The sequence below is a fragment of the Ipomoea triloba genome, chromosome 10 (assembly GCF_003576645.1).
Source record: "Ipomoea triloba cultivar NCNSP0323 chromosome 10, ASM357664v1".
Lineage (NCBI taxonomy): Eukaryota > Viridiplantae > Streptophyta > Magnoliopsida > Solanales > Convolvulaceae > Ipomoea > Ipomoea triloba.
In genome coordinates this window covers 8,498,963-8,571,051 of record NC_044925.1, presented here as the reverse complement: position 1 = coordinate 8,571,051, position 72,089 = coordinate 8,498,963, and the positions used below count along the sequence as shown (strand labels likewise).

The window sequence follows — 72,089 nt, the reverse complement described above, 5'->3', positions numbered from 1 at the left end:
GCCAACCCGCCTACGTCCACTCTTCTTCCAGAAACTCCCTGGAAGGATTGCACTAAAAACTTCCCTTTTTAGTACAATATCGAGCGCTTGAGCTTTGATCACGAAGCCCGCCTCAAGCCTCAGGTTTTTCGCCTTGTTACTCCACTCCTTTGACCAAGCCCGCGTCAGCCTCAGGATCTTCACAAGACAGCTCCCAGGTTACTCCGCCTCTCCAAGGTCTTTCTCCCCGCTTCCAGCTACTCCACTCTCGAGCACTTGACCTTTGATCACCAAGCCCGCGTCAAGCCTCAGGTTTCTTTCACTCGGACAGCTGCCAGGTTACTCCACCTCTCTTGCTTAATCCAAAGCAAGGTGTTTTTGGTTGTCACAGTTGAATGTAACAGACTCCAATCTGACCACAAGCTATCGTTGAATCAACTTCGATGTAGAGCAGCTTCGGTCACCTTCTAGATGTATAACAGTTTAAGCTTTGTAACTCTCTTAAACACTAAGATGTGTTTTCTCGCTGTTTTGAATATCAGGATGATATTCCAAGTTAAGCACTTGCACTTGAACGTTTTAGACAGACACTTCTTAAGAATTTCGAACTTCACCCCCTTTTTCTTCTGTGTCTTACGTCCTTATATATGAGAGTAGAGGAATAATTCCGTTGGAGGGAAATTACGTTAAATTATTCCGTTTGAAATTTGTCTCCCATGCTGATCATGGGTCTTGCATATTTTCAGCATATTTCATGGAGTGGTGATCTTGTAACTTGAACCTCTTTGTCTTGTAGTGAATATTCCATAGTTCAGTTTCTTGAGTCCATGCTCCACTTTCGTCTTTTGGTAAAAGTTACTCTTTTTATATTCCCATTATTCCTTGTTTGTAGGGAATCAGACCACTTCAGCATTGGTGCACCTTTTGACCGTTTGTGGTGGAAATCTGACGTGTCATCCATTTCCGCCCATTTTGAAATCTCACGTTCGGCACCTCTTCATTATTCATCTCCATGATATTCTTCTTCTCCAAACTTTAAGTATGTCGACCGTCATTCAGCTTTGTTGGAGAATTGTTAGTGTATCGAGACCAAGGTTGATATCTTGATTGCTTGATGTCTCGAACTCAATATCGAGAGGTCTATCTCTCGAACTCTGTTTATGTCTCGAACTGATACTGTATCGAGAGGTCCTACCTCTCGAACTCTGCTTATGTCTCGAGACTTAGTTGATGTCTCGCAGACCCTTATTCCTCCAGTGTTGTCCCATGCTTTCTTTTGATCTGTCTATATGATTACAACACAAGACTTCTAAGATGTTCAAACAGGTTTACCTTAAGCTTAAATATTTTCCGAGTTGAGCTCAAAGTTACCCGGTTGTATTTTCGCTCTTGGTTTACTTGTCGAACTTACAGCGTTTTGCCTATGTATCGAGACTTGGGGATTTCTACTTAACAGTTGGTATCATCAAAACCTATTACATGATGTTCCTAACAATTTGTTCTGTTCGCCGCCCCATTTCGTTGTGATTCCCCCTCATGTCGGGAACTCTGCTGGCTTAATTGTTTTCTCAAGTCTTGACCGTTCGAATGACCCAATTGTTCCCTCAAATCTTGGCTATTAGGCTGGCCCAACTGTTCTCTTAGGTCTCGACCACTTTGACGACCAAGTTGCTCTCTTAGGTCATTCGAACGAGGTCGTCCGCCTAAGCTTTGTGCCTTGCTCCCTCCTGTTATTGCTCAAACGGTGATACGCAACTTTTGTCACGATCCCCACAGACGATGCCAGTGATAGTTTTTTGACCAACGGGTGGTCAACCGGCGGGCCAACACTACTGGTAAAACCAAGAATAAATATAAAACCCAAGAATAAGTATAAAGAACACTCTCGATTGTTTCTAGAACTTTTAGTATTTCTTGTACCTCTCCCCCCCTCTCCAAATGATTGAGAGGTGGTTCTATACTAGGCCTTACAGTCGTTACACAATTACTCCCACTAGCACTTGATTGAGACTTATTATAATTTTAGATTATATTACACACATTAGTTTAAAATTATACTCATAATATTTGCATATGCTGTCTATTTTTATTTTTTATTTTATTTTTTTTGCAGTTACTTTAATTTTCACATATACAATAAATGAATTATATGTTTTAACCTTATCTTTAAGGGTAGAAATGCCAATTGAATAGAAAGAGAGAGAAAAAATCAATATAAATACATAAATAATTGGAAGAAAAACGCTATAAATATATAATTAAAAAAATGTCATTTTCCATAAATCATATAATACGCGGGGTGGTGTGCTTTCCAATATTGAACCCACTAACTACCCAGGGCTGGGCTGCAAACACTAGTAATTCTAGTCTTTGGCGCGAGGTGTCCACAATAACATCGATCAACGTCAAGTCAACAAAACAGAAGAGATGATTGCCGTCTGTTTGCTCCGCCCCTTTCTCTCAGTCTCATCGAAGTTCCTGGAATTTTCAAAACACCCTCTGCTTTCTGTTTAAATTTCTTTCTCGTCCAACGGGAACGCTCACCCAATCAGTGCTCAATGCTTGGCCGCCACGGAAATCCATCTTTCGCTTTCGATCTCCACCCCTTATCCCCTGCTGGAATAATGCCAAATTTGACATTCAGTTTCATCCTATCGCTTCTTCTTGATGGAAGGGACTTGAAGCTAAGATTCCTTAAGCAATTCCCTTTTCTGGAATTTGCTATCTCAAGCTTTGTATTTATGCCTCTTCATTCCCCTAATTCCCAACACTCAAATCCTTCTTACACTCTCATCTTGTTTTTACTTAGTGGAAGCTCTGAGCTATATAGGAATAACGGCAACAGTATGCGTCGCGGCGGTAGCGGTGGAAGTGATCAATACCGACGTGGTGATGATGGCGGCCGCGGAGGAGGAAGAAATGGGCCTCGTGGTGGTGGGAGTGTTTACAACCAACCGCCGGTTCGTCAAGCCTGGACCGGAGGCAGTGGTGGAAATGATCGGAATCAGCAGAGCCACGGCGGAGGAAGAAATGCACCAGGTTGGGGTGGTTCTTTCAACAACTCACCTGCCCAACCTCAGTCTAATCGTCAGACTAAGGGTACTCTGCAATACCCATTCTTATTTATTTATTTGTTAGACAATGAGTCCCGACTCGCAAAGTGTTGTACAGATTGATTTTTTCAAGCTAGAGGAATTCAAACTCTTATTGACCTAGGGTGCCCGACCACTCACACCAAATAAACTGCTTACCCTTATTTATTTATTTACTACTTACATAGAAATTAGAAAATAATATTTGTGCATAAAATTTACTCCGTATTTCATATATATAAATATGTGATGCCCCAGGAAAATTACAAGGAAGAAGAGCAGATGGTAGGAAAGGAAGAAAGTAGAGAGAAATCAGTAGATTCTACGAACAATTAATCAAACCTGACAATGTCAACATGTATATGATTGTGTACAATTGAGAGGATAGATTACCCTTATAAATATGATATATATGATGTGTTTTTAGAAATGAAATGAAGCTAGAAAAACTGAAAAACTAGAAATGGAAAAGGGAAAAAAGTTTTAGATATCAATTGCTTTCTCTTTTCATTTTGTCAAAGCATACTTAGCTTGCTGGTAGGGTGGAAGATATAACCAAACTTGAGAAAATTACAGTTATATGTGTGGCTTTATAAGAGTCTTAAAAAAGGGCCTTATGTAATAATGTAGTAATTCGATCTGAAATAGATGTGCTGCATACATTATATATGTTTGTAAAATTAGCACAAATTAAAGTTGAAAGGTAGTTTCTTATTTTGTGCAGCCCGTGTTGAGGCCAATATGCAATCACTGAGAATTACTGAGCAGCAGATCCGATCTTCCCCTTCCCCTTCAGAAACAACTGTGAAACAGCTTAAACCAGTTAACCGACCAGATAGGGGAACTATTGCTGTCAAGCCAATCAAGCTGCTTGCTAATCACTTCCGAGTAAAATATAATCCTCGTACCACCATAATGCACTATGATGTGGATATCAAGCAATTAGGCCCTGATGGTCAGCCCCTAAAGAAGTTGATACCAAAACCTAAGTTGTACTTGATTAGGGACCAGCTGTTTGAAGATTATCCTGATATGTTTCCCATAGATAAGATTGTTTATGATGGTGAGAGGAACATTTTCAGTGCCATTCAACTGCCTACTGGAAAATTCAAGGTTGTGTTGTCTGATGGGGAAAACTCCAAAACTCGCATTTATATGTTCTCCATCAAGCTGGTTAGAGATTGCTTGATGAGGAGCCTCTTGCAAGCACCTCGGAATATGCTTCAGGGATTGGATTTGGTTATGAAAGACAACCCTTTTAGGCATAGGATCTCTATAGGTAGAAGCTTTTACTCAACCGAGTATAGAGCTAGTGATGATCTCAGGTGTGGGGCTGCAGCATACAGAGGCTTCAAACAGAGTCTAAAGCTTACCTCACAAGGTCCTGCCTTGAGCGTGGACTACTCGGTTATGGCATTTCATAAGCCGCAACCAGTGTTGGAATTTCTCAATGAACACATTCCAAACTTCAGTATAGACCGTTTCGACACCTTCAAGCAGCAGGTGATTGATGCAATAGGAGGCTTGAAAGTGAATGTCACCCACCGCGTTACCAAACAAAAGTTTACCATCTCTAGGCTAACTGATGGTAAAACTCGGGATCTTTCTTTTGAGCTTCGAGATCCAGAAGGAAAAAACCCACCTAGGACAGTTTCTGTGGTTGATTATTTTAGGGACAGATATGGTGTAGAGATTAAGCACAAGGATATCTCATGCTTGGATTTAGGGAAAAATAACATGTCAAACTTTGTACCAATAGAATTCTGTGTATTGGTTGAGGGACAAAGGTTTCTGAAGGAGAATTTAGACTTTGAAGCAGGAAGGTTGTTGAAAAGAATATCACAGCCTCCACCAGAGCAAAGGAGGGATGCAATCCATGAAATAATGCACGCGGAGGGTGGACCTTGCGGGTACGTAGAATTTTAAAGCTTTTATTTCTCAGTTTTAGGATTAAGCGCTCACCACTATGCCAAAAGCTATAAATAATAGCGAAGGCGCAACTTTATTTCTTTATACCACTACACATTTTAGAGAACCAAGTGCTGGACTTGGCCCTTTACCAACCAGCCTCCGCCCAACAATCTCCTAGCCACATGGTGCTGGACTTGGTCCTTACGAGCTTCCGCCAAACAATCCCCCTAGCCACATGGTGCTGGACTTGCCCTTACCGGCCTCCCACCCAACACTCTGAATGAATGTGGAATTTTTATGTACTGCTGCTATTTTAGTATGATACAAATCAGTGAAATCACTAAAAGATTTAAAGTTTGTGTAGTCAGTATATGTTTCAAGCAGCTTTTGAACTGTTCTCTGGTTTTTTTTTTTCATCAGAAGTATAATGCTCAACTTATTTTCTATTGGCTTATTTTGTTGAGCCAGAAATAATACTTCACTAGGACACTCTATGATGAAACTCAGATGGAAATGGTACTACATTATTTATCATAAACAAATGAGTGGGGATATAAACTTTTTTGTTGGGAATGTATAAACTCTATCTGCTTATGCTACTTATACTTCTTATTTACCCCAATGTACTTGGGTCCAACACCAATCCTTGGACATTGGTCTTCTCATGGATCAATCATGCAAAATGCATTAGAAACTTACTAAAATTAAGTTTTTTTTTTTTTTTTATATGGATATCCAAAGTGTAATTAACATTTTCTGGTGATCTTTTTCTTCATAAGAAATACTTTTTGCTTCATGTAGTAAGAAATAAGGTGAATAAAATGAACACTTGTGCAGTTAAATTTACATTTAACTTGTTTTATGACAGAGCTGTCACTCAAAGTTTTGGAATTGGAATCGAGAAGAGCATGACACATCTTATGGGTCGGATACTTCCTGCTCCTGATTTGAAATTAGGCGCTTCAGAGAGAGTTCTTGTCAATGATAAAGGCCAATGGGATCTCGCTGAGAATTCTTTAGTTGAGGGCAGACCAGTTCTGCGATGGGCATTGATAGATTTTACAGCCTTTGAATATCGTCATAGGCTAAAAGAGAGATACTTTGTCAGCAACTTGAAGCAACGATGCAAGGAGTTAAGAATCCACCTCGAGGATCCTCTAATTCATCGTCGTACTAACATGCAGGAGCTCTCCAATGCCAAGAAGGTTGAAGATCTCCTTAAAAATGTGGTTGAGGATGCAAATAAAAAAACCCCGGGTAAACTGCAAGTCATAGTTTGTGTGATGGGTTTAAAGCATTATGGCTATAAGTATTTAAAATGGGTTTCTGAGACAAAGATTGGAGTAGTTACCCAATGTTGCTTGTCCAAAAATGCAAATGAAGCAAGGCATCAATATCTTGGCCATCTTTGTATGAAGCTAAATGCAAAGCTTGGAGGTAGCAATGTGGAGCTCATGGAAAGGCTTCCACATTTCGAAGGCGAAGACCATGTTATGTTTATTGGAGCTGATGTCAATCACCCAAGTGCACACAACTCGACGGGTCCATCCATGGCTGCAGTTGTTGCCACGGTTAACTGGCCTGCTGCGAATCGCTATGCTGCTCGAGTTTTCCCACAAGAGCATCGTAAAGAAAAGATTCTTAGTTTCGGGAGCATGTGTGCTGAGCTTGTGAATACTTATGCTCGACTGAACTATGTGAAGCCCAAAAAAATTGTGATCTTTCGGGATGGTGTGGGTGAGAGCCAATTGAGCATGGTTCTTAATGAAGAACTAGATGACTTCAAGAAGGCTATTTGTGATGCAAAGTATCAACCAACAGTGACTTTGGTTGTGGCCCAGAAGAGACACCCCACTCGGATGTTTCTCCAAAATAGGAGGGATGGGGGTGGCTCTAGCAATGTTCCTCCGGGAACTGTTGTCGACACAGTTGTTGTTCATCCATCAGAATTCGACTTTTATCTCTACAGCCATTACGGGAGCATTGGGACGAGCAAGCCAACACACTACTATGTTATCCATGACGAGAATCGTTTCACTTCTGATGACTTGCAGAGGCTCATTTATAATTTGTGCTTCACTTCTGCTCGGTGCACCAAGTCTGTTTCACTCATTCCGCCAGTTTTCTATGCAGACCTTGTTGCCTACCGGGGGCGCCTCTTCCAAGAGGTGGTCAGGGAGATGGAATCTCCCGTCTCATCATCATCATCATCCTCATCATCATCGTCATCTTCATCTTCATCTTCTGCTGCTTCGTTCCAACGAATGTTCTATGATGTTCATCCAGATCTCCAAAACAGCATGTTCTTTATCTGATTTAAGGCTCTAAACAGCAGAGCAGGGTTGAGTTTGTACGTGAATCTAAGTGGTTCGTGTATTTTGCTTTGTGTCAGCTTTCCTTCAGTCATCTGAGGCTGCTACAAATAAATGTGTGTATGTGCTAGTGTAATTAATGTACTCTTTTGCTGGTCCTAGGGCGTTTTTAATTTGAATTATGGTTTACAAACACTAGAGTTTAATTTGATGTATCTGATATGGTAAGCGTCTGTTTGTGTTTGAGTGATGAATGAAAAAGCTAGATTTGTTCCTATGAATTGAAAGAATAGTTTCAATCACTGCACACATTGATACTACAGTTTTGTGGTGTTTTTTAAAAAAATAAAAATTTTTAGCCTGTGAAATAAAAGTATATATATTGTCAGGATAAAATATTTACCACTAAACTAAAAGCTATATTTAGTAACAAAAGTTCAATTTTATTTCCTTATAGACCGTCATCACATTTTAGAGAGGCAGGGTGCTGCCGTGCTGGACTTGGTTTCACCGGCCTCTGTCTATCATGTGTAACTTTATTTCTTTATAGACGGTCACAATTTTCAGAGGTAGGGTACTACACTTGCCTCTTCACCAGCCTCCGTCCAACGTATATTTTTTGAACCTTTAGCTACTTATTTGGTATATGTATGTGCATTATTTGATTGCGAAACAGCTATAAGTAATATTATTCAACAATATCATGTTAGACTTAATTTATCACATAGGAACTTAATACGATAAGTAATATTATTCAACAATATCATGTTAGACTTAATTTATCAAATAGGAACTTAATACGATAATTAGGATCGTACTTACCTTCAGACATAGCTTTAGCTCTTAGTTGATGAAGGTTGAATGTCCTGGACTGCTATACGTGAGTGTTTTGTCTCTCATAATGCTCAAGTCTCTCTAGATGGTGTGTGAGGTATGAAATGTGAGCAGTGAGAGGACTGGGACCTTATATAACCACTGACCATCATTGTGATTATTGTATAATAATAGGTCTCCTAAACCCTAAGCAGACTCCTAAAGTCTAGAGATAGTGTTGCACCACTTATCAAACTCCTAATATTATCATAACTTATTCTAATGTTGTGATAATGATAAATTGGAAAATGTTACATTCTCCCACTTGGTACAAACACTCTAGCCTAAAAACAGAAAACACCAACCATAGTAATATATATGTCCTCATTAATACGAGTAGGATCCATTATGATCAAATGCAAACTGCCCTTAAGCACTTAATTAGGAAACAAAATTTAGGGTGTGTTTGGTAACCTGTAAAATAACTTCTGGAAAATGTTTTCCGAGTTTTCTGTGTTTGGCAACGTCAGGAAAATGTGGTCAACGAAAAATGTTTTCCATTGACTAAGGAAAGTCAGTTCATTTTTCTGGAAAATGACTTACGGAATTTTTTTCTGTAAGTTATTTTACGGAATCGCCAGAATAGCTGTTTCGCATGTTTTCGACCAAAACCAAGCCATATCACCCATGACCATGGACTAAGGAGGTGGGGAAACCGCCTAAAACCTTTGCTACATTTTTAAAATTTTTTTTTTAAAATTTTTAAAATTTTTAATTTTTTTATATTTTTTTATATTTTAAATAAAACAATTACAATGTTTAATTATACAATTCTATCCATTTTACAGAAAATGAACCAAACACACAAAGACAGTTTTCCATAATACATCCAAACACTGAAAATGAAACTGTTTTCCGGAAAATGACTTATTTTCCAGAAAACATTTTCTAGAAGTCATTTTCCTGATTTCCGAACGGACCCTTAATGAAACAAACCCTATGTTTATTCAAGTCCAACTAAAGTACATTTTCTCAGCAATATAAAGTAAATGAAGGTGTATACTCTTAATTGAGAAAAATGTATGAATGCAAAAGAATTTTAAACTGAATGTATATATACAAATTACCAAAATGGACGAAAGTCTCATTTTCTGAACTAGATCCTTGAATTAAATGGAGGCATGCCTTTAGTCAAGAGATATACCAACATCAACTCATCATTAATGCGTTCAATATCTTATCTTGACATGCTCCCTAATGGCTGGGAACTTTATGTCGATGTGCTTAATTCGACTCCCACTATTGCCAAACTTAGCTAGGAAGATTGTAGCTGAGTTGCCATAACAGACTTTCAATGGCTTCAATATAGAGTCCATAACTCTAAGCCCAAAGATAAAATTCTTTAGCCAGCCACACCTTATGAAGTAGCCTCGTAACAGAAAACGAACTCGGCTTCCATGGTAGAAGTGACTATCAAGGACTGTTTAACACTTCTCTATGAGATAGCCCCACCGGTCACATTAAAGACGCACCCTGAAGTTGATTTTCGAGAATAACACATCCATCTAAATTGTCCGTCTGCCTAAACCCAAGCTTGTAATCTTTGGTTCCTTTTAGATACCTTAGAACCTTGTTTACAGCCCATTTTTTGGACATTAGTCCAAACTGAATTACCCCCCTTTGCTATGACAGCAACAACGCTTGGTGAACAATTTTGCATCTGAAACCTTTCTAAAACTTTGCTTATATAGGTTTCTTGAGATAAACCTAGTATGCCCCAGGACCTATCTCTATGAATTTAAATGCTAGAAAACATAAGAAGCACCACCCATATCCTTCATGTCAAAGTCTTTTCGAAAGAAATTGTTTCATATCACAAAACATCCCCTTATCATTAGTGGCTAGTAAGATGTCATCCACATATAAAACAAGGAAACATATTCAACTGCTACTCACCTTTATGGTACATACAAAGATCTAAGGGATTTTCAACAAAACCAAATGAAGAAATTACCCCACCGAATTTGACATACCATTGACAGGAAGCTTGTTTTAGGCCGTATATGGATTTCTTAAGCTTACATACTAAATTCTCACCACCCCTAGAAGAGAAACCTTGAGGTTATATCATATAACCCTTCTCTTCTAGATTACCATTAAGGAAAGCAATTTTCACATCCATTTGTTGCAACTCAAGATTAAAATTTGAAATTAGGGGTGGAAATAGGCTAAGCCGAGCCGAGCTTTCGAAATTTAAGCCTGGGCCTGCTATGGAAATCTAAAGCCTGAGCCTGGGCCTGGGCCTGTATGTAGGCTTTTTTTTAGGCTCAAGCCTGAGCCTACAGTTGGCCTAGCCGGGCCTGAAGCCTTTTTAAAAGCATATTTAACATATAGGCTTTTAAAAAGGCTTCAAAACAGATTATAAATCGGCTTTGAGCCTAGTTAGATAGACTTTGAGCCTATTTAAGGCCTCCATTTTTAAGTCTTTTAAAGTATACCTGTAAAAAATTTACAAAAAATACGTAAGTTCAATTGCATTATTATTTGTTATCCTATATAATATCATAAATAATAAATAATCAATTCCCATAATTAAGTTTCGATATTTCATTAAATATTATGACAGTAAGAACAGTTAATAAAAAAAATTAAACAAGAAGAATACATACAACAGGATTATCAACAATGTTTATAGTTGAATCATAATTTATAATGAAACTTTGGAGCTGGAGAGTTAGAGTTTGATAATTATATATACTTGGGATTGTATTGTAAATATAAAAATATATATTAGTTATAAGCTTTTAAAATTGGTTCAAGCCTGGTATATATAGGCCTGGCCTGTTTAGTTTAATAAGCTTTTAAAATTGGTTCAAGCCTGGCCTTTCTACTAAACGAGCTAGGCCTTAGTAGGCTTTAATTAGGCCCGGACATAGGCCCCTACAAGGGGCCTGGCTTATTCCCACCCCTATGTGCAACTAAAGCCAGAATGACACGAAGTGAATCTTTCTTTGATACAGGAGAAAAAAACCTCCTTGTGATCGATTCCTTCCTTTTGAGTAAATCCTTTTGCAACAAGCCTGGCAGTGTATCTCTCAATGTTGCCTAATGAGTTTCTGGTCTTAAAAAACCTATTTACAGCCAATGGCCTTGGCCCCATTAGACAACTCAACAAGATCCCAAACCCCGTTGCTCTTCATGGAATTCATGACTTCAAACCATAAGTCTGACTGTGCACAATTTGAGAAAACGTTTCAGGATGACTCTCGACTCCTATGTTAGATTCTTGTAGATACGAAACATAATAACTAGGAATTGTTGTTAATCCTGAATCGGTTCAACCATTGGCTCGAAATCTGGTCTAGGGGGTTACTGTAAATCATGAACTTGTTTCTACCAAAGGAAGAGCCTCAACAGCTTGTGGAATCTCAACAGGAGGTGGCATATCTACAAGCAGAACTGAAAGGGCATTGCGGATAAGTACAACACCATCAGATAACCTAGAAAGTTGAGACCTGGTATGATCAAATGAAGGAACGAAGTCCCTAAATCGATCGCTCCCACTGAATGAGTCATCTTCAAGAAACTTAGCATTTCTTGATTCCACTATCCTAGTAGTATGTGATGGACAATAGAACCTATAACCCTTAGAACAATGTGCATAGAACCTATAACCCTTAGAACAATGTGCATATCCAAATAAAGAGCCAGACAGAGATTATACCATAGGAACTTAATACGCAATAATTAGGATCGTACTTACCTTTAGTCACCTCTTAGTTGATAGTTGATGAAGGTTGAATGTCCTGCCCAACTGGGGGTTGAATGTCCTGCCCAACTGTTAGACTTAATTTATCACATAGGAACTTAATACGCGATAATTAGGATCGTACTTACCTCCAATCACCTCTTAGTTGAATGTCCTGCGTACTTACCTCCAGTCACCTCTTAGTCTCTCTAGATGTTAGTTGATGAAGGTTGAATGTCCTGCGTACTTACCTCCAGTCACCTCTTAGTCTCTCTAGATGGTGTATGAGGTATGAAGTGTGAGCAGTGAGAGGACTGAGACCTTATATAACCTCGCATAACAATAGGTCTCTTAAACCTAACTAGACTCGTAAAGTCTAGCTTTTTTTTTTTTTTGAGTACTACTACTGACTCTGTTACAATGTAGTATCTGTTCACAGCTACTTTCTCAACCTACTGAAACACAACGAGGCTCGAACCCACTCCCATCATCCATGTGAGAGTGTTAACCGGGACACCGGGTGCCACTTGACCACAAGGTCTTTGGCCCTAAAGTCTAGCTATCAGGTATAGTGTTGCACCACTTATCAAACTTCTAATATTATCATAACTTATCCTAATGTTGTGATAATGATAAATAGGAAAATGTTACATATCATCCTTCAATAACCAAACAATAGTCTAGCTACTAACACTGTTCCTTGTAGAAATCAAAGTTTTATACAGCAACGTGCAGTGACACACTAATTTGTTCATATAGTCTTTATTTCAATAATGGGGAAAACACACGGCAAAACATCTGCATAACAGCATAAGAAATGGGCCGGGGATGGATCTCTCATCTACATATTATTAGAATTTAATCTTTTGAAACAAGAAACAAAATTTTTAAAAACTAACAAAAAGTAAAAATCATTTTCTAACATTATATTTAATTTTATGATATGATAGTGTAGAATTGCGTTTTTCAGTTGTCATACTTGGATCTATCAACTGTTGTTTGTGTGTGTGAATTGAATTTATTTTATAGAAAATTAATTCTGAGCAAAGTTTGGTATGAAACCAAAATTTATTTATATAAATTAAATTAAAATAAAATAATACTACAATAAGGGTTTTATAATTTGAATATAAACCCAAAGAGAAGAAAGAACAATGAAAGATCCAAGTCGTGTGTAACACGTACTTCCTTAATTAAAATCAATTCGCTACCTCTCGAGGGTACTAGGAGCGTTGTAGCGTCAGTCTTCCAGAATAGAATGGATCACGACTTTAAGTTTGAGTACTCAAACAAAAAGTTAGACGGACTAGAACAATAGGCGAACACTTTGTTCCTTTTATGGAAGTGTTGGCTGAGTTTTAAGAAGAGAGTTGAGAGAGGAAGAGAGAAAAACAAACAACATTTTTCAGGTAAAATTCGACACATATATTTGATCCGACCCAAATCGGAAATGGACCCATATATTTGCACCACAAAATAGCCACTTTCTTGTTTACGTCATTTTATGCTAAAAATTCCAACATTAACAACCAAACAAACTTTGATGACTTGTTCTACATTGTGGTTCAATATCTTAGTAGCAATGCTTCTTGTTTCTAATTCTTGAGTGCATTAGTGTAGTCTTCAAGGTTGCTTAATGTTGCCGAGGGTTTGAAGTTCAAGCTACCATCCTTGTTCCTGTTACAAATGTAAAATATTACATTCAAGTAGCTCTATCTTTCTCAAAATTTATATTATTGATTGTCATTTTGTTAATTAATACTAATTTATGAAATATACTTAGAAATAATATTATTTCAAATTGTTTGACAACAAATAATTTATTTTCACAATTTTTTAAATTCAAAATAAATATAGCACAATAACAACAAAATTAAAAATAAATTGATAAATTTTATGATTCCATATTATTAACTATGAATTATTTTTGTATTCACAATAATAATAAAATTCAAAAAAATAATAGTAAAATTCAAAAAATTCACAATAAATATTCAAAATAATAGTAAAATTCGCAAATTCTTTAAGAAATCAAACATTAATATTCAAATATAACAGAATAGCCATAATATTCGAAATAAATCACATACACTAATAATATTCGAAATAAATACACTAATATTTGAAATAAAAAATAAATAATAAATAAATGAAATACAAAATAAATAAATAAAACTTACCAGCGAATGGCGTCAGCGGCGGTGAGCGCCTCGGCGGTGTGAGGCGTCGACGTGGGCAGCGGCATGTAGCAGCATTGGCGACGGCTCTCCTCAAACGGCGGCAGTAGCGGCTGAATGTAGGTAATGGTGATGGTTTCGCGGCTGAATGCGGCGGCTCTCCGGAGGGGAAGAAGAGGAGGAAGGTAGGTTGATGAAGACGAAGACAGCGTTTCGAAAATGGCTCCTCAGATATGTTTTTCGCGTAAGTGGGGGGAGGGGGGGGGGGGGGCGGGGAAATGGGTTGACTTTCCGCGACACCCACAGAAGCGAGTGTCGCGGAAAGTAAATTATTATTTAAATAACTTACTTTCCGCAGAACCTACTCACTACAGGTGTCCCAAAAAGCTAATTAATATTTTAATAATTTACTTTCCGTTGCACCCGTTCTCGGTGGGTGCCGCGGAAAGTAGTATCTTTTATTTATTTTTGAGAATACACTATACTTCTTTTAACAGGTATAGTGTAAAGTTATACTTATATGATCAAATTTGTAGTAGTTATTGTAAGATGGACTATGGTTCTATGGGATAATAACAATCGAACTTAACCTACCTACATTTCTATCTTGATATGATAGAGTCAAAAAGTGACAAAAATGTACTTGGTGTCATATAATTTACACTTAAAACATATATATATATATTTAAAACCACTTAACACATATAATAATGGTCCTATCGCATAACAATTCTCAAGTTGTTAAGGCATCTCCAAGATTTGAATATTTTTGATGATTTTTCCAGTTATAAGTATGAAAGAAATGGAGGAGAGAAGAGGAAAAAAGAGAGGAAAAAATTCAAAAAAAAAAGGTGAAGTGTCATCCCGCACCATGAACTCAAAGTGATTCTTCATGCCGCAACATAACCTTTCATAAGTGCTGTTTCCCAGTCCTTCTAGTGCCCTAAAAGGACAATACATGGAGATTGTGTGTGGACTACAGAGCCCTTAATAACATCACTATCAAGAACAAGTTTCCTATACCCTTGGTGGAAGACCTGTTCTCAGAATTGGCTGGATCTGCCTATTTTTCTAAACTGGACTTAAGGGCTGGCTATCATCAAGTCAGAATGAAGGAGGGTGAGGAATTCAAGACTGCTTTCAGGACACACCAGGGGCTTTATGAATTTAAGGTTATGTCATTTGGGCTAACCAATGCCCTTGCAACATTTCAGGCTCTGATGAATCGAGTTTTCAGACCATTACTCAGAAAATCAGTCTTGGTATTCTTTGATGATATCCTTGTGTACAGTCCCAGCACAGAATCCCACTAGCAACAGTTGAGAGAGGTGTTGGTTATTATGAGATTAACATTAGGTTTTAGCAAAGCTAAGCAAGTGTTCCTTTGCTCAAGTACATGTGGAATACTTGGGTCACATTATATCTCACTCAGGGCTACAAACAGACCCAGCTAAACTAGAAGCTATTGCAGCCTGGCCCAAACCTATGACAGTCAGGGCCTTTAGGGGATTTCTAGGGCTAACTGGATATTATAGAAGGTTTATTAAAGCTTATGGGATCATTAGTAGGCCTCTCGCTGACTTAATGAAGAAGGAGTCATTCCAGTGGACTCTAGAAGCTGAAAAAGCCTTTAAACAGTTGAAACATGCACTATGCGATTCTCCTGTGTTAGCTTTGCCTGACTTCCAGAAAGAATTCATTGTAGAAGCAGATGCCAGCTACAAGGGTATGTGGGCTGTGTTAGTACAAGAAGGGAGGCCAATTGCTTTTTTTAGCAAGGCTTTTGGAAACAAACACCTGAGATTTTCCATCTATGAGAAAGAGTACATCTCAATCATCAATGTTGTGGACAAGTGGAGACCCTACCTCTTGGGAAGACACTTCACAATCAAGACTGACCACCACAGTCTGCAGTTCTTGCTTGAACAAAAGATAACCACTGCCTTGCAGCAAAATGGATTGACCAAGTTATTGGGTTTAGACTATTCTATACAATATAAAAAGGGCACTGAGAATTTAGCAGCAGATGCTTTGTCTAGAAGGGACACTGATGAAGAAGCTACCCTTCATTCCATTTCAGTAGTTCAGCCTCAGTGGGTAGGAGACATAATTGCCAGCTACAAGGATGATCCTTGGGCAATAGAGAACCTAACTGCAACCCTTGTTCACACTGCTGCCAACCCTAAAGTCTTTATATCAGGAGGGTTGGTAAGATACAAAAATAGACTGTACATTAGGGCCACTAGAAATCGAAGACAAGAGTTGATTGCCAAACTACATGAGTCTACTATTGGTGGACATTCTGGACAAACTGGGACTTATCAAGAGAGTGAAATCTCTATTTTTTTTGGAAAGGAATGAAAAGGGAGATCAGAGAATGGGTGAGAAGATGTGATGTGTGTCAGAAGTGCAAGTTTGAGAATATGGCCTACCCTGGTCTGCTGCAACCACTGAGCATACCTAGTGAGGCCTGACAGAGCATTTCCATGGATTTTGTTGAAGGGTTACCCAAATCTTGTCATAGGGAGGTCATATTAGTCATAGTGGATAGATTGACTAAGTATGCACACTTCCTTCCCTTATCTCACCCTTATACTGCAGAAGGAGTAGCTGAGTTATTCATGGAAAATATATACAATCCAAGTTACATGGCCTTCCAAGGAGTATCATCTCTGACAGATGAGACAAAATCTTTACTTTTGGCAGGCCCTATTCAAGCACATGCAAGTGAAATTGAATCTTTCTACTGCATACCATCCACAGACTGATGGTCAAACTGAGAAAGTAAACCAATGTGTGGAAAGCTACCTTAGGTGTATGGTCTTCCAAAAGCCTAAGAGTTGGGCTAAATGGTTACACTTGGCTGAGTGGTGGTATAACACCAACTACCATTCCTCCCTCAGATGCACTCCTTTCCAGGCATTATATGGTTATCCTCCACCTATGCTGGCTATGAATCTGCAATTACAGGAAGGGGACACTACTACACAGACGGCTTTTAACGTCGGCTAAGTAGACCCTTTAACGTCGACTAAAAGCCGACGTTGATCTGGCCGACGTTGTAAGTGTATACATACAACGTCGACTAAAAGTTAGCCGACGTTGTAAGGTACACATACAACGTCGGCTATATGTTAACCGACGTTGTAAGGTACACATACAACGTCGGCTATTTACAAATAACCGACGTTGTAGGTAATTTAAAAACAAAAAAATTCCCCTACAACGTCGGCTAGTCTTATTAGCCGACGTTGTAGGGCAATTTTTTTTGTTTTTAAATTACCTACAACGTCGGTTATTTGTAAATAGCCGATGTTGTAGGGGATTTTATTTGTTTTTAAGTTCCCTACAACGTCGGCTAGTCTTATTAGCCGACGTTGTAGGGCAATTTTTTTTGTTTTTAAATTACCTACAACGTCGGTTATTTGTAAATAGCCGATGTTGTAGGGGATTTTATTTGTTTTTAAGTTCCCTACAACGTCGGCTATTTACAAATAGCCGACGTTGTAGGTAACTTAAAAACAAATAAAATACCCTACAACATCGGCTATTTACAAATAGCCGACGTTGTAGGTAATTTGAAAACGACTAAAATACCCTACAACATCGGCTAATTACAAATAGCCGACGTTGTAGGTAATTTGAAAACTACTAAAATACCCTACAACGTTGGCTATTTACAAATAGCCGACATTGTAGGTAATTTGAAAACTACTAAAATACCCTACAACGTCGGCTATTTACAAATAGCCGACATTGTAGGTAATATTAAACCAAAAAAATTACCCTACAACGTCGGCTATTTACAAATAGCCGACGTTATAGGTAATATTAAACCAAAAAAATTACCCTACAACGTCGGCTATTTACAAATAGCCGACGTTGTAGGTAATTTGAAAACAAAAAAATTACCCTACAACGTCGGCTAATAAGACTAGCCGACGTTGTAGGGTAATTTTTTTTGTTTTTAAATATTCATTTTATTTTTCTATTTACACCCAAAACCTGCTCAAATATATATAGCAATCACAATCACATTCAAAACCTGTACAATTTATATTTATAATATCAAAATTAATAAAAGCAATAAATCTCACAATTGATAATAATTAATAATAGAAGTTCATCAAAAATTATCTATATTAATTAATACAAGTCATAATATTATCCCAAACTTTGTACCGAAGTAATAAAAACAATACATCACATTACTATTTCACATACTAATGCAATGTATTAATCCATTCATCAATGAAGTACTTGGCCCATGTGTCTCTAACTTCATCAATCTCTTGTTGATTGTAGCTCAATGAACCAACTCTCTCCACTATCTGTAATAATTTTGAAAAGTAATAAATAATAATTAGTAAGCTAATTTAGTCTAGTATTTTTAAAATTTGAATGAGAAATGTATTTTCTTAAATTACTTGCTTTATCCATTCCTTCATATGCTTCTTTGAAAAGAATTTCAAACGTGTACTTTATCACATAATACCCGCATTCGGTAGCTCCAAATTCATTGAAAACCATTTATTTCTTTTTGGAAGAAAAAATCTAATAAAGAAAACTAACATCCAAACATATATTATTTAGTATATAGAATCAAGGTATGACGCATTAACTCACTTGTCCTGCTCGGAGATATAATTTGGTGTACCCAACTTGGTACATTTCAGGATGGATATTGAATTTCTGCAGAATGGCAATTGATGCACTTAAAGGATCTCTGGACACATTATTTTCCGAAAGGAGGAAGCCATATCTGAAGCATATATGGGCACAGTTACATAATTTTGATGTGTAATCCTAGTAGGATAGCCAGCTCTTGAGATCCTCACAACTTCTAGAATCCCACAGCATTGAAGTTGCTGTAGGACAAGATCTTTCTCAAACACCCTAGGAATCTTCTTAGTATTTGACTTTATGCAACGAATGAAGTGTGGTGTAGTGTTTTCCAACTACTCCATTAATTGGAACAACTGACACTGCAAAGAAAGTTTGGTGGTGCCTTTATAAACATTTGTCATTGAACAAATACAATCACCTGTTATCTCTCATTTGCTTGTTATTCCAAACAGTACCGGCTTCTTAGAAATAAGAAAATGAAGCAAAACTCTTTACCTTAAACTTTTTAGCAACACTTTGTTTCCGAACATCTGCACAGCAAGCTTTGTTGTTGGACTTGATTTCTGAGATTGATTAAGCACATAACTGATAAACAACTGAAGTAGTTGGGAACTGCATGATGAGAGTAGCCGAACGATATCAGAATGCAGAAGATCTCTGTTCTTTTCCAAGAAACCGCTGGCACTATAGAGAACCTAAAGAAAACAGAAGTAAATTTTAGTCCCGTCCTGAATCATCAATTGTTCAGTATTAATCATTGTCTAAAGCAAACTAAACTCAAAATCAAATATCATTCTTCCCATAAAATTGCATTTACAATACAGCAGCTAGAAGTATCAAAGCCCATCACTTTGCAGACAGTAGAATGAATTTTTTTAAAATTACAAGTTTGTATTCTAGTTAACCACCTATGCCATATCAAGATTATTCAGCAAATGAATAAAATAACATAACAACAGGGCACTGTCACTTTGCACTCTATGACAATCCCTAATATATGGAAATTTAGATATCTCAAATGCCAAAATTACTGAAAAATTTTACATTTGGTAATCTCTCAAGACCCAAACAAGAAGTGCATAACAGCACAAGGCATCTTATAGTGTACATGCAAGTAACAGTGACAAGAAAATCTAACCTCGCCAGCATAATGCCGAATACTGAATGCTCCTCCCCGTTCTCCTTTTAAGCACTGATTTGTTTTCAAGTGCTCCTTAAGTTTATTGGTAAAGGTTAAATCAGTAGCTTTAGGGAAATTTGACTCTTCATCCAGCAAAGCTATAAGCCCAATCGGTTTCTGCAAGGAGCATCGCAAGTAAACCATAAATCAACAAAGTAGGTCCACATCAGGACATATCAGAAATGTCATAAACATAATACCTTAGCTAAATGGATAGCTATCTCCTTTTTCCATTGAAGAGAGGCAGTCAAGCAAGTAACTGCCTACTAAATAAATTTGGTGCATTGCAGTAATGAAAGAACAGTTAAGTTTATTAGAAAACTAGCATTCTACAGATTTTCTTATTTATCATATGCTGCAAACTCAAGGGTAATGGACATACTTGAGGAGTCTTAGTATTAATGCGAATATATTCATTAAACATTCAGCAAAAATTGTAATCATAATAATGATGCATTTCATAAGGAACTCTATTCAGCAGGCTTGAACACATCAGTATATAAATTTAAAAAAAAATATCAACAGGGAAGAAAGAGAGGTTGAACAAGATAAACCAAAGCAAATGTACAAGTGTACAAGGATTGTAATACTCCATATCATTTATCCAAAAAGTGACTCCTTGATGTATAATGAATAGAATAAATAACCAAATAGGAGGAAATACCTGCTCAATGAGATCTAAACAGGCTTGGTTGTCTTCAAATTCAACTTTTCTCCAGTCAATTCCATCCAACTCATATTCCTGTAATCAAACCAACAAGTAATGATACCATTTCATTTTAAACAAAGATCTTGTAAAGTGTAAACTTATGGTAAAAAAAGCTTCAGTTCGTAAATATTGCAGGAAGCTAGTATCAATGGATTAAACAGCAAAACACACATGAAAATAATTCAAAAATTAAAAAAAATAAAAATAAAAACCTTACCGGCGGTGCAGCGGTGCGGCGGTTCAGCTGCGGCGGTGCGCCTTTGAGCGACGGCCGATCTCCCGCGGCGGTGCGGCTGCAACTGTGCTTCGCGACTGGTTCGGCGGGAGTGCTTCGCGACTGCAGTTCGGCGGGAGGGCTTCGCGGCTGCGGTTCGGCGGGACTGCTTCGCGACTCCGGCGGCTTGCAGCGGCGGAGGCGCTTTGCGGGGATTGGTGGGCGACGGCGATCGGCGACGGGTAGTTCGGGAGGCGACGGCTGATGGGGGGCGACGGCTACTTATTAGGGACGTTCGAATATAATGTTCGAATTTTGGTTTTGGTTTATTATAGATTGAAACGTTCGGCTTTGTTAATTTGGGGGCGACGGCTTGGATTTATTAACTCTACAACGTCGGTTATATCAAATAATCGACGTTGTAGGTCAATCGTATAAAACACGTCGCAATACGACGTCGGCTAACTTCCTAGCCGACGTCGTATTGCGCAACGTCGGAGTCCGTTTGGTGATACGACGACGGCTAAAGATGTAGTCGTCGTCGTAGCACCCGTCGCCGGCGATACGACGTCGGCTAACCACCAAGCCGACGTCGTATCGCTTAGTAGTATTAGGTTGAGACTTTAAACGTCGGTTATGTCATGATAACCGACGTTAAAGGTTTTTTTTTATTTTTAATTATTTAAATAACATATAACGTCGACTAATTACTTAGCCGACGTTAATTAGCCGACGTTGTATGTGATTTCTGTAGTAGTGGGAGTTTGATTGGCTGGCAGAAAGGGGTGCAGTCCTAGCTACACTTAAGCAAAACCTTCTACAAGCTCAGAATAGGATGAGGGTTCAGGCTGATAAAGGCAGAAGTGAAAGGTCCTTGAATGTTGGGGATTGGGTTTATCTTAAGATTCAACCATATAGACAAGTTACAGTGGCCATAAGAGGGAACATCAAGCTCTCTTCCAAATATTATGGACCTTATGAGGTTACTGAGAAGATTGGTGAAATAGCTTACAGACTTGCTTTACCCCCAGGATCCCTACTCCACCCAGTGTTTCATGTGTCACAGCTCAAGAAGAAAGTAGGGGATGGGGTAGTAGCTCAAGTAAATCCCCCATCAGTTGGAAAAGAGGGTCAGATTCTTGCAGAAACCATAGCTGTCCTGGGGAAGAGGCTGGTCTAGAAAGACAACAGAGCAATAACTGAAATCCTTGTACAGTGGTCAAATCTGCCAAGAGAGGAAGCTACCTGAGAGGAATATTATCACCTCAAGCACCAATTTCCATCCTTTGGTCCTTGGGGACAAGGATCTGCCGGAGAGGGAAGTGGTGCAACGGCCTTAGAAACAGTAGTAAGAGGTGACAGTCAGAGAAGGAAGTCACAAAGGGAGAAGAACAGGGATGAAACGACGACGTTCGATGATTACGGTTAAAACCGTTTTTGAGGGTTAATGTAAACGACGTCGTTTGGCTGCTCGTTAAGATCTGTTAGTGAGAGTTTTCAGACGACGACGTTTTGGCCTTGAGTGGAAATCTGCTGCACGTTCTGGCCTTGAGTGGTGATCTACTGCGTTTCCGGAAAAGATGAGAAGTAGTTGTTTTTGACATATTGAATTATGTATTTAGCTGGTAGTGGAATTTTGTATGCATGGATCATGTTAATGCAAAAGCTCAATTTTCCTTTTCTCATCTTCCTTCTTCTAAATTCTCAAACCCTAATTCCCAAATTCCTTCCCCAAATTTCTGTTTTCCTTTCAAGCTCGCTGCATCGCTCTTCTTTGGCGCCCTCCCAAACATCTTTTACGAATCTGTGAACCCTATGAGAATCGCAAGGAGCGTAATCGCAGAGCTTGTAAGTTTGATCATTTTTTCGGCGAGGGGAGAGAGAGATGCCCATTTGATTTTTAGGATTGGGTATCTGAAGCATAGCTCCTTGAATAGTGTCTAGCAATTATGCCCTCGCTGGAGCCGGAATATTTTCGCTCCGAATCGAGAGGCCCAAGACAAATATGAAAAAGAAATAAAAAATTCCATGTCACCATATATTACTGGTAACTCATAAGAAACTTGCAAAAAGTTCTAGGTGAAAAAAAATTTATGATTTGTGCATCGAAACAGCACTTATGAAAGGCTAGGGTGCGGCATGAAGAATCGCTTTGAGTTCATGGTGCGGGATGGCACTTCACCCAACAAAAAAAGGGAACATTTAAGCACCTAGCTAGCGCGTGCAGTAGTGTTCCCAACGCGCACCTGATGTAGCCTCTTATATTTTTATTCCCATTTAATGGTATCACAGAAAATTTACATTTGCAAGAGAACAAAATATGCAAAAAAAAAAAAAAACCACCCCCAATAGTCCAAAAACCCGTCCTCAAAAATTTTACTTCAGAAAACACTCCTAAAAGATCGCTTTTGAGAATGCTCTAATATACTTATGTGACCAATTAACCATATATTAAGTTTACACACACACATTAACGGTAAAATACAAAAATATATCATAGGAAATGTTTTGTTATTTATAACTTATAAGATATCTATTAACCACAAGTTAAGTTTTGTGGTTAAATAATTTGATTAGAGGTTCACATTGAAAATGTCAAAGTTTCAAAAGATGGGTGAGCCACATATATAGCATGCATATATATGTTGAGGGAATCCTTTAATTTCTATTTTGTATAACGATTCCCAATAAGCATCCTTCATTTCAGATTAGTGTAAGAATAAATAAAAACAAGAACAAAACACATCTACATAAATAAATAAATTAATTAATTAAATCTGAATTTTTGAAGAACATACATACAGATCAGATCGAGTATTTGCAAAATGGTGAATTTGAAGGGATGCATTGTGGCATTGTCGGTAGTGTATCTCAGCTTCCATGTGAATGGCAACATGTACTGCGCCACGTCCTTTGACAAAGCGATGTGCGAGGAAGTGACGAAGAACGCCACAAATTGGAACCAGGCAATGACTATGGGGTTAACGGAGGCGATGAAACACGCGGATTCAATCATCCATAAAAGTAAGGCGGAGTCTTTGGGAGAATCCGAGTGCGGTGAGACCTACGTTAACATACATGCCAGGTAAATCAATTAATTAATACAAAAAAAATATGTTTTATTTCTCTCCTCCATTATTAATTTATTATCGATCTTTCTCCAGAAGGTTGAATCCCCACCCTAATGGGCTCCCACGCCAATGAGATAAATCATAGTAATTTAGTGGCTCAGCAGATAGAGCAAATGCCTAACTATGTGCACAAGAGATCTGCTCACTTTAGGCACAATTCCCACCGTTCAAACTTTTTTCCCATTCTCCTTATCTAATAAACCACTGAGCTAAGTCCGTGCGGGGCCCTTCTATAATTAATTAATTAATACAAGAAAAATGTCTTATTTCTCTTCCATTATTTTCTTCTCATGAAGGTTGAATCCCCAACTCTAAGAGGTCCCCCCCACGCCAATGAAGTAAATCACGTCACGGTAATTTAGTGGATCAGATAGGGCCATATAATGGTACGCACAAGGGATCTGCCCACTACTTCAATCCCCACAACCTGCCATTGATGAATTTTAAACTTTGGTCTCTTCTCCCTAACTACTAAACCACTGAGCTAAGCTCTTGTTGGCTCCCCCTATTATTTTACCTATTGATGTGATTTCCATTCATTGGTTGTCCATGAATTGGTTGGTAACCCACCACTAATTAAAAATAACATTTAGTTACCAATTAGATATTGCCACATAACAAGGGATGAATTTTAGAGGAAAAAAAAATGAAGAGTATGTAGCATTATTCTTTTCTTTTGTTTTTAGTTCTACTGACTCGATTAGTTACAATGTAGTATCTGTTCATAGCTACTTTCTCAACCTACTGAAGCACAACGAGTCAACAGTTGCCTACACTGAGGCTCGAACCCACTCCCATCATCCATGTAGCATTATTCTTAATACAACACGAAAATGTACACTTAAAATGATGTATTCAATTCGTTCCTTCGCAAAATGCACGTAAACATCATGCATGCATAAAGATTAAAGATATTTGATTTGTATGTTAGTTGAATAATACTAATGTGGCATGGTGTGCAGATTGAAGGAGTGCATGGATTTGGTGAACAAAGGGGACGCTGATGATGAAATAAACTTCAAACTCTCGGCCTCGCTAACTGGTCTTGAAGACTGCGAAAATGCACTTGAAGTTATGAAAAAAGAAAATACTCCTTTCTATGAAACCAATCGCCATTTCAATCACATCCTCGATGTTTGCTTGGCAATTGATAAATCCAAGCATTAAAAGTATCATATTTTCTTTCTTTATGAAATTTCAAAAAGATTAAGCAATAGTAATGTGTGGATGGGAGATCCAAAGAGATTATCTCATCTCTTTGGCACCAGCATTATATTGCTCTCACTGAAATATAATCCAAGTTTCCGATTAATCTTGATTGCCTTATTTCTCTCCCTAGCTCAATGTGCGATTAAACCTATATATTCTTTTGCTATAACAATGTTCTTTTAACAAAAAGTTTAAATGTACCATTAAACTTCATAAAAAATACCATTGATTCAACGAATTAAGATAAAAGTGTACAATTAAATCATTAGTAATTTTCCCTGCCATTCTGCCATCTTGTCTCCATTGGGCTCTATCCTTTACACTTGTAACAATCTTATCAACTCATTTGAGTCAATTTCATGTAGCTTTTTAATCGGTTAGTGAACCAGATTGCCCACACGCTTGTTAGGGTGGTTGGCTTTCAGTTTGGCCCGCTTTCTTGGGACGTTGTTCCCCATCTTGTATTCTAGACATTTTACCAAAGTAATAGATGTATTTATTTTGTTTTGTCAAAAAAAATAGTAATTTTCCCTTAACCAACTAGTTCTTTTGATATTATTGTACATATGCCATTTTACGCCATTTTTATTCTTATTTAACAAGTTCATTATACATGTCATCAATTCTATCATCATTCTCCCATGAGCGGAAGAGTTCATGCAATGGGCACTTCAATCATAAAATAATATACATCCTATAAGCATAGTCGGCATAGCTATGAGGACCATGGTTCACCCTTATTGTTGTGGATCATGGTCGTGAACAATGCCATCTCTCTAATTAAAGAGAGACCAGGCCGTTTAATTTGCTTCGGCAAAATTGTGCAATGCACGTTGCTGAATTTTTTTTTTTAATATAAAAGTTAAAAATCGACCTTTAGCATTATATTCACGCATAGCTATTGTTTCTTCCTCAACTTCATTGCTCCAACAAAAGAAGACTATTTTTTTTTTTTTTTTTTTTTTTTGTTGTGACTTCATTGCTGCACCAAAAAAGCTTTCGTAAGGTAATAATCTCACCATTCAGCACACACACCCATTGCAATTATGTATTGAAACAACATTTATGTATAAAGTACATTTTTCTACATAAGGTTTAGACTTGGTTGGTAAAAATAATTTGAAATTATGTAATGCAGATATGTTATACAATATGAAGCAATTAAGGAAGTGTCAATAAGTACTGAATTTGAGGTCAGATTAAGGTCACCCACTGGTTTTTACAGTACTGAATTTGAGGTCAGATTAACCTCCTAATCTGCGGGGCCAAGCCCAAAATTTTTTTCACTTAAGGTCACCCACTGGTTTTTACAGTTACATGGTTCAACAAATTACTAAACTAGGTCTACCACCTATTAAATATTAACCATACAAAATAACTCTATTCAAAAGTTTGCAAGTACAGTTTGAACTAATTCTACCAATTAAATAAACTGCAACCAACCTGAATTTTAACATAGCTTGTACTAATATAACGTGGAACTGATTTCTTCGGATAGTACACTGTGTACTATCCGCCGAAGAAAGTACACTGATCTTTTCCTGTATTAAAGTTCTTCGCAACAACTTCCTAATTAATTATATACGTAGTATTTGTATTTGTATTTCTGAAATTTCAAATTCTTCATTACAGGCTTCTCTATTTATAGGATGAGGATACCAAAATTATTTCCTAAAATTATGCCATTTTCCACACGGCATGCACTGCATTTTCTTCATATTGCGCCACATCTTTGCTTTCACTTTCTCACGTTACCACTCACACGTTCATATGCATTTCCTTTTCTTCTTCATCTGTTTTGCGCCGCATGAACATATAATGCATACATTAATTTGTTAGAATAATTATCATTATTATTATTATATGATTCATTATTATTTTCTGGCTCATAAATATTTATTTAAATTTAATAATAATAATAATTCTATTATTGGTCGGATAAAATAAAGAGCAGTTTCAACTAGGGATGTCAACGGGGCGGGGCGGGGGCGGAAATGGGGTCGCCGTCCCCGTCCCCGAAACAAGTCCCCATTTCCCGTCCTCGCCCCGTTCCCCGTCGGGGATGGGGAATTATTCCCCATTCTGGCCCCCACGGGGATTTTTCAGTGACGGGGAATCCCCACCCCGATTTTTGAATTATGCTAATGAAAAAAAAAAATCTATATTATAGTATTATCAAAAATTAAATTGTTAAGCCTTCAATCTTTGAACAAAGTCCAAAATACATAGGTTAATAAAATTAAAATATCCTAACATAAATACATAATCCACTATTCACTACAACATCATTGCATAGCAAAACTAATACAGGAATAGAGATTATTCTCTAAACCAAGATTTGAAATCCAGATCAGCAATCCTAATTTGGTTGTTTAAATATATAGTTTGCCTATGAATCTTACTGATTCTATTTTCCTTTTCATCCTCTATATCACATACATTACACACTGATGTTTAATTTTAATATGCTACACCATTATGTATTTACTGTTTAATTAAATTAGGAACACATGAAATATGTAAACTTAACTGTTTATTACAATTTTAGTTTTGGTTCATAGACATATATTAAAACCTATTAAACATGAGAGTAGAAAAAGTATATAGCATGAACAATAAAATTAATTAATTACAAGAAGTCCCACACTCTTACTGGATATAAATTACTAAATACAATATATGTATGTATATTATACGGGGAATCGGGGTTGGGGACGGGGATCAGGGATCGAGATCGGGGTCGGGGCAGGGAATGCCTTCCACGTCCCCGTCCCCGTCCCCGGCGGGATGGGAAAATTCTCCCCATCCCCGCCTCCGTTCCCCGAAAAATTTCCCCGAACCCGTCCCCGTCGGGACGAGAATCGGTTTTCCCCGTCGGGGGCTGGTTGAATTGCCATCCCTAGTTTCAACTGCTCAGATAACCATCTCACGTTGATGGAACTGTGAGATGGTTTATCACCCACTCAATGACTCTAGTCCTCTCCCAACCCTTCTGCAAAAATAAAAGTTCTCTCTCAATAAGAGTTCTTAGACTAAGGGAAAGCTCAGGGTCTGAGGGAGAAACCAAGTCTCCATTTAAAACATCTGTAGTGAAACCATGGAGCCAGGTTATTCATTAAACGCTAATTAAAGTATATGTGAAAATCATGTGTTCTGAAGACCTTTTATGCTTAAGTTTTATTTACATGTGGTATCAACGCCAGGTTATAGAGCATATATAAGGATGAAATAGACAGTTTTTTGCATTAATTGGCATTTCCGCATGAATAGTGAATGTATCTGCATAAGTTGATGTAATATTTATATATGGTAAGAATGCGAATGTATGCAATGTATTAAGTTGATGGCTTCTGAATCTTGGAACCCACATTTTTCTATGTTCTGCGCATGCGAATGTATGTAATTCATCTTGGCTTTTAATTCTTATAAATGATTTTGCATTGTTCATTGTTCATGATGTACTCTTAAGTCTTAATACATTCACATTCGCATGTACTGTAAATTAAACCACATGAATGAGGTTATCTTGCATTCCCTCATCCACTGCAATACATTCGCATATCCACGTTTCCGTAATTTCTTTCGCATGTTAATTTGATGGCATGTATGTATCGTTAACTGATGAATATGTATTGGCAGTATTGATATGATGCTAATTACTTGCCGTATATGTATTTGCAAAATTACTCAAGCATTGGTGTTCGCATGTGATGCTAATATTTACTGCACATGAGTTATATATTTACGCCGTATATATTCACTGCACATGAGTTAATGTTTGCAGGTTAATTATATATAAAAGCATGTGATGATTGCTATTTTGACATTAATTGACCATATTTAGAACTGACTTACGTATTTTTTTTAAATATTATTCCACCTTGATTTATGAAATATTATTTTTTAAATATTATTTATTATAGTATAATTATTTGATATCTAATTATGATTATTTGTTAGTCACCAAAGTGACCAAATTATAAAGTTTCATAGATATCAAATTTAAATAAAAGTTCAATTACCCATGATTATGTGATGGTTATAATGAAATAACATGATTTTATTTTTCTATTATATTGGGTAATTGAAGTTTAATAATTATGAAATATTTAAGAGTCGCCCAAAGGTTGATCAATTATTTCATAATTATAAACATAATAGCGGTTAATTATTTATATTTGATTGGATTATTTAGCATATCCAAAGATAGCAAACAAGTCTAGTCGTAATATAATTAATAGCCAATTATGTGAAAATTGTAATAATTGAGCATCATTATGTTTAATGTTATACGTTGTTGGATCACCCAAAGAAGACCTTCAATGTATTTAATTGTTTACGAGTATGTTAGTTAAATGTATTTATTTTGTGTTAATGTAGAATTAATATTTTAAGTATGTATTGCAGCATTAAGTTGTGTTTCAATGCATTCGCAAGCTGCGTCTATTGTAAAGTTTAATGGGCTGAATTTTGCTGAGTGACATGAACAAATTCAGTTTCACCTCGGTGTTCTGGATCTTGATCTAGCACTCTTGACTGACAAACCCGATGCTATTGGTGATAATAGCAGTGCTGATGATGTAGCTTTCCACCAAGCATGAGAAAGGTCAAATAGACTCAGCTTAATGCTTATGCGAATGACACTATGGAAGCCATGTAAATAAAAACTTAAGCATAAAAGGTCTTCAGAACACATGATTTTCACATATACTTTAATTAGCGTTTAATGAATATACTTGGCTCCATGGTTTCACTGCAGATGCTTCAAATTGAGACTTGGTTTCTCCTTCCAGACCCTAAGCTTTCCCTTAGTCTAAGAACTCTAATGGCGAGAGAACTTTTGTTTTTGCAGAAGGGTTGGGGAGAGGACTAGAGTCATTGAGTGGTTGATAAACCATCGCACAGTTCCATCAACGTGAGATGGTTATCTGAGCAATTGAAACTGCTCCTTATTTTATATATCCGACCAATAATAGAATTATTAGTATTATTAAATTTAAATAAATATTTATGAGCCATAGAAAATAATAATGAATCATATAATAATAATGATAATTATTCTAACATTCTCCCACTTGGCTCATAAATCATAAATTTAATAATGAACGTGAAACATAATATGCATACTATAAGCTAATTCCTTCGTTACATTGGCCAGAATATCAATCATCACTATGTTAGAAACTAATAAGAATCATGGCGGTAATACGTCACTAATTTAACGCAGTCCCTTCCATGTATCACAATATTAATTTCAAACTTAATATGATTCATAATGATATTTTCTATGATGGTCCACGATAATGTCTTTATCAAAGACAAATCCTATTCATATTGACATAAAACATTCATGTATATATACTTCAAACTAAACAGGATACTTAATACAGGAACGAAATTATATTGAGCTCCAAGTATCAAATATATCAAAAATACAAACCTTAACATAATGTTAACAGTTTTCAATAACGCTCATTCTCTCAACATGCTCATTAAATGCCTTTGGTGGCAAAGCTTTAGTTAATGGGTCTGCAATCATTAATCTAGTGCTAATGTGTTCAATTGATACTCTTCGTTCCCGAACATCTTCTTTAACGGCAAAATACTTCAAATCAATATGTTTAGAACCACTTGTATACTTTTCGTTTTAGAAAAGAAGACTGCTGCAACATTATCACAATAAATTTTCAGCGTCTTGGCAATACTGTCGACAATTCCAAGTCCTGAAATAAAATTCCGCACCCACAATCCATGATTTGTAGCCATAAAACATGCCACAAACTCAGCTTCCATAGTGGATGCAACAATGGCAGTCTGCTTCGCACTTTTCCAAGAGATAGCCCCCTCGGCTAAAAGGAACAGATATCCAAATGTGGACTTCCTTGTGTCCAAACACCTGACAAAATTTGAATCTGTGTATCCTATCACCTCAAGGCGATCGGACCGCTTATAAGTAAGCATGTACTCCTTTGTGCCTTGTAAGTATCTCAACACCTTCTTTGCAACTTTCCAGTGATCCATACCAGGATTGCTTTGATATCTACCAACCATCCCGACAGCAAAACTAATGTCTGGTCGGGTACGTGTTTGAGCATACATCAAACTCCCAACGACAAATGCATAAGGAATATTTTCCATTTCCTTTCGCTCCAATTCATTCTTAGGGTATTGCATAAGACTGAACTTATCTCTCTTGTGAATTGGAGCAACAGATGCAAAACACTTTTCCATTCTAACTCTTTATAAGACTTTGTTAATATATGCTTTCTGAGACAATCCTAATAACACTCCTTGTGATCTATTTCGGAATATTTCAATTCCAATCACAAAGGATGCCTCACCCATATCTTTCATTTCAAAGTTCTTAGAAAGAAACATCTTGGTCTCATGCATTAAACCAAGATCATTAGTACCAAGCAAAATAGCATCGACATACAGAACCAAAAATATAAACTTGCTTCCACTGACCTTTAGATATATACATTGATCAACAATGTTTTCCTTAAATCCAAAGGACATTACAGTATCATTAAACTTAAGATACCATTGTCAAGAAGCTTGTCTAAGTCCGTATATCGATCTGTTAAGTTTACACACCATGTGTTCCTTTCCTTCAACTGAAAAACCCTCAGGTTGGTTCATGTAAATTTCTTCTTCTAAATTTCCATTCAGAAAGGCTGTTTTCACATCCATTTGATGCAGCTCTAAGTCATAATGAGCTACTAGTGTCATAATTATTCTAAATGAATCTTTCTTTGAAACAGGTGAAAATGTTTCATTGAAATCAATACCATTTTTCTGAGTAAAACCTTTGGCAACAAGTCTGGCCTTGTACCGTTCGATATTGCTATTTGAGTCATGTTTGGTCTTAAAAACCCATTTACAGCCAACTGGCTTACAACCTTCAGGCAATTCAACAAGATCTCATACTTCATTATGTTCCATTGATTTTAACTCATCTTTTATGGCTTCGACCTATTCAGAACAATTAGGATTATTTATAGCCTGTGAAAATAAAATTGGATCTTTATCGATTCCAATATCGAAATCTGATTCTTGAAGATAAACCATATAATCATCAGATATATTAGATCTCCTTTGTCTTTGAGATCTTCTTAATGCTACTTCTGTAGGAATATCATTTGTGGGTTCACTATTAACTTCATCATGGAGTGATTGATCATTAATTTGTTGTTCAGGTAAGTCATTAAATTGTTCAATCGTTGCAGGATGAACAATCTGAGTAACTCCAGGTAAAGTAATTTGACGTACAGGAACAACAAATTGAGAAGAAGTTATCGGAGAATCTTGCAGCGTATCTTCTTTAAGTTCCACTTTTCGTGGTTCAGCACTCCCACTTATGTTATCATTCTCAATGAACTTGGCATTTCCAGTTTCAACAATTCTTGTAGTATGGCTAGGACAATAAAATCTATACCCTTTAGATTTATCTAGATAACCAATGAAAAATCCACTAGTTGTTATTGAGTCCAATTTCTTTTCATGTGGATTATAAATGCGTATCTCTGCCGGGCATCCCTAAACATGAAGGTGCCTTAAACTAGATTTCCTTCCAGTCCACAGTTCAAAAGGTGTTTTTGAAACTGCCTTGCTAGGAACCCTATTTAATAAATAAGCGGCGGTTTTAAAGCATATGTCCACAATGAGAAGGGTAAAGAAGAATAACTCGTCATGCTCCTAACCATTTCCATTAAGGTTCGATTACGCTTTTTTGCAACACCATTTTGTTGCGGTGTTCCAGGCATTGCGTATTGTGCACAAATACCATGTTTTTTTTCACCTTTCTGTCTAATTGTCTTTCAACCTCTTCAACAAATACCTCTAAGGCCTTTATTGATTGAGATTTTTCATGCAACAAATATACATAACCATAACGTGAAAAGTCATCAATAAATGTGTTGAAATATTTTTCTTTTCGGAAAGTTGGAACATCAAAAGGTCCACATATACCAATGTGTATTATTTCAAGGAGTTGTGTACTTCTTGTGGCTGCATTCTTATTTGTGTGATTTGAATGTTTTCCTTTAATACAATCCACACAAATACCGAGATCAATAAAATCCAATTCAGGAATAATTTCATTCTTTAGAAGTCTTTGAATCCTTTCCTTGGATATGTGACCCAAACGTTTATGCCACAAGTAAGCTGATCTTTCATCAACTAAACTTCGTTTAGTTCCAATACTATGATGCAGGGTTAAAAGAGTTTCAGCAAAAAGATTGTCAAGATTTAATTTGTACAAACCATCAGATAGTGATACAAAATTTTTGCTTCACACATCACCACACGTTCACATGCACATACTATTTTTTTCACTTATCAATTTGGTTTAATTTTGTATGTTAATTCACCGTGTGTGTGTGTGTGTGTGTGTGTATTGAGCTTACAGTACCATACGTAATATATCTATATACATAGTATATTACTAACAATCTTCCCCTTTGGCATATGTTGATCAAACAAACACATGGCAGTTTTCCCCGCAATTCATACCCTCAAATCATATTTCTCCCCCTCAATGCATACCAGGTCTCACCCTTTTGAGAAACCATAGCCAAAGGTAGCATCCCCATTAGCAGCACGCATTGATGAAAACAAAAAGTCAACTAAGAGCATGCAATTAATAGAATGTAGATAGATTTTGAGAAAAACACAAAGGGAGAATAGGAGAGAGGTATATCAGCATGAAAATCTATATGGTATAAAAATAATGACACTGGATAGCTTTCACACCAGACTATTCTCAGGTCTTTTTTGGATCCATATTAAGTACCGGGTAGCCCTCTTTCAACTAATTAGTTAAAGAAACATTGTACGCTAGAAAGCTTTCACGCTGGGTTGTTCTAAGATTCTTGTGAACCATAGCAGACACTGGGTAGCCCTCTTCTATATACATATGGCAAAAACGATAGTAAAAGTTCAATACACTAGAAAACTTCACTTCGGACTGTTCAAAGGTCCTTTTGAACCATAGCAGACACCGGCTAGTCATCTTATAGGTAATCAATATAAGAAAGTTTTGGCAAGGGCATTTATGAGTTTGATATTAAATCAGCAACCATAACAATATATTACATAGCATGGGCAATAAGTATAGTAGGAGTATATAGAAGATTGAATGCAGGCTATTATTATGAGAGAAATATGAGTGGAAAGTAAGAACAGTCTCCAAAGTTTTAGAGTAGTGTTTAACAGAACAAATACACACGATATTAATAAAATGCACTAGATGAATTATTTGCAAAACATCAACACTACTACTAAAAGTAAGATATTACCATTGAGCTAACTTTCAGTAGAACAAGGATTGGCTTGAGGAAGAACTTGTAGATCCGGAAGAGGCAGCAACATTATCATCATGTTTTTGCCCATCACTCTCTATAGTACCTAAACCCTTCAACTTAAGCAGAAGGTTTCGGACTTGAAGCTCCTTATCAACCAATTCACTCCGTTGAGTTGAAATCAAGCATAGTTCTTTTTCCAGATAATCAATGGTGAGAGCTATACTACTGACTGGTGATGAGGGCCATGCAGTATCAGCATCCCGGGATAAACCTAGGTCATCAAAGTGGGATCCGGTGAGAAGTCTTTGATCAATCTTTATGTGCGATGGTTGGGCTTCATAATATTCAGACTGGTTCTTCTGAAACCCTTGCATTATGAGCAAGCTATATATAAATGAGATTAGGCATAATCAAGTCTTTCTTTCCAGCCAACCACCGCAGCACCAAAGCCACCACCACCTACGCTGTTGCACAAGAAAGATAGTGTACTTCAGGCTTTTCTTATGTGTGCATAAGGTATATTATATTATTTATATGAATATTGTAAATTATTTTTATGCACATTGTATATTATTTGAAAATATACAATACGGTATGAAAACATCATCATGGTTTGTTATTTGTGTATAAAGCATGTTATTTGTGTGCATAAGATACATTATTTCACTACTATAGAATATAGATACTACTATGATTTTTTTACACATATACGCCAATTTACTATGTGTCGTATAAGTGATTGACGTTGTAAATAATTACTCTCAATGGCGGTTGTCAAGTCACCGTACATTGTAGACTATACACAAAGATTATCGTATATTAAAAAGTGTATACACTGTATATAATATTTAAAAAATATAAATCACTTTATATGGTTGCTCCAAGTCAAAACCGCGGGATATATATATATATATATATATACACACAGAGTGGCGGAGCCAGAAAATTTCTCCACTGGGGGCGAAAGATCAAAGTTAACGAGATATTTTGAAAAAAAAAAAAAAGAAAAACTTAGATACCGAGTCATAAATATTGTTGACTAGTGATAAAAAATCAAAATACATCAAGATAAAAAAAATATTTAAAACAAAATATAAAACATAATTAATGTTAAAAACAAAATTTCAGTAAATCCGAAAAGCTGTTGTTAGGATTCAAACTATTACCAATTTCATTCAATATTAAAGCCTTACCATTTAAGCCAACTTAGGCTTTATTAAAACGTTGGTATACTTAATATATATACATTAGATGTGGTGGGGGAGTGGGGGAAACTACCCCCACTGCCCCCATTGTGGCTCCGCCACTGTGTGTGTATATATATATATGTATATATATATATATATATATATATAGAAAGCTTCCTATGAGAATCAACCTCCCCATGAACCAATCTTATCCATTAAAAAATCATATTTGTGGATGAGATTAATTGAGAAAATAAAATGCACATGTGCATATTAGACATTATGGAGTGTGTGCATATTAAGCATGTGTTCTGTGTAACATAGGAACATGCTTTATATGCACATATCATAATGTCCAATATGTACAGGCGCGCTTTTAATTTCCCCAAGTAATCTCATTCATATATCTATTTTTTTAATGGATGAGATTACTTCTCATGGACTCATGTTGAGGTTGGTTTTCATATGAATATATATATATATATATATATATATATATATATATATATATATATATACACACACACAAACACATACACACACACTATAGATCAAATGCGGAGGAGGTCTCTAGGTAAAAAATGGGGTGAAATCTCAGCCATAATCATCTAGCTAAAATCAACAACCCATAATCAAGAAAACTTTAAAGGAAAAATACGGTGGCATTATAGTAATTTTGCGTAAATTTAATGTTAAAGTGCGTAAGTTTATAGTTTAAGGTGCACAAGTTTTAACTTTAGATGCTAAAGTTTAAAGCTTAAAGTGTTTAAGTTTAAAGCTTAAGGTGCATAAGTTTATAACCTAAGGTGCGTAAGTTTATAGCTTAAGGTGCGTATATTTAAAGTTTAAGGCGCATCACTTTCTAGTTTAAAGTGCATCAGTTTAACTTTTAAGATGCGTATGTTTAAAGCTTAAGTTGCATTAATTTCCAGCTTAATTAAGGATCATAATTTCGAAGCTTAAGATGCTTAAGTTTATAACTTTAGGTGCCTAAGTTTAAAGCTTAAGGTGTTTAAGTTTAAAGTTTAAGGTTCGTAAGTTTATAGCTTAAGGTGTGTATGTTTATAGCTTAAGGTGCGTATGTTTAAAGTTTAAGGTGTGTCACTTTCTAATTTAATTTGCATCAATTTAACTCTTACGGTGTGTATGTTTAAAGCTTAAGGGTGCATCAATTCGAGACACTTGATCATTCGCATCCATGTTGCCAGGAAGCGCGTTTTATTTATTTAAATTTTCCTTCATTTTGAGCCGTTGATTAGATCAACGACCCAGATCATATACCATTTTTCACTTCGGACACCCTTCGCACACATGAACCATCCCTTATATATATATAAATAGGTTTACGATTCCATGAAAGCACACCCTAAAGAGAAAATTAAAAACCAATCGCACCCTTACATTTGTAAAAATTATACGGATCAAATCATATTTTTTTTTTAAATGTGGTGGCATTTTCATATACATATATATATATATATGTATATATATATATATATATACATACATATATACATATATACATATATATGTATACATATATACATATATGCATATATATACATATATATACATACATGCATACATACATACATGCATTTTTTTAAAAATAGCTTCATTTTAGACCCTGGATTTGAACCGGATCAATGGATGAGATTAAACACTATTTTCATCGGATAGGAGAGTGGAGTGAAGGACATTAATTGTAGTCCGGTCATCCATTTGCTCGACCTCTCCAATCTGTTTTTTTCACCAAGCAAAGAATGCACTCAGCAACTCGACTTCCCCTTGCCTCAAGCTGCTCAGGTGAGTGAAATGTTGCCACACTATCTTTGAGGTGGCGAATTTCTGCACGAACAATTTGGCCAGCTCAAGAAAGCTTCTAGTAGACCCCGACTCAAGAGACTTAAACCACTTAGTTGCCCATTCAGACATATTGGAAATGAAGTCTCGACAAATAACTACGTTAAGCACCCTCATCATCAACATATTACCGTAATACGAGTTGACATGTTCCTCAGGGTCGGTCTTACCGCTATAATTCTTGTTCACCGGTACCCACAAATCAAACAGGTATGGATGTTGCATTATATCAGTTCTAAATGGCGTCGTCAATAATGGAGTGCTACCATTGGATGAACAGGTTATCTGCTCACACTTCCACTAGTTGAATTCTTGTTAGACTTGGTCCAAGATTCCCCTAAGGTGCTCGGCATGTGTTTCCTCCGACTACTCTTATGACGACGAGGGTTTGATGCACTGTTCTCATCGGAATCTCCTTGTAGACACCCTGTGCTCAGATCATGCTAGGGGAAACTTGGGTTCCCTTCCCCCAAGCCCCTAGTAGGCATTGCCTCCGACGCGGTTGGGACTGCCATATACATCGACTACGAGTACATAGCTAGCATTCGTTGGAACAGGTAAGTCGGAGCATAAAACACGATGAATTTTGCCACCAGTGGAAGGTCAGGTGTGCCGTTCTAGTCGGGTACTCGGGTTCATGGGAAATTGATAAAGCACCAGACCAGGGCCAGTGGGGAACGTCAACCTTTGATTGATAATGTAGACTATTACCTTTCCAAGTGCTACCCCACCTCCCCTCGGAGGAGTCTGATAGAGGTCCATCCGAAAATTGAGATATGATTGTAAATTCGAGCTACTATCCTCGGCTTTAGGTTCATTAAAGAATTAAAGATACGGATAATGATGGAGATCGGCATGAGCTTCGTATTCGGCTTCTTTGTACCGGTACCATAGACGTCGCCAAAATGATGTAGTAAATACGATGGTTCCTGCAAATACATATAAGCAATGAGGTCGGATCATAGGTGGATCCTTCATAGGTGGATCCTTTCCTAGTCTATTATTGGTTATGTCTTGAGCTCGGGTGGCAACGTGAGGTTAGAGAGTTCTGAGCTATATCGTGGTAGGTAAAAATTGACAAAAATCCCCCTTCCCCACCATAAATGCAGTATATATAAGGGAACAGAATGAGACACATGTCAAGCACTCGACATGACTAACACATGTTGCGCATGCAGAAGATAATAAGCTTAGGAATAGCGCCAGTACGGCCACTTGTGCTCATATTCCTGACTGCCCACTGAGACGGGGGTGGATTAGGACCCAAAATCTAGGTTCAGATCCTTAAGTAACGTTGCTCGTTTTGATTGTCCCAACCTAAACTGGTCAAGAACAGTCCCTATGCAGCAAAGTGCTACTACAGTTTCTAGCTACCTCAATTGTTGCGTTTATATCGACAAAATCAAGCCTACGGTCGGTCAAGGTCGGGAATGATCTATCTCTGTGGTATGACCAGATATCGGGTAGGTGTACAGAACGTATAGGGAGATATACTCAAAGGAGAAAATAGGGAAACAGATATGTATTAACGCAAGCTGCATGTGTTCAGGAGAGAGACCATACATGGACATAATTGTTGAGCCATTTGATATGCTCTCTTTAATAGTCACAATATAGAATTTGAATTTTAAACAATTCCAATGTCATTTAATGCAGAAACTATTCTAATGCTCAATTCTTTGGAATTGAACAAAAATTCATTTTTCCCATGTGAGTTGAAAACACTAATAATTGATTGCCCGCCGCTGGTATTAGTAGTATTTTGGGGCAGTTCGCATCTCATTGATTGCCCGTCGCTATTATTTTTACCATTGTTCATTATTGCTATTTATATTAACATATATGATCATAGAAGTTTTCTATGTAACCCTTGGTGATTGTTTTTCCATTTTATGTCTCCTAATTTTTAAAGTATTATGTAGTTATTATGGTTATTTATTGTAATTTTAAAATTTTAAAATTTTGCCATAATTTTTATAATATTCTTAATTATGGAATGTGATTTTGAGTCACAATTTGAAAAAAGTATATGTTTTTTTATGGCAATTTATGTTGCATATTTTACAATCTTGCCATAATGATTATAATTGTAATTTTAAGAATCATATTTTAAAATTCCATTGAATTTTCTTATACAAAAACTTTTATAATAATAATGATGATATTATGTGACATTTAATAATAATTATTAGCTAATTAATATAAGTTTGGGTTTACGTTATTATTTGAATAATAATAATTTTGTGGCTCATTTTAAATTGTTATTATGTTGTACAATTTATTTGATATGAGGTTATTGAATTTTATGCATAATTGTTCACTAGCATAATAGTATGTTTTCTAGTTATGCGTATTTATGCCTTTAGAATCACATAAGTTCGGAATTATAATAATTCCTTGTTAAGTTGAACCTTATGTGTAAAATTATATACGGTAATGCATTATGTTTGAGCACCTTAAGACCGTCTAGAATGTTCAGTTGAGATTTAAAAGTCTTTCCATAGGTGAACTATTAAGAATTGGAAATATTCTCCATCAATTATGCATGTAGTATGTGCTACTAGTTCCCTTGGAATATTACTCTGTCTAAGGAGTTGGTTTTTAATGAGGCTTTGTCCCGATTAACTTTTTTGGGAGTATACTTGAGAATTATTTATCACATTGTTGCATAATCGTTTTTAGGCTTTAAGGTTGATGCATAAAATATCAAAATAATCGTATAGTGATCGTATAATTTTGTATGGTTATTGCTCTAAACAGACACTAGTAGCTACCTCATCTAAATCATTCAAAGATCATTGCTCTATATGAGACCTCACAAGAGTACATGTGTATTGTTGAGGTTATTATACATAATATTCATAGCTCTTATGGATTAACAAGTATAAGCGATACCCCTACTATCTTGTATGAGGATAATGCAGCATGTATTGCAAAGATGAGTAGTGGATATGTTAAAGGGAACCTCATAAATCACATTGCACTTAAATTCTTTTACCCACATAAACTCTAAAAGAATTGTAGTTAATATACTCATTCAGAAGGTTCGTTCTAGTGACAATCTAGCATATTTGTTCACTAAGTCCCTACTTACATCTATTTTTTGAGAAATATGTTCATAAAAATGGTATGCGTAGGTTAGGATGATTGTTGTCTTCAGGGGGAGCAACAACATCTACATATATACAATTGATTTATTGGTCCAGAAGATCAAGCAGTGTTGTGATCCTGAAGATTGAATCCTGAAGGTTTACGGTATACTCTTTTTCCCTTAACTAAAGTTTTTTTTCTGACAGGGTTTTCTTAGAGTAGATTTTTGATGAGGTAACCAAAGCAACACATGTATTATCCATAAATCATATACTCTTTTCTCATTTAGGTTTTTCCCACAGGGTTTTCCTGGTGAGTTTTTAACAAGGCATGGTTGTGGTTACATAATGTCAAAGGGGAAGTGTTATAAAGATAAATTATTGTGGACATTATGGACATTGGTTATGTTTATCATTATTGCCTTCCATTACAAATGTATATTATTTATATTGTTATCATATGTAGTTATGTACTGATTGGTTGGTTTTTTGGAATAAGATATTGAAGTTTTACCTTGTCTATTTTCTCTCTATCCTGCTTTATTTACATTATATTGTTCGTGATTTCAATTCTATAATTCGTTTCACCGGGGAACTCTCTAAGCAAATGGAATCAAATTATATAACAATTTTTTTTATTTTTTTGATGTGAACTGTATTGTTGTATTCAATAATGACAACTATAGTTTACAGAGATAGAGAGAATATATATACATGACAAAAGTACAGGGAGAGTAGGATAGTGAATCATAATACAACTCGAATACATAGAGTCCTAACACTCCCCCTCAAACACAGGGTAGACTAGCAACATGTAGCTTGTCTCTAAGAAAGGCAAATCTAGGTCTAGGAAGAGCTTTTGTAAAGATATCAACAAGTTGATCTTTAGTAGAAATAAAATTGATTTGAATTTCCCCAGCAACAACCTTGTCTCTAACAAAGTGATAATCAATTTCCACATGCTTTGTACAAGCATGAAAAATTGGATTAACTACACATGTAGGTGGCCCCAAGAATATCACACCATAGCTTAGGAACAGAGACATCAGTAATGTGAAGCTCACGCAGAAGAGAAAATCCATATGACTTTAGCACACACATCCGCAAGAGCTTTGTACTCAGTTTCTGTAGAAGATATGGTAACTGTTCTCTACTTTTTGCAGACCCAAAAAATAAGGTTGGACCCAAGAAACACAACAAACCCACTGGTTGACTAACGATCTTAAGGACAGCAAGACTAGTCAGAATCAGAAAACGCATGCAACTCCCTAGACACAGATGACCGAATGCGAAGCCCATACGAGAGAGTGCCTTTAACGTATCTCAACACCCTTTTCAGTTGCTCCCAATGCTAAACTGTAGGAGAATACATATGCTGACAAAGCTGCTTAATCGCAAAGGAGAGATATGGTCGCGTGACACTGAGATACTGCAATGCCTCAGCAAGACTCATGTACTTGGTAGGATCATCATAGGGATCTGCCTGTATAGGAACAGATCAAGACAGAGATATAGGAGTAGACAAGGGTTTGCAATCAGACATAACAACACGTTTTAAGATGTCATTCATGTAACTTTGCTAAGAAAGTAACAAACCATCACCACATTTGACTGTCTCAATACCAAGAAAGAACCCAGGCTCTCCAAGATCTCTAATTTTAAAAGCAGTAGACAACTTTGTCAATAATGAAGATACTAAAGCCTGATTGCTACACATAACAAGAATATCATCAACATAAACCAGTATAAACATAAAATCAGAATCCACCGAGTAATGAAAAAGAGAGACATTTGCCTTGGAAGCTACAAAACCCACAGACAATAGAAAACCATGCAAGCGATTAAACCAAGCCCTGAGTGATTGTTTTAATCCGTATAGAGAGCGTTTTAAAAAAGAAAACATGATCAGGATATTGAGGTTCGGTGTAACCATGTTGGCTGACACATATAGACAGTCTCAGACAATTTCCCATTCAGAAAGGCATTGTGTACATCACGCTGCCTAATAACCAAATCAGAATATATGGCCAAAGAAAGAAGTAACCTGACTGTAGTGGGCTTGACCACAAGACTGAACGTGTCAAACAAGTCCTGGCTAGGCACCTGATTAAACCCTTTTGCCACCAATTTGGCATTGTGTCTCTCAATCGAGCCATCAGCTTTCCGTTTGGTATGAAAAACCCACTTACAACCAATGATATTCATACCTTGCTTTGCAGGAACCAAACACCATGTCTGATTCTAGAGGAGAGCATTGAACTCTTGATCCATGTGTGCAGCAAGTTGGATCAGTGGGACACATACACCTGAGCAGTTAGAACCGAAAGAGGTGCTTGAGAAAGACTCCAGGTAGCCATGGCATGGGTCCTAGTGGTGGGCCGAACAGATTTCCCACGTGGCCTGCCACGTGGTTTGACAGCCGCTGTGACCACGAAACTAGGCTCGTCAGACTAAGGGGAAGAGCACACCACGGGAGTAATAGTAGAACGTGGGTGAAGAACAAACTCAGCCCATGGCATAAGACGAGGAAATGAAGGTAACTGTATTGCAGACCTTACAAAAGGAAACTTATTTTCATCTAAACGAACATGCCTGCATACATAAACCTTGTTAGTTAGTAAGTCCATGCACCTATACCTTCGAAAAGAATCTGGGTAACCCAAGAAGATACATGGAGACAAACAAAAGGACATCTTGTGACGATTGTAGGGACGCAAATGAGAATAACACAAACACCCAAAAACTCTAAGAAAAGAGTACGACGGTGGAGACTTATGAAGAAGATAATGAGGACTGGAATTATTCAATGTAGGAAATGGTATACAATTAATCAGATAAACAGCAGTCTCAAACGCAAAATCCCAAAATCTAGAAGGAACAGAAACATGAGCCAAGAGAGTCAAAGCAGTTTCAACAATGTATTTGTGTTTGCGCTCAACTCGCCCATTCTGCTCATGAGTATAAGCACAAGACTGTCTATGGAAAATCCTTAATTGAACAAGAGTGGAATGCAACTTTTTATACTCAGCCCCTAAATCAAATTGAATAGATTTAATCTTACGATTAAAGGGTCGCTCTACCATGACATGAAACTTATCAAATATAGCATAGATATCGGATTTTTGTTTCATAGGATAGTACCAAGTATAACGAGAATGATCATCAACAAAAATAACGAAATAGCGATAACCATCCAGAGATAAAACAGGAGCGGGGCCCTAGATATCAGTATATATTAAATCTAAAACATTTGAACTAGAAGAATCAACACAAGATAATGGAAAACACGCAGACTTGCCCAACTGACAAGTACTGCACAAACCCAAATTACAAAGAAAATAACTTTTAGACTCACTAACTGAGAAAAATTGTAAAATAGTACTAAGAACACGATTCTGAGGATGACCGAGACGACTATGCCCAGTAGAGACAGAGGCACGAGCCAAAAGAAACGCAGAGGGAGACGAACTAGAGCTTGAAACTGGCAATGTATAAAAGCCTCAAAGCTATTGCCCCGCAGTAGAGTTTTCTTGTTTTAAATATCCTTCACAACAAAAAACGATGGGTGAAAGTTAAAAAAAAAATACATTGTTATCTGTTGTAAACTATTGAACATATAAAAGAGACGTAGAAAATGAAGGGACACGAAGAATATTAGACAATTGAAAAGAACGAGAAGGGGTACTAAATGAAGCATGACCAGCATGACTAATAGGTAGACCCATACCATCACCAACATGTAGTGTGTCAGTACCAACATACTCCTCAAGAACAGATAACGCAGCAATGTCAAGAGTCACATGATTTGTCGCACTCGTGTCAGGAATCCACAATTGAGAATCATTAATGCTACTGTCATGATAGGACAAATTAGTCCTAGGAGCTACTGCTGCATCAAACCGATCATAACATACTTCTGCGGAAAGACCAGTACGTTCACAAACTCTGGCAAACCACACGGCCGCCACCACCAGAACCCCCACGACCACGAGCGCCACGGCTAGCATGCACACGTTCGAACTGCCCGTGGCTATGTTGTCTGCCACCAGCAGCACGCTGTTCTCCTCGCTGCTGACCACCACGAGAAAACTGCCGACCTCCTCTTTGCACATTGTAGGTCGTCGGCAACACACCATTACCATAAATTCTTGAGCACCCAGATGATCCGCAAGCTCATAGAGCGTCACCGAAGTCCCGCGAATAGCAAGAGAAGTCGCCAAAGCTCCTAGAACGTATAAGTTTTGTTCATCAAGGGTCACTGGTCGGTCGGCGAGGGTATGCTCCTCAACAATTACCTTGGCACACTCAATGTAATCCGCAACAGACGAGGCTCCCTAATACAGACTTTGGAGCTGGCCGGTTAGGTTGAGAGTTCAAGCGAGGGTGGACGAAGCCAGCGACTGGGTGGCAATATCTCACATAGCTCTACTGGTGCGACATTTGACTGCCAGCGGCATCACCTCATCGAAGAGTGAAGAAACGAGTATGGACAGTAGGGCCTGATCCTGTCGACGCCAAGCAATAAATGTCGTGTTTGGTGACAGCAACGCGTTATCATCATTAGTAGGAAGGGTGGCGGACGGACATGGACAAGTACAATCAATAAACCTAATTAAATCGTGACCCACAAGGAAGGGCACAACCTGTGTCCTCCAAAACAAAAAATTCTTATAAGGTAATTTGGATGCTGATGAAGTGGTGGGTAGTAGACAACGAATTCACCACTGTCGTAACAGAGGAGACAGCCACATCCGACACGGTCCGCTTAGAAGTGTTCACAGAATTATCAGCCATTGGATCACAAAAGTAGGAACCTAGGCTAACTGATACTAGATGAGAATTGTACTATTGTATTCAACTATAGTTTACAGAGATAAAGAGAATATATATACATGACAGAAGTACAGGGAGAGTAGGATAGTGAATCATAATACAACTCGAATACATAGAGTCCTAACATTTTTTTACTCCAATTTTCTGTCTAAGATATTATAAACAAATTGACTTATCATTTTTATTTACTTTTTTTTTTCTTTCGCTAATAAAACTAAAACGTATGACTAGAAGTTTACTATTAAGAACCAACAGTAGAGCCAATATACTAAGTTCATTTATGTCAATACTATATTAACTTAAAACTTTTTCTTCTACGTACGCATAATTCTCTTATGAAATTCAAGATTTAATAAAATACTTTGTTAAATATTGTAACTTCAAAATAAAAGGTGATGCATGTAACCTATTAAACAACTTTTGAGAATTTATAGATAATAAAACTTCCGTAGCAACAATCCACATTCTCAATCCCTTCTAGATGAATTGACAACAAACTCAAATCACTTGCATTCACATCTCCCATTATATTCATTTTAGTGGTGGGAGGGATTGTATTTTTCCTACGAGGTATACCTTTTGGTGTAGTAGTAAGCGCTTAATTTTGACAACATAAAAGTTTAAGTTGTGATTTTTAATTTTTTTGTTTTGAAGTTTCATTTCAATAGTGCAAGATGGAGAAAAAAATTATGTAAAAATTAAAATTTCTCGTCACCGTATGAAACACTTATCTTATAATATATACATATATATATTTTTGATAAGGCAAAAACTTGTGTGAGACCGTCTCACCATGAGACTGGTCGGGTCGGGTCGGGTCAAGATGCAAATGTAACACTTATATGCACAAATATCATACTTATATGCTCAAATTTAATACTAATCAGGATTAAAATTTTGGTTACTTATAAGGGTAAATGTAATACTTTTAAGAAAAAATACAATACTTTTACATTTCGATTTAAAGGTATTACATTTTTCCTCAAAAAGTATTGTATTTGCCCTTATAAGTAAGGGGTACTTGTCAACATTATTTATTATGAAAAATGTATTACTTTTTCTCTTATAAGTAACAAAAATTGTATTATTGATTAGTGTTATATTTGAGCATATAAGTATGAAATTTGCACATATAAGTATGACATTTGCATAGTGCTTTGACCCGACCCGACCCGTCTCACGAATAAGGATCCGTGAGACGGTCTCACACAAGTGTGACCCTTTTTATAAAAGGTGGTCAAATATGATACTCTAGATTGCCCCTACCTAATTAGAGAACCAATAAAATTGGGAAGCAAAGTCCACGTGAATTCCCCAGGCAAATTATTGTGTTAACCATGGTCCACATAGTGTTGTGTGGACCATAACAAAAAGTACATTTTTAATACACTAAATATACATTATTTGTGTACTAAATGTACAATATACAATATAATGTACATTAATTTTATACTGAATATACATTATTTAATAGTATGATCACATAGTTGTATGATTGATTTCCCCAACTACCAAACAAAAGAAATAAATGCCTACTTAACTGTAAGGTGTCCACAAGACAAGGACTTGCAAATTATAGTGCGGATCATCGTTAATATTGTAATTAGGATTACAAATAAATATTTATTTTTAATAAATTAATTATTTATTTTTATGTAATATATCAAAAAAATAAATATTCAGTATACAAAAAATAAATGTTCAATGTCGTATTAAAAAATAAATTTTTATTATAGTAAAATGAATATTGTATCAATGGTTATTAACTTTGTAAATGATTGACGACATAGACGCATATGGATTCCCCAACTACCAAAGAAAAGAAATAAATGCCTAATTAACTAAAGGTCTCCACAAAAATTTTGGTCAAAAAATTGATTTAGTTAATTAAATTTTCAAACTGAATTAATTGTTGAATATTTATATAGTAAATGGTTGAATATATTTATTTAGACATGTTTACCGTGGGTATAAATAATATTTTGGTGTTGTGGAGTTGAAAATATTATTTATGTTTGGTAGAATGCTTATGATTTGATTGATCAAGAATGTTGGTAAACGTACCTGAAAGGATTTTTAGAAGGAAGCAGTATCTTTCAGAAGTGCTTAGGAATGTCTACTCGAAGGAAGCTGCTTCTTTTGGAAGAAGTGATATCATCTGAAAGAAAGCAACTTCCTCTGGTAGGAAGCTATGCCGGAAGAGAGTGATATCACCCGAAAGAGAGCGATATCTTCCGAAAGGAAGATTTCATAACAAAAATGATGCCTTTAGGAAGGTTTTAGGAAATTTTCTTCAAAGTAATAAAACATTGTAATATGTACTCAGAAGTTAGAAATATTATATTTACTAATATAATACAAAATAATGTAAAAATATTGAATTTAAATTATTGTAATCATACTGAGAACAATGATTGTGAAAGTTACAAAAAGCTTCTAGTAGCATTCTTCATATATATCTGACATCGGTTGCCAACACACAGAGATATGAACAATGAGTCTATTTTTTTCTCTTGACTAATTAACTTTAGTACTTACAATAGTCTGTTTTTCTAGACAAAAGTTTCAAGTTGGTACTTAGGTGAACTTTTTAGAAAAGCAACAAAAAAATTGACATTCTTCTTGTATCTCAAAAATTATGATTTGTTTACTGGTTGCTAAGGAAAATTAGAAACTTTTGGAATATGCTTTCGCACGCATGGTATTCATTTGTTTTATGATTTTTAGGTTCTTTTGCGATACTAGTGCTCTATATTTTTCTAACATTAATCAATAACTACACAAATTTTACTGTGGACGGCGCATCAAAACGACGTCGTTTTGGTTAATGAAAATAGACGGATGAAATGGCTTCCATTCCGCGTCATTCACTTTTAATTCATATACACTACAGTTACATTTCAACACAACTGCAGTTTCTTTTTGATATAACTGCAATTTCATTCAATATTGTACACTCAAATATGTGAACCTGTTATTCAGTTTCCTTTCAACACTACTACATTTTCTTTTATAGTAATACACTACAGTTCCTTTCAACACAACTACAATATCATTTTGATATGACTATAGTTTCATTGGAAAATATACACCCAAAAATGCGAAACTGTTATTTAGTATCAATTTATATACACTGCAGTTATATTTCAACACAACTACAGTTACATTTCAATATAACTACAGTTTCATTCGATAATATAAAAATACAAATGTGAAACTGTTAATCAGTATCAGTTGATATACACTGCAGTTACATTTCAATATAACTATAGTTTCATTCGATAATATAAAAACAAATGTAAAGCATTATCTTTTGAGATTAACTCTAATATCAGTTACGGAGCTCCATTACAACTTACGACCACCGTTTCTCCCACTTATTGAAATGGCGTCGTTTTGTGACCATAGTCCACAATGCATTGTGGACTGTGATCCACAATATAACGACGGTAATAACTAACATTTTCAAAGATTTATAATTGTTAGTCCAACTAAAATGTTTTAATATAAAAATAATTAACCAAATTTTTTAGTGACTAGAGAAATTTGCAATTACTAGAGTATAATTAAACAAATTTTGTTAATTTAGTAAATTAACCTATTTTTCAACTATCAAAATTTGCACACCCATACACATGCACAATCCTTATCATCTCTCAAAGTCTCGACCAAAGAGTCAACTTCGCCGGATACCAATTGTTATACTGGGGATCAGGTCCATATTGTATTATAAACATGAAATTATGTACATATTATAATTAACTTATCACTTAATTTAACGGATCATCAAAATTTGTAAAACTTTATTATTGTTAACTAAATTAAAATATGGAGTATGTAATTAAAAAAAACAGTTATAAAATAATTAGCCTAGTTTTCACCAATCAAAATTTGCACACATATATACACACCGACTGGACCATCAAACCTTTATTACTCTCTCCCTCCCATATTGGTTACGGTTGGAGGCATCTTTAAACCCGTACCATACAGATTAATCTTTGTTCGTACTGGAGTACTGGACTGACCCAATTAAGGGCAAAGTGCTGAATAGATTGATTTTTTTTATAAGAAAAGAGGTTCAAACTTTTGACGTCTCTTAAGGAACTAGTTTTATACGCGCATTGCGCGAATGAGTTAATGCCCAATGTTTATATTTAAATAAATATTTGAAAGTATATCAATGCAAGATTCTATAGGAGAAGTTTATACATGGGTAATTGAATGTCGAATTTTTTTATTTAAATATCTAACTCAAAGTATATGAATCCAAGATAATGTAGAAAATTCATTATAATTATTACTAAAATAAATGTTTGCAACATTGTAAAATCGATAGTCTAAATATTTGGTCAAAAAATGATAGTCTAAATAAATACTACTTTTAATTTGAATTTTTCTAAGTGTTCTTAATTCTCTTTTGAGTAACATTGTCATTATCTTCATCTTTACTATTTGTTCTCTTCCTTTTTGTTGGTAGTGTGTTATTTCCAATTCAGTTATTGTTGGTAGCATAAATGACAACGTCATGCAATGAGATTATGATATAAGAGCTATGGACTTTCCTTTAGGTGTTCTGCTTGGTGTTCATTTGATTCAACCATTATTGTTGAATGAGTTATTGTGGATAAAGAAATCCCTAGTTTAAGAAAAAACAATAAATAAATTAATAAAAATTTGAAAATTTAAAATATTATGTATTCTAAAGATATTAAAAGGTAGTTTCTCGCTTCAATTTGCTGGGTAATGGGTTATTTGAGTACTTTCATTGTCAGCAAATCTCCCAAGTAGTTAATATGATTGGTTTCAAACTATTCTTTTTTATTTTTTTCATGGTATTAAAGAAATACATATGTATCATTTTTTGGTGTAACTACTAATTTATTTAATTCAATAAGAGTAAAATAGAGTGATTCCGCTTCAATTTGTTGGGTTATTATTTGAGTACTCTCTTTGTCAACCAATCCCCAAGTAGTTAATATAATTAGCTTCAAATTATTTTAAAAAAAATTCATAGTATTAATAAAATACTTGGGTAAATAAATATATAACATTATTTTGTACTATAACTTTGATATTTAATTACAAGATATTGTAAAAATAAGATAATGGACAATGTAATGAATATCAATTGATAAATTCGAATGTAAATAATCTTTAATTTGCATGAGAGAAAATAAAGACAATATAACTAATAAAATTATTTTCTCTTATTTAATTTAATTTTTTGATAATGAATAATTTTTTCAAATAAAGGTATTGTAGACACATAATTCTAAATTAAAGAAATACATATGTATCATTTTTTGTTGTAGCTACTAATTTATTTAATTTAATTTAATAAGAGTAAAATAGAGTGAGAAACTTAATTATGTCAAATTTGATTGAGATGAGGTTCGAACCTAAGACCTTTCTTATAAAAATTAATCGGTAAGTTAAAAGTTAACGGAATATTAACGGAGAAGAGAATATTTAACGGATAATCATAAAAGTAAAGTTAAATTAGGTAATCTCTATTAATAATATTAATCTAAATTATCTTAACCATCTATTTGATTAAATAATTTATAACTCTCTTTGGCTCTTATTAGTATAGTAGATTTTAGGTATAACTTTCTTTGACTCTTATTAATAGAGTAGATAAGAGTGTACGACCACTCACGCCAACCAAGTATATTGTCCCAAATTAAACCTTTATAATGTACTCATGGAGGCATATGAATGATATATCGTACCAACATAGACACGTACACAAACCTTATCATCTGTTAAAGTCTCCACTACAGCCAATCATGACGGACGGTATCATCTCCAGTGTTGTGGATCAGCTGTTCATCATCATCAAGGACCAAGTCCGGGAGCTAAGAACAGTGTCGGGTGTGGAGAAGGAGATCAAAAACCTCTCATCAAAGCTAAAGAAAATCAGGGAGGTGTTGGATGATGCAGAGAGGAGAAGCTTCAAGGAAAAGGGCGTCAAGCTCTGGGTGGAAGAGATCCAAGACTTTTGCTACCAAGTGGAAGATGTTCTGGACGAGTGGAACACCAGAAATCGCAGACAACAGATGGAGAGGTCGTCCCAGGTTGCAGCTTTTTCATGTTTCCATTTCAAAAGGTTTGTTATGCATCGAGACTATCGCCAAGAAAATAAAGGAACTTGATTCCAGACTTGATCAGATTATGAAAGACAAAGATGTGTACAATTTCGTTGCTTGTGATCAAGAATCGAAGCGAGTGAGCACTACTACTTCGTTTGTGGATGCAACAGAGATTCAAGGCCGGGATATTGATGCCAGTAATGTAATAAGAGAATTGATGGAGAATGCCAGAGAAAAAGAAGAAAAAGGTCCCCTTGTTATTTCCATAGTGGGCGTGGGAGGGATAGGGAAAACTACCCTTGCTCAACTAGTCTATGGAGATCAACAGATTAAGGCTCGTTTTGATGAAAGGGTGTGGGTTTGTGTTTCAGACCCTTTTGACCAGATCAAGATTGCAAAAGCCATTATTGAGTCAACCACTCAAAGCTCCACAGATCTGTCTCAATTGCAAGTGTTACTGGAAAAAATCCAAAGCACTTTGTCTCAGAAAAGGTTCCTACTTGTGTTGGATGATGTGTGGACAGAGCAGTATTCAAAGTGGGAGCCATTGAAGAACTCTCTTAAGGTTGGACTCCCCGGGAGTAGAATCTTGGTGACCTCAAGAAGTGAGAGGGTTGCAAGTTTTGTACTAGAAATGAATGTTATAGTATTGACAGTCGGCATGAAGATAAGGTGAAAATTGAAAAACTACGTCATCTGTCATGGCAGAAAACTGGAAGGCCTATGGATCCGGCTTCCATTTGTGACGTCACTGGAAAACTTCGCAGCTTTTTTGCTGAACACCTCTCTCCAGAACAACTTACACATGATCTGTTCAATCATTTGAAATCTGTGAGAGTATTAGGATTGCGTGGCTGTAAACTGCAGAAACTCCCGAAGGAGGTAGGAAATTTGCATCATCTAAGATACATTGATTTAAGTTATAGCAAAGTAGAGGAGTTGCCCGATGCAATTTTCTTTTTGGATAACTTGCAAACTCTAGATCTTGAAGGATGTGAATGTCTTTCCAAACTATCTGAAGGGATTGGAAATTTGCGTCACCTAAGGTACATTGATTTGAGTAAGAGCAATATAGATGAATTACCTGATACAATTTGCTCTTTGGATAACTTGAGAACTCTAAATCTTGGAGGATGTAAGCGTATATCTAGACTACCCCAAGGGATTGGAAAATTGTGTCACGTAAGGTACATTGATTTAAGTAAGTGCAATATAAATGAGTTACCTGATACAATTTGCACTTTGGATGACTTGCAAGCCCTAAATCTTAGAGGATGTAAGCGGTTTTCTAGACTACCTCAAGGGATTGGAAATTTGCGTCATCTAAGATTTATTGATTTAAATTGGAGCAAAGTAGAAGAATTACCTAATACAATTGTCTTTTTGGATAACTTGGAAATTCTAAATCTTGGAGGATGTCAGCGTCTTTCTACACTACCGGAAGAGATTGGAAATTTGCGTCATCTAAGATACATTGATGTAAGTTGGAGCAAAATAGAGGAGTTACCTAGCTCAATTTGCTCTTTGGATAACTTGCAAATTCTAAATCTTACAGGATGTCAGCGTCTTTTTAAACTACCTGAAGGATTGAAAATTTGCGCCATTTAAGGTACATTAACTTAAGTAGGAGCAATGTGGAGGAGTTATGTGATGCAATTTACTCTCTGAATAATTTGCAAATACTACACTAGCTGAAGGATTGGCAAATTGGTAAACTTGAGACACCTTAACATCAGATTGTGTATGCTGGGGATCGCAAATTAAAGCTAACTCAGCTTTGTACTTTGACTGTTTGAGTGACTTTGTGGTGGTGCTGTATTGCCCTGATGCAAATTTAATTTCCACTGTATGATTGTTTCCTGTATTAGGATTTCTTATATCTATTCAATCTGTTTCATTTCCTATTTTTCTTCTTTATGTACTCATTCATAAACATATGGTTTCTTCATCACTTATGCACTTGAATTCACTGATTTGTCTCTCTTCTACTCTGCATGGATGGATCTGGTTCCATTCTGTTATAATAAAGTGAAGTGTAGGAGAAGAAATTGAAGGGGAAGAAAATGTTCAAAAGAAGGTGTCTACTGCTTGTAGTTGTAATTGTAGCAATGGTGAAGTTTTTTTTTTTTTTTTTTTTTTTTTTTGAGAACAGCAATGGTGAAGTTAATGTTGTAATGGATTAGTTGAAGGCATTTTGTATTTACAAGTTAACTTTTGTGGCTAATTAAGTCCCGGATTTTCCATTGTACACTGCTTAATTAGCAAGGGATGAAGTGTTTTGTCTCTTTTCCATTGTACACTGCTTTCTATTTCATTTTCTCAATGTTAAAATTCATTCCAAAATAGGCACACTTCATTAAAGATATACACAACTCATTCAAAAAAGCAAAACTTCATTCAAAAGAGATTCATTACTATTAGGATTCTCTATTCTAAACACACTAGAATTCATTCTCCGTCTCCTTGTATTATTGAGATTATATCATTTATCATTTTTATCTTGACTAGAACTTTTTGTATCCTTATAAATACATATCTTCTTATCTACTATACTAATAAGAGCCAAAGAGAGTTAGGCCTAAAATGGGTAGAAAAAATGGCGGTCAAATTATTTAATCAAATGGATGGTTCAGATGAATTATTTAATCAAATAGATGGTTAAGATAATTCAGATTAATATTATTAATAGAGATTACCTAATTTAACCTTACTTTTATGATTATCCGTTAAGTTTTCCGTTAAATATTATCTTCTCCGTTAATATTCCATTAACTTTTAACTTACCTATTAATTTCTATAAGAAAGGTCTTAGTTTCGAACCTCATCTCAATCAAATTTGATATAATTAAGTTTCTCACTCTATTTTACTCTTATTAAATTAAATAAATTAGTAGCTACAACAAAAAATGATATGATACTCATGTATTTCTTTAATTTAGAATTATGTGTCTACAATACCTTTATTTGAAAAAATTATTCATTGTCAAAAAATTAAATTAAATAAGAGAAATAATTTCATTAGTTATATTGTCTTTATTTTCTCTCATGTAAAGATTCTTTACATTCGAATTTATCAATTGATATTCATTACATTGTCCATTATCTTATTTTTACAATATCTTGTAATTAAATATCAAAGTTATAGTACAAAATAATGTTATATATTTATTTACCAAGTATTTTATTAATACTATGAAAAAAAATTTAAAATAATTTGAAGCTAATAAAAAAAAGTTAACTATTTGGGGATGGGTTGACAAAGAGAGTACTCAAATAATAACCCAACAAATTGAAGCGGAATCACTCTATTTTACACTTATTGAATTAAATAAATTAGTAGTTAACCAAAAATGATACATATGTATTTCTTTAATATCATAAAAAAAAAAAGAATAGTTTGAATCCAATCATATTAACTACTTGGGGGATTTGTTGACAATGAAAGTACTTAAATAACCCATTACCTAGCAAATTGAAACGAGAAACTACCTTTTAATATCTTTGGAATACATAATATTTTAAATTTTTAAATTTTTATTAATTTATTTAATCTTTTTTCTTAAACTAGGGATTTCTTTATTGACAATAACTCATTCAACAATAATGGTTGAACCAAATGAACCCCAAGCAGAACACCTAAAGGAAAGTGCATAGCTTCTATATCATAATCTCATTACATGACGTTGTCATCTATGCTACCAACAATAACCGAATTGCAAATAACACACTACCAACAAAAAGGAAGAGAACAAATAGTAAAGATGAAGACAATGACAATGTTACTCAAAAGAGAATTAAGAACACTTAGAAAAATTCAAATTAAAAGTAGTATTTATTTAGACTATCATATTTAGATCAAATATTTAGACTATCGATTTTACAAGGTTGCAAACATTTATTTTAGTAATAATTATGATGAATTTTCTATATTATCTTGGATTCATATACTTTGAGTTAGATATTGAAATAAAAAAATTCGACATTCAATTACCCATGTATAAACTCCTCCTATATAATCTTGCATTGATATACTTTCAAATATTTATTTAAATATAAACATTGGACATTAACCCATTCGCGCAATGCGCGTATAAAACTAGTACTTTAATACAATTGATGGATCAATAATCAGATCATTCTTAAGACTATTGTTCTCGGCATTAGTTTACCAAATGATCCAAGAATACAAACCGTACTAAGAAAAAAAAATCATTGTTGCTGCCACCGATCCTGCCGCCAAGTGACACTTCCTCTTCTCGCACCATCTCCAATATTGCCTATCCAACCACAACCTCAATAAATACCCTACAAGCAGTCCATCACTTTATCTCCATTAAACTTACTTCCTCAAACTATTTGTTCTGAAAGACTCAACTTGTTCCCTTTCTCCGCGGTAAAAATCTTAATGGATACATTGATGGCACGTTACCACATCCAGCTTCATTTATTAAGGCTTTGGATGAGTGTTCCGTTGTAGTTGATCTTGCGGTCGGAAATTTGGTCCATCGAGATTCTTTTATTTTGTTCATGCTCATCTCGCTTGTGTTCAATGAAATTTTAAGAGGGTGTTTGACAAATAGTTATTAGCTGATAATTGATAGCGGATTTGAGTTAGCTGATAGTTGTTAGCGGATTGGGTTAGCAAGTTTGATTAGTTGATAGCATTAACGGGATGTAGAAACATGTTTTGTAAATTAATTATTAGCTGATAGCCAATTACATGCAAAATGACCTTTAAAGATATGAGTGTATTATGTTACTTTAACTAATAATAATAATAATAATAATAATAATATTGTTGTTCTTGTTCTTGTTATTATTATTACTAGTATTTTCGCCCGTGCGATGCACGGAATGGATTTGTTATAATATATTAAAAATATTTGGATCAATATATATATAATTATTTTATTAAAACATTAAATATTATATAGTGCAATTGAAGATATGTTTTGGATGAGCAAATAAAATTGGGCAAATGTTCTGTTTTTTTATGTTACGATGTGTTTTATAAATTGGGCTAAATGTTATAGAATCAATTGTTATCTATTTTATAAATTGGGCAAATGTACTTGTTCTCTAGCAAGTCAGTTAACGAATCAATATTGCCTCCACTGAGGCTCGAACCAACCACCTCTCGTATAAAAAGAAAGGTTTGATGCCACTAGACCACAAGGTCCTTGGCGAATTAATTGTTATCTTAAATCATTTGTATGAAACATATGTTTTTTGTCTAGATATATAGCAATTTTGTCATTTTGTAAAAAAAGAAAAGAAAACATGAGTTAATTAGTGCATTTTTTAGTTTTTCCTTCGTTTACAGTTTCCCTTAAGAAAACATGAGTTAATTAATCCATATGTTAAGCATTTAATTAGCCCAGTCAAACTAAGAAGAACTGAAACTCAAATAAATATTGTTTGTGGTAAATCAAAAACAAAACAACCAAGGCTATCATACCTTGGGTTCAATCTTAGGCTTTTTTCAAACTCTTTGAAAATGATGAACAATCCATGTTTATTCTCTTCAAAGACTACTGCTCAGGAATAGTTTCATCAATGGAGATGACTTCTAGATTTGTCGAATATGTAGCTTCCAGTTGTGTTATGCCCTGATCGAAAATAACTATTAAAAAATCAAGGCTAAAAAAAATTATTACATGAGGTAGAACCAAATTGTAATTAAAAATTACCTAGTTACTATCCACACCTCTGGGAGCCTTCAACACTCAAAATCCTTGAGTTTAAACATGTCTTTGGGAAAATCAGAATCATCTTGATCCGTAACGCTAATCAATGTGTCATTATTCGTTTTCATAATGTACTTTTGCTCACACGACTTAAACCTCATGCGAGATGTTTGCACAACAAAATTGTGAATATTATAGATTTTTCCTTCCTTCAAGAGTTTGTTGAATTGTTTGACAAATTCTTTAGAAATTTGTAAATGGATACAAATTTCATGAGGGAATCACCCATAAATATTAATATTAATTAATAAATAAATATTATAAATTTTATATCCTTTTCTATCATGAATATACTAAAAAATAGTAATAGTTCATTATGTGATTATATTCTATGATGTATATTGAAGTTTGATTATCTAATATACAACATACAACATAAAGCAAAAATTCAGTATTCTGAAATAAACCATTTAACCAATATACTATAAGTACGTATGAGTCTAAATTATATTATAAGTCTAAACTACAGTATTAATCCAATATTAAATAACAGTGAATAATGTCCAAAAACAACATAAATGTCAAACCTTCAAATGGGTTGTTGACAGTGCATCGTTGCCGGAGCGTCATTGAGTGAGAGCAGAGTGAGGAGTTGTGTTGTTGCTAGTGCATCATCGAGTGAAGGCAGAAAAAGGAAAATTTGGGAGAGGAAAAAGGAAAATTTGGGATTATGGGGTTGGGCCATTGGGGATTATAAGAGAGCAGAGTGAATGAGTGAGGGAAGAGGGAAGAGGGAGGAGGGAGTGAAAAAGGAAAATTTGGGGAAAATTAAAGGCGCTAAAATTTTGGGGTGAATGGCGCCTTTTCTTTTGTAGCTGGAAGGAACTCAGTAATATTTTAATTTATTAAAAAGTAATAATTTATTAATAAGCACTAATTAAAATAAGCATTAAACTTAATAAGTAAATAAAAGCACACACTAGTACAAAAAGAGGCATTTGCGTCCGTAGACGCAATTGTTCCGGACTATCTGCATCTGGTGTTGCCCCGGACGCAGATAGTCACCAGCTGCGTCCGGAACTGGGCAAAATTTTTTATTTTTTTAAATAGACTATCTGCGTCTGGAACTGGGGGAACTGCCCAATTCCTGACGCAGATAGTCATTATTATTAAAAAAAAATTATTTGATAAAAATTTAAATTGATAATAATAATAAATACAATTTTTTTCCTATACAAAATTGATAGTCATTACACATACTCACTAAAAAAGCAACTAGTCAACTCTAAGATGTAATTCAAATACATTTAGATATTCAAATACAGCTGAAAAACATTAGAGACTAAATTCCCTTTATAGATCTAAAAAATACAACTCTAAGAGCTTATATGTCAACTCCACCAAATGTGCAATTGGCATCATAACACAGGTAGAAATCTTAGTACTTGGCCTGCATACTAATAAAATAAGAAATAAAGATAACAAACATTTTAAAGGAAACTGTAAATTATAAAAATACCACCTACATCTTCAATATAATCTTCATTGAGTTTCTATTAAATATTTAGCAATGTAAGGTTCATCAAGTTTAAACTAAGTGTTTATCAATGTGAATTGGTCAGGAAAAACATTCGAGTTCTCCATATAAAACACGAAAAAATAGTAGCATAAATGAGTAAATGATAGAGAAAAATAACCATACCAGCATTAAGAGCTTGTTTACTCCATCAGATATGGTAGCCAGGCTGTCATATTGTTCAGGATCAAAATCATTTAAGGCAGATGTGAGATATTCTCCAACTGGGATTCTCGCAGAAAACTTGGAAGAAAGCTCAATTATAGACAATTACCAAAAAAAAGGTACAAACAAAAATTTCAGTTGAAAAATTAAAAAAAGAAAACTGCCAAACTTCTTAGTGAGCTTAATATCATATAACTAAACAAAAAGTGGAAGAAAACAGAAAAAACACAGAAACAAAAGGAAACAAATAGCTTACTGCATCATTTAGACAGATTCACCAAACACCAAAGCATAACGGTTGACATTTGTTCCAAGCTCCTATAGTATCATGTAAAGAGAAGTTAGTTACCATACAAATAAAACTTAAAATCAACAATGACAAACTTAAGACCAGCAATAGTATTTAAGTGTGAGAATAAAATAATATATAGGCTTCATAGCTTATGAACTGTCAAAACCATGGAATAAGTTAATACAAACAACAGTCAATCATAAGATGTTGCTGAGTCCTTGCACCATCTTTGTGCCTATTTGTTAATAAAAGGTCCAAAGATAAGTCAAACAGAACTCGATTATTGGGACCCATCATACAGTTATTATACTGAAATATCTGATCCATTGCTAGCTGCGGTATATTAAAGGTTGTCTTGATATTCATCATCATCAATGTATATGCCAGCTCTGTTTCTTCACCAACATTCATAGATAAAGGTTGTCTCGCAGCATTTAACAAATTATAGAAGTTTCTTGCACTACTATGTGGCTCTTCATCTTGTTCATTCTCGGCATTTAGTGGAAAAAATGATGGACCAGCTACATCAAAAACCATTTGTTCATACTGATTGTTTTCACTTGGGCCCTCATTCATATGTGATTGTATTGAGGGGGGAAGCTCATCGTGACATGTCCAAACCCAATAGTTCGGTTCGAAACCCTTCTTATACAAATGAACACGAACATCATCTGCAGGCAAGTGTACTCTATTCCTACACTTACTACATGGACACCTAATCTGCATTGAAACCTCATATACATGAAGTGTGCTTGCATAATTTATAAATTCCTCAACACCAGCTAAAAACTCATCAGTGTACCCCCTTCTTCCGGGTAACAATTAGTTATACATCCACTTCCGATGTTCAGGTATATTAGCCAAAACTACTGCAAAAGTATATACAATAATACAAACACAATATATATAAATATTACAAATAATATAAACATTACAAATAATATAAATATTTTAAATAATTATATACCAACATACTAATAAGTAGACAACATATAAAATGTAAGATTAAAATATCATAAATATACAAATAATTCTTTTTTAGTACAAATATACAAATAATTCTAAGTGCACACATATATAAATAAATTAAAATTATACACACACATACATATATGCACACTACATATTATTCAATCATTAAATAAATAATTTAATCAAAATGTATTCACAAGAATATATACAAAAAATTAAAGCTAGATCTAAAAAAAAAATAAATAAAAATTCTAAAAATATATACACATACCTTAGCTTGATTTCAACACTATTGTGAGTGGCTTGATTTACTTAAAAAATTTCTGTAAAAAAAAAAAAAAAAAAAAAAAAAAAAAAAAAANATTTAGACAGATTCACCAAACACCAAAGCATAACGGTTGACATTTGTTCCAAGCTCCTATAGTATCATGTAAAGAGAAGTTAGTTACCATACAAATAAAACTTAAAATCAACAATGACAAACTTAAGACCAGCAATAGTATTTAAGTGTGAGAATAAAATAATATATAGGCTTCATAGCTTATGAACTGTCAAAACCATGGAATAAGTTAATACAAACAACAGTCAATCATAAGATGTTGCTGAGTCCTTGCACCATCTTTGTGCCTATTTGTTAATAAAAGGTCCAAAGATAAGTCAAACAGAACTCGATTATTGGGACCCATCATACAGTTATTATACTGAAATATCTGATCCATTGCTAGCTGCGGTATATTAAAGGTTGTCTTGATATTCATCATCATCAATGTATATGCCAGCTCTGTTTCTTCACCAACATTCATAGATAAAGGTTGTCTCGCAGCATTTAACAAATTATAGAAGTTTCTTGCACTACTATGTGGCTCTTCATCTTGTTCATTCTCGGCATTTAGTGGAAAAAATGATGGACCAGCTACATCAAAAACCATTTGTTCATACTGATTGTTTTCACTTGGGCCCTCATTCATATGTGATTGTATTGAGGGGGGAAGCTCATCGTGACATGTCCAAACCCAATAGTTCGGTTCGAAACCCTTCTTATACAAATGAACACGAACATCATCTGCAGGCAAGTGTACTCTATTCCTACACTTACTACATGGACACCTAATCTGCATTGAAACCTCATATACATGAAGTGTGCTTGCATAATTTATAAATTCCTCAACACCAGCTAAAAACTCATCAGTGTACCCCCTTCTTCCGGGTAACAATTAGTTATACATCCACTTCCGATGTTCAGGTATATTAGCCAAAACTACTGCAAAAGTATATACAATAATACAAACACAATATATATAAATATTACAAATAATATAAACATTACAAATAATATAAATATTTTAAATAATTATATACCAACATACTAATAAGTAGACAACATATAAAATGTAAGATTAAAATATCATAAATATACAAATAATTCTTTTTTAGTACAAATATACAAATAATTCTAAGTGCACACATATATAAATAAATTAAAATTATACACACACATACATATATGCACACTACATATTATTCAATCATTAAATAAATAATTTAATCAAAATGTATTCACAAGAATATATACAAAAAATTAAAGCTAGATCTAAAAAAAAAATAAATAAAAATTCTAAAAATATATACACATACCTTAGCTTGATTTCAACACTATTGTGAGTGGCTTGATTTACTTAAAAAATTTCTGTAAAAAAAAAAAAAAAAAAAAAAAAAAAAAAAAAGAGGAAAAATATTAAAGCTAGATCTAAAAAAAAAGGACATAAATGGAAGTTCTAAGAATATATACATACCTTAGCTTGATTCTAGCATTATTGTGAGTGGTTTAGTGAAAAATCTTACGCACAAAAGAAGAAATCAGTAGAAATGGGTTTAAAAAAAATAAAACATTGGTTTAGAAACTGGTCTGCGAAAGGGCTGGAGATATATATAAAGTACTTTCCGACCACCTTGTAGTGGTCGGAAACAAAAAGCAACTTTTTAAAAAACGCGTAATCTTCCGACCACAAATATGGTCGCTACACCATTCGGATGGAGGAATAGAATCGGTCAACTTTTTTCCGACCATATATAATGGTGGTCGGACACTTCCGACCACTTTTTGAAAGTGGTTGGAAATTTCCGACCACTTTCCGTCTCGACAGAAGAATGGAAAAAACTCATTTTTAACGACCAAATTATTTGGTGGTCGGAAAAGTCGTCGGAAATTCGCTGATTTCCAGCAGTGGACCAAAAAATAAACTACAATTGATCAACAACTAGGGTCCATCTATGATAAAATACAAACATGTCAAAATGGTAATGCCAAAGAAAGTCCACAAAACGAACAATTAAATCCTTAACAAGACCACACTCCCATTCACTTACCCCTTGCCCAGCGTAACTTTACATGTGGCGCATAAGATAAACTCCACAATTCACTTTGTTTTTGCCATCACGACACATCATAATAAGACAACTGCGCAAAATTATAAATGAACACTTATAAGTTGTATTCATAACAATATACAATAATTGATATAATTCATTATATTCGAATAGTACTATCATGCTAAAGAAAGAACAGATCAGATTTGATAAATTAAAATTGGTCTCAAAATTTCTAAACCCTTAATCTACCAACTACTACCACTTGGTAGAAAAAATCCCTTCTTCCACTTCATTAGATACCTACACCATTATTGTTTACTGCTAAACCTTTTAAGTTACACCTTTTAAAACCTTCTGTTGTATCTGTTACACCAAAATTGCATTGAACTCTAAACAATTGAAAGACCAAAGTCGCACTAATCATTGTTTATAACCATACTTAAAGGTTATGTGGTGGATATGTTAGCCTTTTAGAGGCCATTGGATTATTGTCTCCATTTTTCAGGGGCATTTAATTAACAGTGCAAGAGTTGTAGAGAAATGTTGTTCATAATAACCAACAAATTTACACTAAAAAATCCTAATCAACAAATGTTCTAATTAAGCATCCTCCAAGCTGTCAGACTATTTATAGTACCGGAGTAACTTTTTCACATCCAAAAGGGATACCAACCAAATTAATCAATAGAATGACTAAAAACAATTGAATTGGAACTTACCCATCTCCCACCAGTGTGAACAGGTCCATAACTATTGATGGCAATGTACTCGCTGAAGTACTGAGGGATAGACAATCCGAGAAAGATTGAAAACCTGAGTATGAAGTTGTTTCAAAAACTATTCGGGTTGCAGAATTGAAGCAAACTCATGCCTCCAGCACCTGAGCACACGTAATAATCGTAAGGATTCAAACACATTTTATAATTAATTGCAAATAATAGCGCTTCCCATTCATCTTGCATTCTTGCCACGTCTGTACATACCTACATATCCAAAGAAAAGGCAATATAAAGAAGCCACAATGGATGCTAGAATCGAAGCAAAGGCTGCTCTGGATTTTCTAGATGATAATAACTCGGCCAGGCTACAAACATGAAGAGAGTTACGGTAAATTACATAAAAAGTTGCAGTAATGCTTATAATTAATTTGCCAAGAATAGAGAATAAAATCATGAATCCCAAAGATATCTTAACAACTCTTCGACTGCCCACACGAGTAAGCGCTAGAAGCATTCTCACTGCATGCATACCGAAGCAAATACTATATATACATCATTGAGAAAGTCGTCCCCTACTCTGATCTTGCAACAATGCGTTATGCACGACAGAAGCTTTCAAAATTTCTAAACCCTTAACCTACCAACTACAACCCCCCACCCCCAAACCCTCGGATCACCGGAAAAACACCATAATGCTGACCATATATATATAACACCACCCCTCAACCGGAAAAAAAAAAACACACATGTAAGGCTTAAACAATACACAAAACAACAATTACGCCACAAATCAGATCAACATGACCGGAAACCCGTCGGCAAAAAAAAGAAATAGAAAAAATATAACGAACCCTACCTCGACCATCCGTCACGCCCGTCTGCCCAGATCTCTTCAGTCGATGCCGACTACTGCCTCCGTCCGCCATCACTGCTACGCATGCCGAGGACACCAACGAGAAAAGCCCAACATAGATACGGCGGCACAAAACTCTCCAAAACCCAAAAGCCATGCCTATTTGTTACTAAAATTAATACAAATTCATCCTAAATCTACACAAATCCAATCTTACAATCCAATGCACAATATTAGTCCTCACCATCCTCCATAATAGATGTGTCCTTATTTGAATATATATATATATATATATATGTGTGTGTGTGTGTATGTGTGTGTGTAAATTGAACCCTGAAACCTAACTCTAATTTTAATCGGGTATACAGGCGGGGCGGGTTCAAATCACACACCCTACCAGAATGCAGCAACCCAGGAAATCATTGTTGAATGAGTCAGTTAATGCGAATTCGGTTTCGGTCGGGTCGGTTCTTCTTTACTCGGTCGGGCGAGTTATGCTCTCTCCTAATAAAAAGGATAGAAATCAGTAACCTAACGGTTTAGATTGACAGTTATAATGAGTTCCACTACATGTACTTTCAAATCTTACTCTCTCATGTGGCGGATTCTGATAAACGATTTTTTCATGTGGTTCCCATATACAGGTGTTTACATCAAGATTTTGTGTGTAAAGTAAAAGTAGAGGGTATAAAGTAAAAGTACACATAGTATTTTACTAGTTATAATAGTTTTATATATGACGTCAAAGATAAAATATTACATATTGATATATTATTATTGATAATTCAGTATTATATTTACATATTTGATTAATTCTAGATAACCAATAACTAAGGAATGGGCATCCTTTAAATTCTCATTTTAATAACAGATTCGATGGATACATATCACCTCAAACATCTTTCATTTCAGATCAGAATAAGAATAAAATAAATAAATAATAAATAAAAATAAATTTATCTTTTTTAGGCTGGCCGGAATGGATCCACAACTGAAAATGGTGAGTTTGAAGGGATGCGGCATTGTGGCATTGCCGGTGGTCTGTCTAACCTTGACGACCCTTGTCCTCCATGCAGATGCTGCCCGCACCGGCGCCGCTGCTGCTGCCAGTGCCCCTGCCGGCGGCAACATCTACTGCGCCACCGCATTTGACAAGATCCGCTGCGAGAAAGTGACCAAAACCGCCACGAATTGGACCCAGGCGATGACGATGGTTTTAAGCGACGCGGTGAAACACAATGAAAATACCATTCGTCAGAGTAAAGAGGAGGCTTTGGGAGACACCGGTTGCTCCGAGACCTACACTAACATCCACGCCAGGTTAATTAATTAATTAATTAATTTTCACAGCGCACTTAAAATTATGTATTCAATGTGTTCCGATACTACTCTTCTCCCAAAAGATTGAATCTTCATCTCTAATGACCCACACGCCCCGGCCCGATAAAACATATAAAAGGAGATAAATCATGTTAATTCAAGGACTCAGCAAACAATGGCCCTATTTGGAAAAATGGCTTTGGCTGATTTGGTTGGCTGTTTGGGTTATAAGGTATGATTTGTTGATAATATTAGCTGATTGTAGAAAGTTATTTGATAAATTAACTGTTAGTTGATAGCTGTTTGGTATAATTTCTTTTCTCAAAAAACTAATTGAAAAAGCTGCTTTGGGTAGCCTTTTGAATTTTAGCATTTTGGAGTTGCAAAAAACTTATTAACCAAACAATTAATAGTGGTCAAATAAGTTAAAATTGGCTGATAGGCTGATTATTTACCAAACAGGGCCAATGTCAAAAGAATCTGTCCACTTTGCACATAATCCAACATTGCAGCTGAATTTCAATCCTTCTCTAAAATGCACGCAAACTTGAATAAACATATTTGATTTGAGTGTTGAATAATAATAATATATGTGTTGTGCAGATTGAAGGAGTGCTTGGATTTGGTCGGCAAAGCGGACAGAAATGATGAAATAAACTTCAAACTAGCCGCGGCAGTAACGAGCCTTGAAGATTGTAAAAATGCACTTCAAGATCTGAGAGATGACGAGACTCCATTTTATATACTCAATCGTCATTTCAATCACGCCCTCAAAATTTGTTTGGCTGTTGATAGATCCAGGAAAGTCGAGTAAGTGAAAATATCTTATGTATATATCTTTGAGTTTAGGTGTAGATTTTTTTTTAGAGTAGTTTCAAAAGCTTAAATTATGTATAGATGGGAGATCCATACGAATCAATTTATATCTCATTTATCTCTTTGGCAGCAGCATTGCCCTCAGTGAAATATAATCCAATGTTTCGTATCCTTGATTGCCTCGCCTCATTTGTCTCCCTAGCTACGTACCTTAATGTATGTGTTCATTTTATTCACCTTGTTTCTTACTACATGAAGCAAAAAGTATTTTTTATAAAGAAACAACCCACCAGAAAATGTTAATTTGTCCATATTTTTTTTTTGAAAAAACACAACTCCATTAAGCTTTTCTTACCTAGCTAGCTACACTTAATTTGTCCATATTTTTTTTTTTTTTTGAAAAAACACACAACTCCATTAAGCATTAAAAGAAACCCGAGATACAAGATGGTGGGGACGTGACCCACGAGACAAGGACGGAAGAAGAACCAATTGCCCTAATCAAAGTATGAGCTACCTGATTTGCTGACCTCCTGATATGGTGCATAGAGACATTGCCCATATCAGTGGTGGTCTAGGCTTCTAAGAAGTTGCATGAATTTAATGGGGCTTTGCTTGCAAAGCCAGGGTGGTGTATCCTCTCAAGGCCTGAATCACTTGTTAGCAGATTGTTAAAGGCCCAATTGGGGAGTAATCCCAGGACGCTCAATTGGAGAGTAATCCCAGTTATATTTGGCGCAACAATTGAAGGAGGGAGTAGTGCGTCGAATTGGCGATGGTACTGAGACAAATATTTGGGGCTGGCCTTGGCTAGCAGATACAGGGGATCCCATGCTGCATACAGAATGTATTCTAGAATTTCGAGAGCTACTGACTGGGTGGGAAAATGGGATGTTGATGTGCTGAATGATTTGTTTGTGGTGGATGATATCCCTAGGATTATTGCAACTCCGGTTTCACCATCTCTTCGTGATACATGGCGATGGAAGGGCGATATTAAAGGCTTATATACGGTAAAACAAGGGTACCATCTGCTTACGAAGACTATGCATGTGAACAGCAATCTGCTAGCAAGATATGGAGATTGCTGGTGCCGCCTAACGTAAGAAATCTACTTTGGCAATGTGCTCGGAATATTTTACCTGTTGGGGAAAATTTGAGAATTAAAAGGGTGTGGGTGGGTGGTGGCTGTGTATTTTGTGACTCTGCTATTGAAACCATTGATCACCTTTTTTGTGAATGCCCAGTTGCTTGTCAATTGTGGGGTTCTGCTAATATTTTGCAAGGGAGGGATTTTCCCACTTTCTTGGAGGCCTATTTACGGAATCCAGATGTATCCCAGAGTATTCACATGGAAGCTTTATCATAGCTCAAAGGGAGTGATCGTGGTAATGTTATTATCGAATCTGATTGTTTAAATTTATGTACTGCTTTTAATTCTCAAACTTTAGACCTTAATTTATCCCTAAGTTACACCAAAAAGCTTAAATATATATATTATGTTTCTAAGCTATTTTATTTTTATGATCAGTGAGGAAACCAATATATGTCGGGTGAGATGATGGGTGTTGGAGGGGGTAAATGAAAAGTTTATTATATATACCTCCCTCCCCCTCTTATGCATGCACATCTCCATTAGAGAGTTTCATCATATCTAAGAGATTCCAAGGTTCAGACCAAAGAAACAATGTCAAATTATCATTATAAGCTCACTGCAATCCCATCGCCTTCTACTCCTAATAAGCCATGAACTAGACCAGGAAGTGATACTCCGTCCTAATATGCCATGAACTAGACCAGCAAGTGTTCCGTCTTAATAGGCCATGAACAAGATTAGGAATTTAATTTGTCCATCAATCAACACTCAGAATTATTGTGAATTGGTACAAAGTTTAACCTATCCTTAACTTGTGTTGAACTCATCAAAAACTGTCTGATGTAGGTTATTGCTTCTATCACCAAGGTGAAATTATTTGATGTAACTTTGGTGAAATGTCAAAAGATATGTGTATGTTAAAACGGAAAGTTAGTGACTCCCCGAGTGTTGGTCTCGAAGGAAGGACGTGGAGGTGTGTCAAGTGTTTGCGCGTTTAAGTGATTGAGTCATGTAATAGATTCGAGTGTGGTGAATGATGATTTGAGAGTGAAAAGGTTCATAAGGGTGGTAAGAAAATAGGGGTAAGAACAAGTGTGAATAAATGTATGTAAGGAGGTAGGGATTGGATAGTGCTCATGTTGCGTCCTAGAATGTCTATGGTAATGGATAAACAAAACGAAGATGTTGGCTATTCAGGAGTGTGTCTTCTTAGACTTCTTCCACCTTTGTGTACTAAGGCTTCTTGTGTCTTCTTAGTCCTCTCCCACCTTTGTGTACTAACGCTTCTTGGACTTAGGAATGCCTTCAAGCATCCAAAGAGTCCTCTTCCACCTTTGTGTACTAAGACTTCTTGGACTTAGGAATGCCTTCAAGCATCCAAAGTTCTAAGAGACATTTTATCAAACACTTAAGCTACCGACTTTCCTACTATTTTTAAGAAGTCCATAGGATTTATGATTGTTACAAAGCTTTCAATCCTAACTCTAATCAATGACATGAAAGAGTCAAGAGCTCAATCTCTCATATAGATTAGCCAAATCCAAACAAGATATCATCAAAACAACAATCAATAGACAAGAATAGATATTCCAACAATCTCCAAGCATTTAAATTTAAAATGAGATATAAGATCATCACACTAGCAACATATCTTCACACAATCCAAATCCCTAGATTAAACTAGCCACTCATGATAAGGAATTCAAGACAATAGCTAATTCAATCCAAGAACAAAATAGTAAAATAGATTAAGATATAATAGAAATCACCTAGATTTGAAGTGTTCCTTCAATCCACGCTTGTTGTCTTGCTACAAGGAGAATTCTCTAAGCTAAGCTAAACTATTCTAGGAAATGAAAATATTGCAAGAAAATGGAAAAAAGGGGCTTCTCCAAAAGTGGTAAAAAGCTCTCTCTGAAATTCTATCAAGGGGGTTTAAATAGTCTCCGAAATTTAGCCCTAGGAGGAATTTCGCGTAGTGTCCATTCCACACCCTTCCACACGCGTGTGGTCGTGCGTGGTTGGCTACTGGAAAGTGGCCACGCGCACCACCACGCGTGTGGAGGTCATTTTGGATCCTTCGGGGCTCTAGACTTGCTTGGTTCGTTCCTTAAGCTCGGTCTTCGTTCCTATTAGCTCCCGGGACTCCTGTATCGTCTCAATTTATGCTAAAGGTAGCTTTGTGTGCGGTTAGTGAATTTAAAGCACATTTGATCACAAATTTATCATGTAAGGATACTAAAAACGTTACAAAGCACCCTAATTTACACTCAAATAATGGGTATCTTGGGAGCTTATCACCCTCCATCTTCCATTCTGATATATCTCTTATATATATGTATCTCATTGTTTGTTTCCTTTGAGCTATCCATCTTGGGAATTTTCAAGCCACCAGAAACATAATTAATGAGGCCCTTAAAGAGAACAAAGAGGTAATGAAACTGAAGATCTTACCTTATTTATTTTTGCATAACTTATGTAATTCTGCTACGCTTTTAATATTTTTGAGATATATTGGTATATTTTATATGGATTGTGAATTGTATTTGTACTATGTTGGTATGTTTTAGCTAGTTCCGGATTTGTCTGTCGGATGTAACACATTAAGAGTGTGTTTGGTTCGCACAAGGTAATTGGAATAAGAATGTGAATCAAATATTTGGTAATAATTGTAATGGATTTTGGTGAAAATATTTTGCATGTTTGTTAGTAGGGGTGGAATTGGAATGATTACCAATATTGATGTTTGGTTATATATGACTATATAATAAGAATAAAGGTTTTTAAAATACAAATATAAAAAAATAAAGGGAATTGATCCATCGCATCTAAAGCACCAATCTAAACCAAAAAAAAAAAAATCAAAATAAAAATCTAAAAGAACTAATCCAAACTTAATAATCTAATTACCAATATGATGGATTGATACTGATTTTTAATTAGGGAATGAGATTTTTAATTGAAGGTGTAATTAAATATCATAGTTGTGTTTTAAAAAGTTATCAACCAAAAACTAACTATGACTTTGATTCTCATTCCCAGTGTGTAAACACATGAACTAAACACACTCTAAATACAATTGGCAATTTATATCGTGGACCAATGTTCACATAACATTATGGACCATTGATTGAAACGAGATACAAAATTTATACTCGTAAGGTACAAAATTTTATAACACAAAAAATCACAACACAAGACACATAGCATAGCATTACGGACTTAGCTAGATTGAAAAGGTGAGGTACAAAATTCATACTCTTAAGGTACAGAATTTCATAACACAAGATACAATAAATCATAATACAAGACACATACACATGTTATATATTAACTTAGCTTTCAAATATTATTTAGGTACATAATTTGTGTTCATGGCACAAAATTTGACAAGACACAAAATTCATAATATAAAACACAATTACTAATTTAATTTGTTCAAGAACAGAATTAATACTCATAAGGTATAGAATTTCATAATGCAAAACACAAAAAGTCATAACACAAAACACAAACACATCAACCAAGGTCTTTAGTGCAATGTGAACCCTGGTCCATATGATAGAACAATTTAATAAAATTCACAATCAATACAAAATATACCAACATATCTCAAAAAGATTAAAAGGATAATTTTTTAAGTTATACTCCCTCTATCTCATTTTATCTGTCCAACTTACTATTCATTGGTCAAACCAACTCTTCCATCTTTGTTTATTTTCTTTATTATTTTTTACTTATTTTTAAATTTAGATTTTTGTGTTTAATAGTACTTTTAATGTAGTTTTTAAATAAGGAGTATATAAATTTTGTATATTAATACTAAACTTAATATTATGAAAATGAACCAAACACATAAAAGGGGATGGAGAAGTAATATATAAATATAAATAAATAAATAAATAAATAAATAAATAAATAAATAAATATATATATATATATATATATATATATATATATATATATATATATATATATATATATATATATTTACCAAAAGCCTTGCGGTCGAGCAGCATAGTTGTGGCTTCTCAAATAAGTGGTCTCAGGTACGAACCACATTTACTCTTTGTGCTTCATAAATGCACTACAAAGTCAGGAAGCACTGTAACAGAGTTGTCAACCGTGTGGTCACTCACCATTAGGTAGCAACCTTAAATCTCTAGTCAACACCTTTAACGTTGCCGAAATAACATCGATTTTTTACAAAATCAACGTCAAAAAATTATTTGAATTTAAAATTATTTTTAAAAAAGTGATAAGATGTCAATTATCCCATATAACCGAAGTCGTATCACATTTAAAATATTTTTTAAAATTAGATCAACTAACCGACGTTGTACATCATTTTTTTTTGTAAAAATTAAACAACATCGGTTCTCGACGTCGTATGTTGTTTTTTAATTATAAAAAAATTATTAATATATCTATACGACGTTCGTTCTGGATAAACCGACGTCGTATAGGTATTTTTTTAATTAGTTATGGCGTCAGTTGTTAGAGCTAACCGACGCCGTAAGTTATGTGATAACAGGCCGTATCAGATTAAAACCTTTGCTATTTGTTTGGAACCACAAAACCACGACGCCACAGCACCGGCTCACCACGATCGTCGTCGTCTCACCACTGCACTGGTCTCGCTACGATCGCTGTCATCTCGCCGCCTTGCAGCTGGCGTCACACGCCAATGCCACCGCCCAATCGTCACCCAGCTTCTCCACCGTCGCCCAGGTTCCTCCTCAACCGTGTC

General features: G+C 35.3%; 5 protein-coding genes and 2 long non-coding RNA genes across 11 annotated transcripts; 4 read left to right on the top strand and 3 right to left on the bottom strand.

Annotated features, from left to right (window-relative positions):
• The first annotated feature begins 2,340 nt into the window (after positions 1–2,340).
• LOC116032524 (protein argonaute 2-like) lies at positions 2,341–7,581 on the top strand. 3 transcript variants are annotated; one of them, XM_031275122.1, is made up of 3 exons: positions 2,341–3,072; positions 3,796–4,981; positions 5,851–7,581. In XM_031275122.1, the coding sequence occupies exons 1-3, from the start codon at positions 2,538–2,540 to the stop codon at positions 7,295–7,297; spliced, it is 3,168 nt and encodes a 1,055-aa protein (XP_031130982.1). In that variant the 5' UTR covers positions 2,341–2,537; the 3' UTR covers positions 7,298–7,581. The 3 variants fall into 3 exon arrangements, with proteins under 3 accessions (XP_031130982.1, XP_031130981.1, XP_031130983.1); XM_031275121.1 differs by having other exon boundaries at positions 2,341–3,078; XM_031275123.1 differs by having other exon boundaries at positions 2,972–3,078; positions 3,779–4,981.
• Positions 7,582–19,149: 11,568 nt separating this feature from the next.
• LOC116033100 (myosin-2-like) lies at positions 19,150–23,657 on the bottom strand. The gene is made up of 5 exons (XM_031275853.1): positions 23,564–23,657; positions 20,765–21,039; positions 20,503–20,580; positions 19,797–19,955; positions 19,150–19,353 (listed from the first exon to the last, which is right to left on the bottom strand). Exons 1-5 carry the CDS (start codon positions 23,655–23,657, stop codon positions 19,150–19,152), a joined length of 810 nt encoding a protein of 269 aa, XP_031131713.1.
• A 27,629-nt stretch (positions 23,658–51,286) lies between these two features.
• LOC116031502 (putative disease resistance protein RGA3) lies at positions 51,287–53,446 on the top strand. The gene has a single exon (XM_031273727.1). It carries the CDS (start codon positions 51,316–51,318, stop codon positions 52,147–52,149), a length of 834 nt encoding a protein of 277 aa, XP_031129587.1. The 5' UTR covers positions 51,287–51,315; the 3' UTR covers positions 52,150–53,446.
• On the top strand, positions 52,197–53,064 carry LOC116033097 (leucine-rich repeat-containing protein 1-like). The gene is made up of 2 exons (XM_031275852.1): positions 52,197–52,952; positions 53,029–53,064. Exons 1-2 carry the CDS (start codon positions 52,197–52,199, stop codon positions 53,062–53,064), a joined length of 792 nt encoding a protein of 263 aa, XP_031131712.1.
• Positions 53,447–58,367: 4,921 nt separating the features above from the next.
• LOC116033666 lies at positions 58,368–60,486 on the bottom strand. 2 transcript variants are annotated; one of them, XR_004100889.1, is made up of 3 exons: positions 60,437–60,486; positions 58,863–59,219; positions 58,368–58,617 (listed from the first exon to the last, which is right to left on the bottom strand). It is a non-coding gene; the product is annotated as an uncharacterized LOC116033666 (long non-coding RNA). The 2 variants fall into 2 exon arrangements; XR_004100888.1 differs by lacking the exon at positions 60,437–60,486 and having other exon boundaries at positions 58,863–60,182.
• A 46-nt stretch (positions 60,487–60,532) lies between these two features.
• LOC116033664 lies at positions 60,533–64,540 on the bottom strand. Of its 2 annotated transcripts, XR_004100887.1 has the most exons (6): positions 64,111–64,540; positions 63,519–63,619; positions 63,255–63,415; positions 62,533–62,623; positions 61,801–61,852; positions 60,533–60,583 (listed from the first exon to the last, which is right to left on the bottom strand). It is a non-coding gene; the product is annotated as an uncharacterized LOC116033664 (long non-coding RNA). The 2 variants fall into 2 exon arrangements; XR_004100886.1 differs by lacking the exons at positions 60,533–60,583; positions 61,801–61,852 and having other exon boundaries at positions 62,151–62,623; positions 64,111–64,530.
• Positions 64,541–65,089: 549 nt separating this feature from the next.
• Positions 65,090–66,452, top strand: LOC116031636. The gene is made up of 3 exons (XM_031273885.1): positions 65,090–65,427; positions 66,031–66,237; positions 66,377–66,452. Exons 1-3 carry the CDS (start codon positions 65,105–65,107, stop codon positions 66,396–66,398), a joined length of 552 nt encoding a protein of 183 aa, XP_031129745.1. The 5' UTR covers positions 65,090–65,104; the 3' UTR covers positions 66,399–66,452.
• The last annotated feature ends 5,637 nt before the right edge of the window (positions 66,453–72,089 follow it).

Excerpts from the sequence above, each read along its gene's own strand:
- LOC116032524 (XM_031275121.1), top strand. The coding sequence starts at position 2,538 with ATGCTTGGCCGCCACGGAAATCCATCTTTCGCTTTCGATCTCCACCCC. Across the intron at positions 3,079-3,795 it reads GTCTAATCGTCAGACTAAGG|CCCGTGTTGAGGCCAATATG; the intron begins GTACTCTGCAAT and ends TATTTTGTGCAG. Across the intron at positions 4,982-5,850 it reads GCGGAGGGTGGACCTTGCGG|AGCTGTCACTCAAAGTTTTG; the intron begins GTACGTAGAATT and ends GTTTTATGACAG.
- LOC116033100 (XM_031275853.1), bottom strand. The coding sequence starts at position 23,657 with ATGTTGCCATTCACATGGAAGCTGAGATACACTACCGACAATGCCACA. Across the intron at positions 19,956-20,502 it reads GTTTAGATCTCATTGAGCAG|AAACCGATTGGGCTTATAGC; the intron begins GTATTTCCTCCT and ends TGCTCCTTGCAG. Across the intron at positions 19,354-19,796 it reads TTCGGCATTATGCTGGCGAG|GTTCTCTATAGTGCCAGCGG; the intron begins GTTAGATTTTCT and ends TGTTTTCTTTAG.
- LOC116031502 (XM_031273727.1), top strand. The coding sequence starts at position 51,316 with ATGATGCAGAGAGGAGAAGCTTCAAGGAAAAGGGCGTCAAGCTCTGGG.
- LOC116033097 (XM_031275852.1), top strand. The coding sequence starts at position 52,197 with ATGGATCCGGCTTCCATTTGTGACGTCACTGGAAAACTTCGCAGCTTT. Across the intron at positions 52,953-53,028 it reads GTCATCTAAGATACATTGAT|GATGTCAGCGTCTTTTTAAA; the intron begins GTAAGTTGGAGC and ends TAAATCTTACAG.
- LOC116031636 (XM_031273885.1), top strand. The coding sequence starts at position 65,105 with ATGGTGAGTTTGAAGGGATGCGGCATTGTGGCATTGCCGGTGGTCTGT. Across the intron at positions 65,428-66,030 it reads TACACTAACATCCACGCCAG|ATTGAAGGAGTGCTTGGATT; the intron begins GTTAATTAATTA and ends TGTGTTGTGCAG. Across the intron at positions 66,238-66,376 it reads GATAGATCCAGGAAAGTCGA|CATTGCCCTCAGTGAAATAT; the intron begins GTAAGTGAAAAT and ends CTTTGGCAGCAG.